The following is a 61,581-nucleotide window of genomic DNA, read 5'->3' on the forward strand; positions in this document are numbered from 1 at the left end:
AAGAGTGAAGGTGGGTGTTGGTAACATAGATGACCTGAATCTTGAGGGGGACAATAATATGAAGGTTAGGAAACAGAGGTACAGGGAAGTTGTAATTCCATCAATTCTCAAAGAGATGAAAACATATAATCCATTTTAAAAAGCCAAAAAGAAGAAACAGGAAAATTGGGAAAGAAACTTAAGCAAGTTTTCATGTCCCAACACAGCCTTCTTGAGCCCTCTCCAGCCATAACACCTTTAAGATCTAAAACTAAGGCTTCTTCTTCACTTGCCGCATGAAGGTGAAAGCCAGTTCACAAAGTAAATGGGTCAGGATAGGATGGAATTGCAAAGAGCTATTCCTGGGAACTCTGTCTAGTCAGGATGTGTTGGAAAACCACAATCTTAGTTTCTTTCCTTCCTATCCATCTATTTATTGCCTTCGTATTCCACAAAGGACCTGAGGCAGTTCAATGATGGGTCTCTCTATGGCATTTGTAAGAAATGGCCTCAAGCCTTATCAGCTATTTCCAGAAGTCTTACCTTACTCTGTTGATGGACACCTCTATTCACATAGGTCCACTCTATTAAATTCTTTTTCAAACTGAGCTAAAACCCGTCCTTTGTCACTCCCATCTAAAGCCTCCTAAGATTCAGGGCAATTTTACATCCTCCAAATGACAACCTTTTATATCGCTAAAGCCAGGGACAGTGTGTCCCCTGAGTATTCTCTTCTCTCAGACAAAAGTGAACTTTGAGTAGGGGCAGATATGCTCCAGGAAGGCTGCTGCAGGTCAGGGAGTCAGGGTTTTGCTCAAGGAATAACTTAGCTGTTGGCTTTCTGCCCAAAAGAAAGATGAGAAATTCCCACAGGCAGTAGGAGGAGTAAGCACTACATTCCTGAGTGAGTGTAGAGGACACTGTCGTTGTCTCCTTACAACCATTCTAATCCTCCCCCAATGTTGAGTAGCCCCAGCTTCTAGGGTAGGCCCTGACTGGTAGAAGCCAATCAGGCTAAGCCCATCCCACTTGCTACAATAATTGATTCAGGGACGAACAATCCAAGTCAAGCCAATCAGTACATGACGTTTCCCTGGCCACAGTGATTTAGAGCTGGCATATGACTTATGATGTTCCAGTCTGCGCAATACTTGGGACTCTGATTCCTAATGACTGAAGGCTAAGAAAGGCCTGCCCTGTTTTTCCCCATAGGTATGAAGAAGTAGGCAAAAAGGTCTGGGTACAACTACCAATCACCTTACAACTATGCGAGGAGCCAGGCTGTGGACAAAGTTGACATACAAGGAGACAAAGAGACTAGAATTCTGATCAGACTTTACCTGCAGCCCATTCTACCTATGCACTTCCAGCCAGCTGAAATGGTAAATTCGTCTTTATTGTTTAAGTCACTTTGAATAGGGTTTTCTGTTACTTGTAAGCAAAAGTACTCTAATACAGAAAGACTGTCAGACACAGCAAATAACTGTGAGAATGGAGAAGTTGAAACCAAGCTTAAGTACCTCTGTGCCCACAGAAAAGCCTGGTAAGAAGAAGGAGGAATGGGGCCAGAGAGGCAGTAAGGGGACACAAGACTCACTAGGAAACAGAGCAGAAAAGCCCACAGGAATCCCAGGGCTTTCCCCACCAATCCCTTGGGAATAGGAACTACTCAGCTGAGAGTTACCAAGACTTCTCAACTTCTAACGATAAAGATCACCTGCCAAGGACGGAGTCAGAATCTTCTGCTGGAAGACTATAAGTAGGCCAGGGAAGTAGAAAGACCACTTCAGATCAGGGAGCAAACAGGAAAGTCAGGGAGTAAAGATAAATGGTGACCATCGTAAGAACAAAAGAAATGGGGAGGAGGCAAAACAGGTGAATGAAGATGGCACATAGCAGCCAGGAGTGAGCAGGATGAATAATAGAAGGACTCAAGATGGAAAACCATGAGAACACAGAGAAAAATGGGAATTCCACTGTGTCTACAGCACTGGGTTAATAGAACACATACCTATTACATGCTAAAGAACAAGACAAGGGAACTGGTCAGATGAGTGGCATGTGTGTTCTCACTCACCTGAGGAGATGCCCCTCAGGCCCTCTCCATCCAGGGCTCCCTGAGGAGCTGAGCACCAGGGTGCTTCTCCTTGTTCCAGGTAGGAAATCAGAGCCGGTTTGGGAAACGGAAATGCTGCTTGAGGGGAAGGAAATTGGACAAGGAGGTGAGTGGAGTCACACAGAACAATCCCGGGGCTCCTCCCAGGCCTTTGACTTCTGGGGCAGGAGGAAGAAGAAGGGAATAACTAGGGACTGCAAGAACGGATAAGGGGCAGGAGACCCAGGGGAGAGGGCCAGGAGGCTTACAAAGGTCAGGAAGTTGACAGAGTAAGTAAGAGGAGCTCAATAACAGTTTGAGTGAGCAAATGGATGATTTCACTCATTGAGGAACTAAACTTTCTTGTCCTCTCTCTCAGGGCTCTCAAGTTCAGACATCTGTACGAGGATGTTCAGTACTGGGCCAGGATCTCACCTATAGAACTGTGAGAGCTCAGTGGAATCCCAGGAATCTTCTCTCTTCCCACTGTACCCACAAAAGATGGGGTGGGGCAGGCCTCTTAAGGAAGTCCTGTGTGAGGCCCAAATTGATACCAGGATTTCCCACTTCTCAGCAACCTCTGAAGTTGGGCCATTAAGAATCTAAGAGCCTGAAGCTACCACTCAGCTCAGGATTATCAGTGACTCTTGGGCCTCTGAGATAGAAGGAGCCAGGAAACTCTGAAGGGCAAAGGCAGAGCCCGAAGGGAGATACCCTTACCCAGGGAAGCCACAGCCCCATAATTTTCCAGCATCACATCCCTGTACAGAGCTCTCTGGGCAGGGGCCAGGCTGGTCCATTCATTCTCAGAGAAGTAGACAGCTACGTCCTCAAAGGTCACTGAGTCCTGAAACAACAAGTGCATGAATGCCCCAGGATAACCTCAGGACCCAGGCAGACAGGGCACTAAGAGGTACTAGAGCAGAAGCCTGCTGGATTCCTGGATCCTGAATATCTCAGGGTACTCCAAGTAGAAGATTTCATCCCCTACTTACAGGGAAGATATAAAAGATCAGCCATCAATTTCCTCATGTCTCTTCATCTTTATTTCAGCAAACATCCTCATCTTTTTCACAAGTATCTGCAAAAAGTTCTCCTTTTTCATCTCTATATTCAAAACAACCACTTGTGTTCTACATTCTATCCCTTCTCCACAGTGTGTTCCCTCCTCCAGAGGCCACCAGCCCTTGATAACAAGAACGACTACTGTTTATTGAACCTGTGCCACGCACTTTACGTACATGATGCTGCCTATGCTTTACAGCCTAGGAAGAAGGCATCAGATCCATTTTATAGAAGAATCTGAGGCTCTGGTGAACTTGCCCGAAGTCACAGAACTGAGACAGAACCCAGGCCTGTGTGACTTTCTGCCTCTAACCTACTATGCCACACTCCCTTCTATCCTCACTCCTGCCACCTCCACTTCTCCTATGTAGGACCCTTCCTCTTCTCTCCCTACCAGTCACTGCCACCAGCCAAAGACGCAGCTAAGGGGTCCTGGGAACACTCACGTTGCCCTAGATACTGTACAACAGAATAGACCTTAACTCTGACTTCACTGCACCCTCCACCTCAATGCACTCCCTAAAACATCCCACCCCACTCTTTCTTCCCCACGTCTCAGTCTCAAAGTCCTGTTTTTCAATATTTCTTTTGGAGCCTGAGCTGTTGCACCTTTTCTTTCCTTCCTCTTTAAAAGACAGTGTTAACCTACAGCTAACGAGCCTTTCTATAATTTCCTACATTACAGGAAATCCTATAATTCAGGCTTTCTGTCTCCATACCAAGGAGCTACCGATTCTGGTCCATTACACTTCAACCCTTGTCCTACGAAGTCCCCACAGGGATTTATCCAGCACTCCAGAGCTCAAAGGCTCGGGCTAGCTCACCGCGCTGTACCTAATAAAGTCCAAATTCCTCCGCACCACAGACAATTTCATGCACCATCCGGGGACCCAGCTTACCTGCCCAGGATCCTATCTTGGCACGACCACACCCATTCCCTACCCTCTCAACATCCTGTTAAGATGGCAAACCCTTTCCTCGCCCAGATCTGTACCCTTGAACCTGCAGCTCCCCCTGCCTGAAGATCCAGTTCCTTCCTCCTGAATGTGCAAACTCCTGTTCATCTCAAGACTCACCTCAAATGCAACCTATTCTGTAAAAAACTACCCCAAAAAACTAGGCTCATTAAAATCACGGCCATTGCCGCTATCCAAGCGCTGTTAATACCTCTGCCCTCAGCTCCAGCCAGTGCAGCTGCACGTCTGCTTCCCTGCCGACTCAAGTCTGGGGGTGTCGAATTCACTGTGCACCCGGCCTACCCCTCGGGGCCCTCCACTCTGGCCTGTACCCGCCGCACCGCTCCCCTTCTCGCCCCTTATCTGGTCCTAGAGGCCCGAGCGGGGCAGAGTCCGCTTCCAGGCGCCAGGCCCGCACTCACCGGGCGCGCCCGGGACGGCGCGGGACTTCCGGGCAGCAGCTCGAGGGCAGGGCCGAGGCGGGCCCCGCACTCCCGGGCCGCAGCCGCCATGGCCCCGGCCGCCCTCAGGGGAAGCGAGCGCGCGGTGGTCTGATCGGGGTCGGGGAGGGGCACCTGGGCCCGGGTCGCCTGGAACAGCGCCTCCGCGCCGGGACCAGACCCAGGATCCGCGCCCCACCGGCCCCCAGCGCTCTGCGCCCCCCAGGCCTCGGCGTTCGCGAGACCAAGAATGCGGCCCTCGTGCTGCTCCAGCTTCTCTAGGACGGCGAGGGAGCCGTCTCTGTGGTCCTCCTTCCCCTCCCTCAGAGCAAAAGGGAGGGGAACTAGCTAGATCTTGCCACAGTGGCGTCACTAGAGGGGGTACAGGTGTGCGGACCACACTGGGTGACACTGTGGGGGGGTGACACCAAAATGACTATAAAATTTTTGTGCGGTTTTAGGGGAAATTTATTATTTTTTATAAACATATCCCTGTAGTTAACTCTAACAACAAAAACATTATCCCTGTAGTTAACTCTAACTTAAAAACATTTTTGGTAGGCCCATCTTACATGTATCAATATACCTACAAGGCTAAAACTGTGCTAATGTACTTTTCCAACCTTCTAATGTGCTCAGGTCAGAGCTGTCGTTATTATCCAATTACAGTGATGCTTGGAATCACCGTCCTTTTGTCTGCAGGACACTGCTAACACGCTGCTGTTTTCATTGCTTCGTGTGTCTTTATAGTCGCTGATTTTGTCAAATTTTCTGGTGTTTTAGCTAAAATATTGTGGTAATTAGTATTCATGAACCTACATGAATAACTTTTTTAAGAATGAAATAGTAATTAAAGGAAAAGAAGGAGTGATATATGGGAACTATGATATATGAGTGACATCAGTACGAAAAAACATTGCTAAGGATTCTGTATGGTCTGGTAAGGGAGGAGGTCCACAGTAGGGGGGTGACACCACAAGCTATCACACTAGGTGACACCAACCCTAGTGACGCCACTGCCTTGCCAAGACACTGACCTCCCCAGGGGCACCGCTACTGGACTCTAGGGGAGCAGACAGCTAGAGAGAAGGGTTCCTATGGAAAACCTTTCCCGGTCGTCCTCCCACTAACCACCCCTTCCCTTGTACCCCACTGTACCATAGTATGGGGGGATGCTGATATACGTACGGCAGCTCGTATTTCGGTTACACTTAATTGTGCTCATGAGGAGCTTGTACATAGACCAAAAGGCAGTTGTTCAGACAGAACAAGGAGATAACGCATGGCTTAAAGTCAGGAAAGGGGCGTGCCAGGGTTGTATCCTCTTACATATTTGTTCAATCTGTATGCTGAGCAAATATCTGAGAATCTGGACTATATGAAGAAGAATGCTGCATCGGGATTGGAGGAAGACTTATTAGCCTGTGTTATGCAGATGACGCAACCTTGCTTGCTGAAAGTGAAGAGGACTTGAAGCACTTACTGATGAAGATCAAAGGTTACAGTCTTCAGTATGGATTATACCTCAACATAAAGAAAACAAAAATCCTCACAACTGGATCAACAAGCAACATCATGATAAATAGAGAAAAGATTGGAAGTTGTCAAGGCTTTCATTTTACTTGGATCAACAATCAATGCTCAGAGAAGCAACAGTCAAGAAATGAAATGATGTATTGCATTGGGCGAATCTGCTGCAAAAGACCTTTTTAAAGTGTTAAAAAGCAAAGGTGTCACTTTAAGGTCTAAGCTGCACCTGACCCTAGCCATGGTGTTTTCAATAGCCTCATATGCATGTGAAAGGACAATGAATAAGGAAGACCCAAGGATTACTGCCTTGGAATTACAGTGTTGGCAAAGAATACTGAATATACGATGGACTGCCAAAAGAATGAATATGTCTTGGAAGAAGTACAGCCAGAATGCTCCTTAGAAGCAAGGATGGTGAGACTTCATCTTACATACTTTGGACATGTTATCAGGAGGGATCAGTCCCTGGAGAAGAACACCATGCTTGGTAAAATAGAGGGTCAGCGAAAAAGAGGAAGACCCTCAGCGAGAAAGACTGACACAGTGGCTGTAACACTGGGCTCAAGCATAACAATTTTGAAGATGGCGCACAACTGGGCAATGTTTGGATCTGTTGTACTTAGGGTCGCTATGAGTCAGAGGAAACCCTGGTGGTGTAGTGGTTAAAAGCTACAGTTGCTAACCAAAAGGTCAGCAGTTCAAATTCACCAGGCGCTCCTTGGAAACTCTATGGGGCAGTTCTACTCTGTCTGATAGAGTGGCTATGACTCGGAACTGACTCGATGGCACCTTACAACACTTCACTTGACCTTGCCCGTTGTGTATCTGCCTCCCTTTACTAGTTTTACATTCCCAGAGGGCAGATTATATTCTTGAGTTATTCGTTTTTGTGCCTTTAACATCCACCCGATGTCTGTCATCTCATGAGGTCCAATTTCTTGAAGTGCCAAGGAATAGCTGTTGAGTAAAAGAATTAATAAATGTTAAACCGTCACTCTTTCAGTTGAAGTAAAGCCAAAAGAGAGGAAATGGCTTGCCTAACATCACAAAGCAAGTCAGGAAGTTAACCTTTTAAGCAGGGAAAACAAGACTCAGCTGACTGGATACCTATAGCTCTCCAGGTTTTGAGAGCTTACAGATACCATACCTGTGAAAAACCACAGAGGAAAGGCCTCAGGTAGGCTCCCAGGTTTGTTTTTAAGAGGATACTGGAGAAGCTCGTGAATGGACACTTGCTGTGAGTGCAGAGAAGGAAGCAGTGACTCTTACCATGGTCAAAGTCACTAGGTAGGTTGACCATACAACAAAGTTTCCCATAATTTTCTTGGGAAAAAGATGGAGAAACCTGGACTGGGTGACAAAACCATTATGAGATTTTAGCTAATTGAACGCTGAGCCCTGGAGACGCTTGTGAAGGGGGAAACAGGTTTTGTGAGGCTAAACACAAGCACCCTCATGCATTCCACTAGTTCACGACCATTTGCTAAGTGATCCTTATGTAAGTCCTTGATATGTAGCTACTATTGTCCACCACTGCTATAAAACCTCTGCCCTCCCACTGCAGGGCATCGAAATCTGCTTGGTTCTCCAGTAGCCCAGGACTTGATTCATATGTAAGTCTCCGTAACAAACTCCTTTGCTGCCCCCCTGGAGTTGCCCACCTCTTTCTTTGGTCTCTTGATGCCCTCTATTTTTGGGGGGAAGTGTCACATTACAAGTCTATACCAGGACGGCATGATTACTAGGTAACGTTCCACCAGAAGGAAGGTTTCTTATGGCTCTGATCAGTGTTTTTGTTCAAAACTTTTAGAAAACTAATAAGGAGATAGATAATCTATATTTACCCATATTTTTCCTCTTTCCATTGTTTTTTGTCTCAAGCACAGAGCAGCAGGCAAAGCTAAGGCCAAGGCCTTACTAATTTGTCTAGTAAAGACGCAATGAGCCACTTCTGGATTTATATAATTTATTACTTACATAGAAAGTAAGAATGGCCAAATGTGCCAACTCCCCAGATCCTTGCCCCACACTCCAAAAAGAACAACAAAACAAAAGGGGCTGGATGACAATAATGAGAGTTGTGGGACACACCATTGCTGAGAAGCCAGTTCTAAACTGTAGCTATATAGTATTATAGGTACAGACTATATCTTGATAGCCTCCCCCGGGAGATGGGCTTGTAAAGCTTCTCCCATCCTCTCATGTTCTAGAAGGATTACAAAGTGATCTGACAAAACTCAGATAATTTGTGGCTCAAGCCTTTGCCTGCATTGCCTATATAGATACGTGCAAGATTGCCAGGGCACTATGGTGGAGCTATTCCCCTACAGCTCCACCCTCCACTCACCAACCTTTCACACATCCAGCCAAGTCGTCACAGGAACATTGGGCACCACATAGACCATCGAATACTCTAATTAATTGTACTGATAGAAGTTTGGCCAACTCCATTCATCTTAGGCAACACTGAACAAGAATGACCATGACTATGATTTCCAGTAGGGTGCCCAGGCCTTCCTGGTGACAGACTCCCCATCCAGGGCAAACCAGCTAAATATGTCATTAATCCAGGTGTGGCAAGAGGCGTTAGTAATAGCACACACCCACACAAACTGGCCAACAGGAAATCCAGGGCAATGATTGTCCATTACTCTGCTGACAGCTTAGAAGTATCAGTAGTAATCTGTGAAAAATGTACATAAGCCCAACAACAACAGGATGTGGCTAAATGGAATCATATCAGTGTCCAGACTGTTAAACTTGTCCTGTCTTTTAGAGTGGAGGCCATTCCTTTCAGGAGTCAGTGGCTGCTGGGTGGTTTCTGAGAGTTTTACAATTGTTTGTTGGCCAATTAAAGTTGAGGGTGGTGGCAGAGGCCTGGGTTGAACTGGTCAGTTGCCCTGCAGATAATAGATAAGAACAATAGTCCCTTTTCCATCCTGACTTCCCAGTATCCAAGGTGTTCTTTCTTTACCAACTGTCTTAGTTATCTAGTGCTGCCATGACAGAAATACCACGAGTGGATGGCTTTAACAACAAGAAGTTTACTTCCTCACAGTACAGTAGGCTAAAAGTCTAAATTCAGGGTGTCAGCTCCAGGGGAAGGCTTTTTCTGTCAGCTCTGGAAGAAGGTCCTTGACCTCAACCTTCCCCTGGTCAAGGAGCTTCTCAAGTGCAGGGAACCCAGGTCCAAAGGACACACTGCTCCTGGCACTGCTTTCTTGGAGGTATGAAGTCCCCAACTCTCTGCTTGCTTCCCTTTCATGTCTTGAGAGATAAAAGGTGGTACAGGCCACATCCCAGGGAAACTCCCTTTACCTTGGCTCAGGGAAGTGACCTGAGTAAGGGTGGTGTTATAATCCCACCCTAATCCTCTCAACAGAAGATTTCAATCACAAAATGGAGGACAACTGCAGACTACTGGGCATAATAGCCTAACCAAGTTGATACACACATTTTTGGGGGACACAAGTCAATCCATGACACCAACCCAGACTGTTTCTCTCCGTCCACACCCACATGACCATTTTGATAATCCCTGAAGCAATCACTTCACCTTTTTTCCCATCCTCCCCCATGCCTTACCCATACCATATGCCCAGATTCATCCTTAACTAGCTCAGAAGTTTCTTTCTTACTTGTATCACCTTCTTACTTCTAACCTGTACCATCCTGGAACATCTCCCACCCTCAGACACGTGGTCCACGTTAGGAGTTGTCAATTCATATTCATGATCATTATCATCATTTTAATTGCCAAATCCCAAAAGCATAGGTGGGTAGCAAAAACAAAACACCAGGTTTCAGTTTCCTCCCCCTGGCTCTTTCCTACTCACAAATTTCAGCAGCCCAGTTTTCCAAGGATAGGTGTGGGAGGAAAAAAAAGTGAGGTTTAATTATGTCTGCTGAGTCTCTTAAATTCAGTCTGGGTTTTCTCCCACTCTCAAGCTTCAAAATTTAACATTTAAGTGGGAGGTATCTTTTTGAGGGACTACCACATTCAGAGCTCATACCACCTATCTTAAATTGTGTGCCACTGAGAGTTGAATCTTGGTTGTCCAGTTATCTTTTTCAGTTTAAGGGTTCACTCCTTCTTTTAATAGCATATGTTGCTTAGGGATGACACAGGGCATAAAAAGTCCAGGTAATGTCCTGGGTAACTGCCCACTGCTAGTTACTTTTAGCTATAAAAGTGGCACTATTGCTGTCGAGTCCAAGTCCAGGGTCACCAACACAGCACAATGTACTCACAGACATTGGATAGAACATTGCTTTACTCACACAGAGGAACAGAAAAAGATCAGCTTCAATTGTGGGAGCCAGTCCCCCATGGCCAGCGAGTCACTCCCTGCAGCCGCTGCAGGGATGGTGGGCCGTACATGCCCCTCTCGTGTGGCAGTGGAAGAACCTCATTCACTACCCACTGGGAAGAGATGTAAAGAGTTGGCCGGGTGCCATAAAATGCACACACATTAACAGAGAGACAAAGTTTACTGTGCACCCTGAGCAGGGAAGGAGGCTCCCCAATAAGGAGAATAAAGTGGAAGGAGAGAGGAGCTCTGTTCCCGGACTCCATTATCACGGAATGTTTTGGGCCCAAGCCTTCTGATTAGGTGGCCTGGGTGAGAAGCGCAGGAGCTGCAACAGATCATCCTTCCAACCATGTCTAATTGGGGGTGTTTGGGTAATCCAGATATGTAATAGCCTATATTACTCCACATCTGTGTGCACTGGGACAGCAATGTCATACCCTGAAAAGGTGTCAACTGCAGTCAATGCCCAGTACCCTTGAGAGGGGTAAGGGGCTTAGTCTACTTTCCAGGACAGGCCAGGTTTGGTACCCCTAGCTATGTGCCCATTTTGTTTGGTACTTAACTATGTGGCTGGCACTCTGGGCACATTTGTCAGGCTTCTATGTTCCTCCTTCCTTCCTAATGTTCCAAGATTCCTTATCGTTTACTTTCTGGTTAGAGAATTTCCTTTAGCCATTCTTTTAGAGTAGGTCTGCTGGTGACAAATCCTCTTAGTTTTCCTTCATCTGACAACATCTTGATTTCACTTTCCTTCCTGAAGGATACTGTCACTAGGTATAGAATTCTATGCTGACAGTTGTTTTCTCCCATCACTTGAAAAATTTTGTGGTGCTTCCATCTAACCTCCATGGTTTCTGGTGCAAAATCTGTTGTCTGAATTGCTTCTCTACAGATAATATGTCGTTTTTCTCTAGCTGCTTTCAAAATATTTCATCTTTATTTTTCAGAAGTTTGATTACAAGGTGTATGGACATGAAATTTGGGTTTATCCTGTTGAGTTCTGTACAGCATCCTGAATCTAGAAATTTGTCTTTCACCAAATTTGGGAAGCTCTCCACCATTATTTCTTTTTATACTTTTTTCAGCCCCATGCTTTTTCTCCTCTCCTTCTGGGACTCCAATGATACAAATATTAGATCTTTTGTTATTGTCTCACAGGTCCCTAAGGTTCTGGCAATTTTTCAGACTATTTTCTCCCTGTTGTTCAGACTGGGTAATTTCTATTGTTCCATCTTCAAGTTCACTGATTGTTCCATTTCTTATATTATCTGCTATTGAGCCCATTCAGTGAGTTTTTCAGTTTTATTTCTATTTAGTTTTTTTTTTTTTTTAATATCTTTTACTTCTTTGCTGAGGCTATTTTTTCATTTGTTTCAAGTGTGTTTAATTGCTCACTGGAGCACTTTTATGACGTCTTCTTTAAAATCCTTGTCAGATAACTCCAATATTCATGTAATCTTGGCACTGGCATCTGTTCGTTCCTTTTCTCACTGAAGTTGAGATTTTCCTGGTTCTTGATATAAAAATTTTTTTCTAATTTTATTCTGTTAATTTTGAGTATTATGTTGTGAGATTCTGAATCCTATGTATTTTTTGCAGACAGTTATTTTTTGAGGTGAGGGTGGAAGTTCCACTCCTCTCTGGGCCTCCCTGACACTGGAATGGAAGGTAGGTTGAATGGTAATTAGCACTGTCTTGCGTTGCCTCAACCTCAGTGGAAGTTTCAGGTCCCACTGGGACCCACTGACTCTCTCAGCAAGAAAACCAAAGTGTCCATTAGCACCACCTCACATTGCCTCGTTCTGCCTCTCTGCTGCTGGGTGGGGATGGAATTTCAGTTCCTTGCTCATCTCTTCTGATACCACCTGTCATGGATTGAATTATGTTCCTCCAAAATATGTGTCAACTTCGCTAGGCCGTAATCCCAGTATTGTGCCATTGTCCACCATTTTGTCATCTGATGTGATTTTCCTATGTGTTGTAAATCCTACCTCTAGAATGTCAATGAGGAAGGATTAGAGGCAATGGTTGTTAATGAGGCAGGACTCAATCTACAAGATTTTAATCTACAAGATTTTAAGTCAATCTCTTTTGAGATATAAAAGAGAAAAGTAAGCAGAGAAGACAGGGGACCTTATACCACTGAGAAACAAGAGCCAGGATAATACTGCGACCTGTGGACCCGGGGTCCCTGCGCAGAGAAGCTCCTCAACTGGGGAAGACTGATGACAAGGACCTTCCCTCAAAGCCGACAGAGAAAGCCTTCCCCTGGAGCTGGCACCCTGGATTTGGACTTCTAGCCTCCTAACTGTGAGAGAATAAATTTCTCTTTGTTAAAGCCATCCATTTGTGGTATTTCTGTTGTAGCAGCAGTAGATAACAAAGATACTACCCCAGTGGGGAAAGCAGAAGGCTGGCTTCTCAGTGCTGCTGGGTCAGACCAGATGCCCAGCTCCACATGCAGTTCTGCTGACACTGTGAAGTGAGTGTGCGGCAGGTTTTTGTGTGTCTGTGTGTGTGTGTGTGTTTAGTGGAATGGGGAGGGTATTATCAAAAAAGTTTTCAGGTCTGCTAGGTCATCCTTAGCCGGGTTTTTTGGCTAAGGAGGCCTAAGAAGGTTTTTATTGGGAATTTTTTTAGTCTATGCCTGGTGCTAATTCTGCATTTCAGGCTTCTTCAGTACCACATCTGTGATATATGAGAGACAAAAAGTAACCCAGGGAACTCACCACTGTATTGTTCCTCAAGTCCTGAGGTCCCCAGGGCTTTCTTCTTTCAACATTTTAGAAGCTTTTTATGCTTGTTTGTTGTATAATGGGAAGGTTTTTTTAGTTTTAAGAGGGAGGACTAGTGAGACATGAGAAAGGATAAAAATTAGACAATCATCTCAATAGATGCAGAAAATGTACTTGATATAATCCAACACCCTTCATGATTAAAAAAAAAACAAAAACAAAAAGCAAACTAGGAATAGAAGGGAACTTCTTCAACCTGAAAAAAGTTATCTACGAAAAACCCACATATAACATATTTAACGACTAAAGACACAAAAGTTTTCTCGCTAAGATCAGGAAGAAGATATGCTGGATATGTCCACTCTTGACACATTTATTCAACATTATACGGGAGGTTCTAGCCAGGACAATTAAGCAAGAAAAAGAAATGAAAGACAGCCATATTTGAAAGGAAGAGGTAAAACTATTTGCTGAGAATGTAATACTATATATAGAAAATCCTAAAAAATCAATGAAGGACAAAAAAAAATTAGCGCTAATAAATGAGTTCAGCAAACTTATGGGATACAAATCAGTTTACAAAAATAAATTCTATTTCTCTACACTAAAACCAAACCCGTTGCCATCGAGTCGATTCTGACTCTTAGCAACCCAACAGGACAGAGCAGAACTGTCCCACAGGGTTTCCAAGGAGTGGCTGATAGATTCAAACTGCCAACCTTTTGGTTAGCAGCCAAGCTCTTAAGAGCTGTGCCACCAGGGTTCCAATTATATCAGGAGATTTAATTATCTTACAGCTCTCACCAAATGTGTTATACTCAGAAAAACAAAAAAGCTCTGACTTCTGCATTTTAATCCTATCCTGCCTCATACTTACCAAGCCTGAAACTGGGATCACAAATGTATGGCAGCTTGGAAGTGACTAGTTAGGGAAGGTCTGAAGCAGCATGAAATTTTGAGGACTGATTTCTTGCTCTGGATACTCAAAAATGATGAGGTCATAGAAAACTAGTTTCTTCTGTCTTAATTCAAGCAAGAGTAATTTGTTTCAGGAGATGTATTCAATAACTTATAATGACAAATAAAAATGCCACACATATTGCTGACCATTGTATTTTCTTCTCAGAAGGGCTTCTCAGGACTCTAGGAAGGCTGATGTGTGAACCTATAAAAATACAGCAGGGAAGAAACTTTAAACAGGTAGTCTCAAATAAGCCGTGGAGGGTCACCATAAACCTTCTTCTGCATTCTTACTCTAGCCAATGTTTCTGGAACCCTTCACCATTGTTTCCGGTTAAGGTCTAGTTTTTCGATTTGATATTCTTTCATTTCCTAATTATTTCAAAAAAGCCCCCTCGTGCTTCAGGAAGAACTTAATGTAACTACAAGAAGAAAGAAAATGGGGAGGAGAGGTATCAGCAAAACTCCGTGTAGGAACTGAATCCTAAAAAGTAAACAGAATATAAATAAAGAGGAGAAGATAGGCAGCAATGGATGACTCTGGAACTTTCAGTGTGTGGGTGAATGTGACTGGATTCGATGCTCGAAGTTGAGAGTGGAAGGCAAAAAGAAGAAAACAAAGTGTGGCAGTTGATAAGGCATTCTTGTTTAGATCTCAAGACTCCAATTATAGCATCCAATGATCTCTCCAGTGTGTATCCTCAGATGCCGAATAAGATGTGAGCTACAAATGAAAGCTTTCCCACACCCCGTGCACACATAGGCTTTCTCCTCAGTGTTAATTTTCTGATGCTGAATGTGAACTGCAACAGACAGCTTTCCCATATTCTTCACATCCATAAAGTTTCTCCTCACCATGGTTTCTCTGATGCCAAATAAGGTATGAACTACAACTGTAGGCACTGCCACACTCTGATCATTCACAACGCTTTTCCCTAATGTGAATTATTGCATAAATGCTCCGGTTTTTGCTGAACATGAAGGCTTTCTCACACTGCTTACATTTGTAAGGCTTCTCCCTAGTGTGCGTTCAGGGCACTCACTCTGGGGGAAGGTCCTTGTCTCTTCAGCTTCTGTTCCTGGTTCCTTGGCGATCTCCATGTGGCTTGGCATCACTTTTCCCCCACCTCTGCTTGCCTAATATGCTTTTTTATCTCTTGTAAAGAGATTAACTCAAGACACACTCTAAACTAATCCTGCCTCATTAACAGAAAGCTCATTTCCAAATGGGATTATAACCACAAGCATAGAGGTTAGGATTAAAAATACGTGTCTTGGGGAACACAATTCAATCCATAACAGCAAGTTTATACATGTTTGTATTATGTACAGAAAAAAGACTAGAAGAAAAAACACAAATGTATTATCAATTCTTATATAGGAATGGTGGCATTATGAGTAAAATTATTTTCTTTCTTGTAATGTTTTCTATTTCTTTCAGAATCAGGGTTTTTTTTTTTTTTTTTTTAAGAGAAGAAAAACAGGCAAAGAAGTTAAAATCTATTAACTTCTGCCTCATTTACCTCTATGGACCTGCCTCAATACCATGTTCTCGTAAGTTCCCAGAAGATCCAGGCCCTCTGGCTCTTCCCGTTGCTCCAGTTGAGCCATCACAGCTAGTCTGGGAAATGAAATGCTGTTCAAAGGGGAAGGAAATTGAATATAAAGGCATGTAAACGCAAGCAGAGCTGCTGTCAAGACCTTCTCAGATCTATGTCTAACGGCTGGGGGGTAGTGGATGAGATGCTAAGAGTGATCACAAAAGGCTAGCCCAGATGGAAATGCAAAGGAGTCAAGGAGACTCAGGATTCCACTTCCGATAAAACTGATGGGAGACAGAATCAACCTAAAGGACAATAAATCTTGAGAGGAAGATAGGAAATTTGCATTGCACAAAGGGATTCTGCGAGATACTTTTTGGACACAAGAGAGATAATCTCAGAGAGGGCAGGAAGGTTGCAGAGGACTGAAGTATAGTGAAATGGATTCTACTCATTCCTAGCTGTGTTCAGCTCTCTGCATTCCCTAAGAAAGCAAAAATACCCTGTTTCAGGGCCAATAGAACCTTAAGACTATCCTGAAACCCCTGAAGTTGGAGAATTTGGCCCAAAAGCAACCACTCAGCTGATGATTATCAGAAATCCCTCAGCCTTTGAGACAGGAAGAACCCCAGAAACCCCAAAAAAGAGGATGAATCCCAGGAGTTAGGAGACCTTACCCAAGTAGGCCTCGTTTCCATAATCCTTCTGCATCACATCCCTGTAAAGGACCTCTGGGCAGGGGTCAGACCAGACCTTTCCTTTCTGATGAAGGATACAGCCATGTTCTCAAAGGTCACTGCCTGAAGCAAGAGGTTCCTGCTACTCTAGACACAATCTCACAACTCGAGGCGTTGGTGAGGGTAATTGCATACGTATGGACTGAGTGAACAGTAGTAAAATGGAGAGAAGAAACAGAGAAGACAAAGATTCTGAAAGTCAGGAGGCAGAGGTTAAGTGTTCGTATACTAAGCCAGAGAAACTTCACTGTTGCCTGGGCTCAGGGATTCCAACCCAGTTAAAACTCTGAGCTATTTTATGGATTCAATAGGTATTTGTAGACCAGCCTGGAAAATTAAAATCACATACACGTTATTGTTTCTATGGGGAATAGAGTTCCTAGTTTCAGTAAACCAAACCTATAAATTATACCTATAGTATATCAGAACACGCATCACCCCTTGCCCTGACTGTTGCCTGGGCTCAGGGATTCCAACCTAGTTAAAACTCTGAGCTATTTTATGGATTCAACAGGTATTTGTAGACCAGTCTGGAAAATTAAAATCACATACACTTTATTGTTTCTATGAGAAATAAGAGTTCCTAGTTTCAGTAAACCAAACCTATAAATCACCTTGTAGAAAACAGTCAGGGCAAAGTGTGATGCGTGTTCTGATATATTATAGATATAAACCTGGTACAGTTGTTCTAAAAGTAATTTAAAAATAAGTATCAAGAGTCTTAAAATGAACATAAATTCCTTTGACTAATAATTCCACTTGTAGAAATCTATTCCAAGAAAATAATCATAAGCACAAAAATCTTTGAACAAAGTTGCTCTCTCATTATTTGTATCAGTGAAAACAACCTAAATTTCCAATAATAAGGGGCTGAATGAATATATCACAGTATATTCTATAACAAAATAATCCATGGTCATTTAAAATGATGTTAGGAGAGAATTTTTAATGACATGGGAAAATATAAAGTTAAAAAAAAATTAAACTCTGTTTTTTATTTACATATATCAGCTTTTCTTTTTTTTACCCTTTATAGCATACCATACAGTTCCTATGATAAGCAATTATTGTCATAAGGGGGAAAAAACAACACAACTTTTTTTTCTTTTAATTATAGCCAGATTGAAAGTCAAGACCTTTGTGGATCTATCTTGTCCGGTTCTCAAATCCTTCCATGTTCAGTTTCTCTCTCTCTACCCACTTAAGGGGTGCTTTCTTTTCACCTGGCTCCCTCTATCCAGCCTGGTGCTGGGCCCCAAATTGAAATTAAGAAGCTAGATCAAATATCAGTTATGGCCTCTGACTCCTGGGGAAACCCAAAGATGTCATTGGAGAAAGGAAGGTACCAAGGAAGAAGGTGAGGTTGCCCTACGGAAGCATAGGGAAATCTCAGTAAACACATGGCCAGACATCCTATGGCTCATTTATGGGCTGGGGACCTGCCTACCAACATGCTCCTAAAATTACCCTGTCCAGATACCCTGTTCATCTTTAGCCCCACTTAGAATGCACTCACCTGTTTCCCAAGCTCTTCCTCCTCTTTTGGGGGCGAAAGCAAAGATCAGCCCCCCTTTTCCTACCTGTATCTTTCCTTATGTCCCACTATTCATTGAGAATAATATTTTTCTCCTAATCTCAGATATAACATATGAATACTAGATTAATATTCTTGACACTTTCACTACCTTGCTCAAAAATCTTCAGAGGTTCCCCACTGCCTGTCAAGTAAGGACCATTCTTCAGGTGAATTCTAGGAGCTCCAAAATAGGTATCAAGCCATCTTTCCAGCTGTTTCTTTTATTAATGCCCACACTACTGCACAGCTGTCACAGGATGATGGTGATTGACTGAAAGGTGCCATCAGACTCAGGCTAGAGGTAAAGATCCAGTCTCTGCATGGAGGAGTAGGCCTCCCTGGCCTTCAAATCCCCCAGGAAGGTGCTCTACCATTGAAGATACTGCCTGGATGCCAGTACTTCACAAAGCTTCCCTTGCCGTGCTGGGGGCGGGAGGTGGCATTTACACCCTCCAGACCCCTCCCAACTGCTCTGGAGGCTCTAGTAGCATGGCTGCTTCTGTTTCGGTGAGAACAGCAGCTAACCTTAATATTTTCCTGAGGGCTTGCTGGGAGGTGAACTGAAGGTCAGTTTTCTAGATAGCACCTCAGTTAGCAATCTAGGCTTCAGGCCTGAGTTAACCTGACATGCCAGACACCTGGACTTTTTTCTTCAAGCACATCTCATCAGCCCATTAAAGGCCTCTCTCCATATACTGTTCCCTTTGCCCGAAACGCCTTACCTCTCCATCTGCAACCTGACCTATACATCTTTCCCGTCCATTCCAAATGATTCACTTTTTTCATAAACACCTTTCTGATCCTCTTCTCTTTCCCCTAACAGGATGTACCACCGCTCCGAGAATCCTCTGGCATTTGGCTTCTACCTCTTTTACCATAGTGCTTTTGATACTTAAGTACTTATTTCATTTTCTTTATTGAGCATCAGCTCCTTGAAGAAAGGACCATCTTTTAACCCATTTTGTCTCCCCCATGGTGCCTAAGATAGTACCCTGCATGTGGGAGGCCTAAAATAAGTGATTTATTGATATGAACTATGGAATTGTACACTAGAACTTGTTTCCCTAGTCCTGATTTCTGCCATTTGAGGTTTCTCTAATCCACTTAGCAGTGAATCGTGCACAAATAAACCGGCTGTATTTGACGCTTGCTTCTGTCACTTAATATATGTATACCCATGAGAGAGTTCCTCTCGTCTCTGGGCCCCAATGTTCTCATCTGTGAAATAAGACCAACACTGAATCAGTAATCAGAAAGATGGAATTCCTGAATTATTCCCTCATTCAACAAACATTTACAGAGTACTTACTATGTCCCATGCACTATGCTAGGTCTTAGGATATGGTGATAAACAAGACACAGGCCTTGCTTTTAAGAGGTCTACCAGCCCCAGCTCATACTGGTCATTCCTTAGTGACCTCAAGTTGCTATCTTGAAAATGGCCTAAGGGAGGGGCAGGCATTATTTACACCATGGAAATTGACAAACCCTACATACTAGGGCTTCCCCCGCCCCCACCCAGTGTCAATTTTAAATAATAATAAATGTCTTGAAGAAACTGAAATCGGGTGATGTGCTACAAAGTGACTGAAGGAGAGAAAGCCACTTTACATCATTTGGGTGGTGAGGAAGAGCCTTTCTGGTAAAGGAAATCTGAGCCGAGACCTGAATGACTGGAAGACACCAGTCACGCAAAAAAAGAAAAAACATTTCAGGCAGAAAGAACAGCAAGCGCAAAGGACTTGAGGAGGGCCCTGGGCTAGAAGAGCTCAAGTTCAGAAGCAGACAGACAGGTAACAATCTTGGCTCTGCCACTTGCTAGCTCTGCAACTCTAGGTAAGTCACTAACCTCCTGTAGTCTCAATTTCTGCCTCTGTAAAATGAGGGCATTATGAATTCATAGGGTTGTGTGCATAAAAAGTTAGCATAGCAGCCCCAAGAATATTATTCTTAGAAAGACCTGCTTCCAAGGTCGGCCCCTGACTGGTGTCTCTGAACTTGGCTCTTGGAGCATTCTAAGTCAACAGTTAACTGATAAGGCTAGTTCACTGTATCTACAGTATTTGTGCAAACAATATCATTTAGGTTGAATACTTGCTTTCCTTCTGGGAGTCTGCAATTTTGGTACGTGCTACCCAGTACCTATGTGACCAGCCCCCAGTACAAACAGTGGGCACCACATCTCTAACTGACTTCCCTAAGTAGAGACAATGCACATATGTTGCTGCATTTTCATTGCTGGGGGAAAAATGAGCTCTGCATGATTCCTTACAGGCAGGAGAAAGCATTAGGAAGACCGCACATGAGTTCCTCCAGACTCCAGCTGCTTTGTTTTCCCTTATGATCACTGTATATCTCACTATGTTGTTATGGTGAATCTTAGCCATGACTACAACCACCTGCTGAGTCCCCTGAGTTCTAGGTAATTCCTGAACGTAGCAGTGGTCTTGCAGACCCCACAACACAGGTTGAGGATTAAATGATATAATACATGTATTTAGCATAATACTTGGCTCATGGAAATTCTCAAAATGAGGTAGCTGAGTATGGTGATGATGTTGGTGGTAATGGGGATGGCCAGCACAGAGCCATGAACGGTACAGGTGCTCAATGTCAAGTACTCCAAGTTCCCACCCATCCCTCCATCCTCTCCATCTATATGCCCTTATCTCTCTTAGCCTCCTAGTAAACGCACAGCCCAATACCTTTATAATAGCACCCCAGTGCTGGCAAGTACCTCAAGTTCAGTCTCTTATGAGTCGCAATGGACTCGACGGCAACGGGTTTGGTTTGTTTTTGGCATATGTGATACAGGCTAGGAGGAAGCATACCCCACCTGGGCCCAGGCTGTCAAGAACCCAGTTGCCATGGAGGATTTTCTTCTCCTTCTGGAAAAAAGGAACCTGGAAAGCTAGAACGGAAAGGGAGCCTTAAACAAGCCCAACCGCAAATTAAATAACTAATACCTGATCTAAAGTAAGGGTGAAATAATTTCTGCCCTGTATTTTCATTTCAGTGGCACTGCTGTTGACCGCTGGGGCTGTTCACAGTAGGTGGCAGGCACCGGAGGAGCAGTCAATACCATCCAGAGTTGGACAGAAGTGCAAACAAGACGCAGAAGATTGCCGGTGCACCTGCAATTAGTGCACCTAGAGAGCCTCAATATAGGAACCAGAGCGGGTAAACAGAACCCTCAGGTCGGTGTCCAGTTGCTCCGCCCAAAATTCTGTGCCACTGAGGGAATGAGAATGCCACCGGGCAGAACCAGAGACCCGCCTGAGCCCTGTTTGGACGGGAATTCCACCCACCCTCCTGCTCACCAAGAGACGTGCAAATGAGGTGAGCATGAAAGTACGCCAAAAAATGTTGAAGAACGACCGATATGACGCTCCTGTCCGGCTAATGAGACGAGGCCTCCCAGGGGCGTAGGCCGAAATAGGAGCTTAGCGCAGCATGCGCGCGCTGGCAGCGCCGGCGGTGGCAGGGAAGAAGGCAGCCTCTTCTGCACGTTCTCTCCCAGCCCCAGACCCGCTTACTGACTGCTGGGCCTGCGAAGTCACACACAGCGCCTTTGCTCGGAGCTCTGCAGACACACCGACAGACGGCGCCTCCGCACCACGCCGGAGCCGCCACACCTTCCTACAGCCGCCGTCGCAGAAGCTGCGGAGCCGGAAGCGCGTCATCGCTCTCCGACGCTCGGGCCTGCGTCCTCTCTAGCACGCCCGGAGGCCGCGCTAGGCGTCGTTGGTCTTTCCGGCGTCCCGGCTGGTCACCGTAGCCCCGCCCCTACACTCCAGCCCGCTGGGGCCGGAGACCGGAAGGCTGAGGTGTGCAAGGGATCGCGGGGCTGACCCTGGGTCGCCGGCCTCCGGCCCCTTGGGAGGCCTCAGAGGGCATCTCTGTGAGCCGACCAGCCTCCGCCCGAAAGAGCGCCAACAGTCACTGGTGGCCATTCCAGCCGCCTCACAGTGGCCCCCGTGGGGTGGACCCAGACACGAGGGCGGCTGGACTAGCTGCCGTGGGAGAGAGTCAGTGCAGCGTGATGAGTCAAAGCCGGGCCCACACCCTGTGGAGACTCTTTCCCCTCCTCTGAACCCACCAGCCACTTTGGCTCACAGGGTGGCTGTGCCCCGACCCCGCCATATGCTTGAGCCCTTAGCGCCACCACCGTACCCAATACAAATTGACCTGGCCTTGGCGTCCAGGTCTCGGCTTAATTCCCACCTGGACTCCTCCCCACTCCCACCTTTTCGTGCGCTGCTCCTCTCCGTTAGATCATAAACTCCAGGAGGGCCGGGACCAAGTCCATTTCATTCACAGCTGTATTCCCAGCTCCTAACGAAGTTTCTGGTGCATTGTAGGTGCCCAATAAATATCCGTTGAATGGACAGATGAGGCTGCTCCAAACAGAAAGGGAAGGAAGGGAGGTAGGAGGAATGAATGAAAAATGGCCAGGACAAAGTTTATCTCATAGGATTTGGCCCACAGTTTCTGACTGTGGATTCTGAGGCTGAGGAGAGGAGATGATGCTGAGTACTTGCTATGGTTGGTCTGAGAAATCAGAGAGGGCTTCCTGGAGGCAGAGTGGCTGTTTCAAGCTCCCTGCTAAGATGAACTGCACAAGGAAAAGGGAGCTCACTCAGGCAGGCATGTGGACACGGTATGATTGTCTGAGGAGCCTAAATCCCTGTTTACAGGTCATTGGACAGTTAAAGAGTAACTTGGGCGGGGGGTTCAGAACTGGTTGAATTGAGTCTGATCCTGACCTGTTGCAACACTGGGCTAGGCTGACTGACTGAAGCCTTGGAATCAATGACACAGCTTTCTCCATGGACCTCCTGGCAGGGACCTGGCCTGACACCTTGTAGAAGGCTCCCAGGCAATGATCAGCTCACCTCAATACCCCAAGCCAGGGCAGCTGTCAGAGAAAGTCTCCACTGTGCTCTGGCCTAGTTCCTTATCATAAAATAATAGCGATTGGTTTGAGGTTCCTATCATCTCTGACACTTTATAATACCAGGATTCTTCCCCAGCCAGTTCTTGCTACAGAAAAGTATAGGCAAGCTAGCTGGGCCAGTGGGAGGGCTCCAAGCCAGAGGCTCAGAGTGAGTTCTGTTTCTGTCGCCTCCTCAGCTGGATCCATTCACACTCTGCCCACAGATTGAGTCAGCACCCCCCCCCCCACCACCACCTCAGCCTTCTCAAGTGCGTCTTTCCTTCAGATTAAAAAAAAAAAAACCTGTTGCCATCAAGTCAATTCCGACTCATAGTAACCCTATAGGACAGAGTAGAACTGCCCCACAGAGTTTCCAAGGAGTGGCTGGTGGATTCGAACTGCTGATCTTTTTTGTTAGCAGCTGAGTCCTGAACTACTGCACCATTAGGGCTCCTCCTTTGGATTACCCTTTGCCTTGGAGTCGATTCCGACTGAGAGGGACCTGAAATTCAGCCCTCATATGACGTTGACTGTGTGTACTCTGCGTATGTAGAGCTAGGAGCATACTTGACTTGGACTCAGCCCTGCCGCTCAGCAAGCAGCTTTGTGACCACAAGTGAAGAAAGACTTGGGAAAGAATGAGGAGAAAGGGCACCGGGGAGCCATGGGACCCAGTGGAAGTGGCAGGAGGTATGGGAAAAAGCTTTAGGGGAAGAGTTGGCATATACTGAGCCAGGCACTGTTGTGTTTTGCACGCATTGTCTATTTCTACCTTACAGCAGTACCTGCGAGGCACTATTACTATCCCCACTATTCACAGATAAGGGAACAGAGGCACGGTAAGGTTAAGTAACTTCCCCAGGGTGGCCAACCAAGAAAAGGGCTTGAGTTGGGTCTTTTAAAGATGAGAAAGGACTGGATGTGAAACTTAGTAAGTGCTTGGTATGTTTTTGCTGAATGAGCTAGCAAATAAATGAATAACTGAATGTTTAAGTAAATAAAGTTATGGCTGGTAAGTCATGGGGGAAGAAGTGGGATCAAGGAAGGCTTCGTGGAGAAGGTGCTGGAGCTGAGCCTGAGAAGATCAGAGCAAGGCCTGAAGCTGGTGAGGAGGCTGTGACCAGGCTTCCTCCCAGCCCCTCCTCCTGCTCCTTTCACATAAGAAGGCTCTGGTAAGTGCTAAGTTCAGGACAACATTTTGCTCCCAGGTACGTCTCACTGTGTTATTTGCTGTGATTTGCAGCCACAGGGCAAGGTCTAGGTGGACAGACTTTTCCATCCCCGATTTGTCAAGGCCTTTCAAAACTCTCTTGGTATGAAGAGAGCAGCCAGTGTGTCTGGAGCTTAACTTGGGGAAGCACAGCCATGGTACTCTGGTGTCTCATGCTGGGAGCCCTGTTGGTGGCCATCGTGGGGTACTTCTGCCTGCCAGGGCTATTCTGACAATGCAAGCCCCAGGAACCCCTTCTGGACAAGGGTCCTGTACCCTGGCTGGGCCATGCCATGGCTTTCCGGAAAAATATGTTTGAATTCCTGAAAATCACGTGGGCGAAGCATGGGGATGTGTTCACTGTGTAGCTAGGTGGCCAGTACTTCACCTTTGTCATGGACCCCTTCTCCTTTGGTCCCATCCTCAAGGATGTACAGAAAAAACTGGACTTTGTGGAATATGCCAGAGACCTAGTGCTAAAGATATTTGGATACCAGCCAGTACAGGGAGATTACCGTATGGTACACTCAGCCAGCATCAAGCATCTGATGGAGGCTGGCTTGGAGGATCTCAGTGAAGCCATGCTGGACAGCTTGTCATTGGGAATGCTGGGGCTGAAGGGCTGGAGTCCAGAAGCCAGTTGCTGGTGTGAGGATGGCCTCTTTCACTTCTGCTACAACACCTTGTTCAAAGCCAGCTACCGAAGCTTGTTTGGCTATACAGAGGACAAGGAGCAGGACCTGCTACAGGCAGAGGAGCTATTTGTGGAGTTCCACAAGTTTGACATCCTGGTCCCCAGATCTGTCTACTCCCTGCTGGGGCCCTAGGAGTGGCTAGAAGTGTACCGGCTCCAGCATTTCTTCCATAAGGCGGTCTCTGTGAAACACAACCTGGAGAAGGAGGGCATAAGCAACTGGTTATGCCACATGCTTCAGTTGCTGAGGGAGCAAGAAGTAGCCCTGACCATGCAGGACAAGCTCAACTTCATGATGCCCTGGGCCTCCAGGCAAACACAGAGCCTACCACTTTCTGGGCCCCCTTGTTCCTCCTGAAGCACCCAGAAGCCATGCAGGCTGTGAGGGAGGAAGCCACCAAGGTCCTGGGTTAGGCCAGGCTGGAGGTCAGGCAGTCCTTCACCTGTGACCTCAGTGTCTTGAAATGCACCCCAGTGCTAGACGGCGTGATGGAGGAGCCACTGTGTCTGGGGGCTTCACCCAACCTCGTCAGGATAGTACAGGGTGACCAGAGCCTGAAGATGGCCAATGGGCGGGAGTACCTGCTCTGCCATGGAGACAAAGTGGCTCTCTTCCCCTATCTCTCAGTGCACATGGACCCTGACAGTCACCCCGAGCCCACTGCCTTCAAGTACGATTGCTTCCTCAACCCCAATGGCAGCCAAAAAATGGACTTCTACAAGGGAGGCAAGAAGATTCACTACTACAGCATGCCTTGGAGCTCAGGTGTCTCCATCTGCCCCGGGAGGTACTTCGCCCTCAGTGAAACGAAGCTCTTCATCCTACTCGTGGTCTCATACTTTGACCTGGAGCTGGTGGACCCTGACACAACTGTGCCGCCTGTGGATCCCCAGTGCTGGGGTTTTGGCACCACACAACCCGGCCATGATGTGCACTTCCGCTACTGCCTTCAGCCTGCTGAGTGACCATGACCAAGCCTGCCACAAGCCTAGCCACAGAGGCTCTTGTGGGTTTCCCACCTCCTCCAGCTCTCCCTCTGCAGCCTCAGGCCTCACTAAGCTCCCCTCGCTCTGGTTCTGTGGCACCCCTTCTTCTGTCCTGGTTGTCCTCCTTTCTCTCTAGCCTCCTTCTAGCCATCTCACATGATTATCATTCTCTCTTTAGGACAACTTCTCTCACAGTGGGATCTACAGAATCTTCCTTTTATAGCTGGAGGGGGAATATCTGTGGGCAAATCCATTTGAGAAATGATGTGTGCCTTGAGAAGCCCTGTGGTACAGAAAGCAGTTGAGAGTAACATAGCATTTTTCAAACATTAGCCTCCACCATCCTCTACTCTGCTGTTTTTTTCCCCACAAGCTTATTCCATGACCTGTGGAATCCATGTTCTATAACAGTGTTATCCAATAGAAATACAAGCCATGTGTGTAATTTTAAATTTCCTAGTAGATACATTAAAGAAAGTAAAAAGAAACAGATGAAATTCATTTTTATAATATATTTTATTTAACCCAAAGTATCCCAAATATTAGCATTTCAACATGTAATCAACATAAAAAATATTAATGGCATATTTTTAACCTTCCTTTTGTCATACTGTCATCAAAATCTGGTGTGTACCTTACATTTGCAGCACTTCTCAATTCAGACTAACCACATTCCACAGGATCACCAGCCACATGTGGCTAGTGGCTACCATGTTGGAGAGCAGGTCTAGAGAAATGCTGCCTTTGATGTAGGGGGTATTCAGGGTCCTTCCTTGGTGCCATCCTGATAATTCCACATTTCTGTCCACACCAGCTCTTAACGGGCCCTCTGCTCCACCTCCAACCCTCTGTTCTTTCCAAAAGTGCCTCTGATTATCACTCTTTTACTTTCCTGGCTCTCTATTGCCTCCACACACCAGATATTTAAGTTTCACCATAGTTCAGCCCCAAATTTCTCATTCCAGTACCATTCAACTTGGCCAGCTTTTCCAATGGAACCATCCCTAAAGTTGGAGCATTGCTTTTACTGCCAACCCGCCAGTGCTGGCTACTCCTCGAAGCCTTCCTGGATCTTCCTCAACTCATCCTCTGGCCAGAAATGGCCTCTGTGCCCTGGGCTCCTCCAGTGTTGTTCATATCACAGCGCATCTGTTATATGTTGCTGCTTTCTGTGTCCTAGTTCCCTGCCCCTAGCCCCAGACTGAAACCTACTAGGGTTTGGTGTCTTATTCATTCATCTCTGACCCCCAAAAACCTAAGTATAGATTAAAGTATAGAAATCTGACTTCCAGTCTCTGGTAATTTATTTCATGTCCTCAAATCATGTCCTTCCCCTCTTTGGCCTCAGCTTCCCAGCACGTAGAATGGAGACAATCCCCAGTGCCAGGCATGATTCCCAGGGCCAGGATGGGGAGGATGCTGTGGCAAGAGCTACACTGGGCTGATGGCAGGGACCTGGTTGTGTTGGGACAGGAGGGGAATGACTGTGGGAGATGGTAGAGGGTCCTGTAGGCAGAAGCAGGCATAGGTGGCATGGACTCCCCCAGCAGAGACCATCCAGGGGGGTTCATTCTGCTACCCCCACCCCACATCTCTAATCTAGCCCCTTCCCTTCTCCTGGAGCTACCTGTTTGGCCCTGAATTTTGCCAGGATCTTAGGCTATTAGAGCAGACAGGAGCAGGAGTGCATCTCCACTAGCTCTGAGACCCCAGACCGGTGGTCTGTCATGCTCTAGATGTAGCTGCCCCAAAATAATGATGTCTACCTGGAGCCTGATAGAGCTCTGACTGGGAGAAGCCAGAACAATCCAGTCTATCCCAACAGGGGTCAGGAGCACAAGGAGAAGAGTTAGGGTGGGAGGCACAGGAGGAGGTGAAGGGGGCTGGGAGGCTGGGAGCCATCCATGGGGAGCTAACCAGTGACCTCCCCACACACCAGGTGTGCCCAGTCCAGGCGTGGGGAGAGAGGCAAGGGGAGGGGGCCCACACACAACTCCTTGACCCTGCCCAGCCCAGGTGCTGCATCCTCTCCTATCCCACCCCCTCCAAAGGAATATGGACCAGGAGCCTAGCCTGTGGACAGGCTGGGGCAGGGCTGAGGGCCTGAGTCCACTGAGTTGGGACCAAGAGGTCTCAGTTGAGAGTGATAACACTCAGATCCGGGAGGAACTTCATGGACCCCATGGCCTGTGTGAGAACCCCAGAGGGTATGCCTGGGTTCGAGGGAAGCCACAGTGGGTCAGGTGTGAGGTGAATACAGGTGAAACCATATCACAGCCAGGGGCAAGGATGTCCACCATAACAAGAAGCCACACTGGAAGCAGAGAGCACACCAGCATTAGCAGTGTGCAAGGAGAGGCCAATGCCCATCGCTGGCAGGGGAAGGAGGCCATGGCCTCCAGTCCCTCCAGCAGAGACATCTGTGTGGGGACTGCTGGAGACACTCTCTACAAGGACTACCTCCCTTCCCTGGCAGTGAGCTTGAGGCAGCAGGAAAGGCTGAGACCCTCAAAGATGCAGTTAGTCACTGCTTGCCCAGATCCAGCAGCCCTGACCCCCATTCTTTATTTCTGCTCCTGATTTTTTTCTCCCTCCCATTCCTTCCTTCCTCAGGGCCTCAGAGGAAAGCCCACTAAATGCATTCTGTCTGAGAATAGCATATAACAGAGCAAGATTAAGGGTGACTCTCCAATGCTGGAATCTCAGGCATCTGGGAAAGAAAAGAGATCTGTTTCTCATAGGCAGTAACTGCTAGGAACACTCACCTCACTCTTCACAGGGCTGAGGGTGGGCAGCAGCCCTGTTCACAGGCAGAGCCATTCCTGCACTCCTCCCTAGATCAGCCTTGGGGAAGGGTCCACCTGGACTCAGACCCCCAGGGCCAAGAGAATTCTGGGGTATTTGCTGAGTCCTCTGAGGCAGGGCTGAGCAGTGCAGACAGGGAACCAGGCTCAGTCAGGCCTTTGGGCAGACAGAGAGCAGCAGAATGGACCAGGGTCTGGCCAAGAAACAAGGTCGGGTACAGAGAGCTCTGTCTTGGCCTGGAAGGTGAGAGCCAACCCCCAGCTCACACCCTAACCAGTACCCAACTTGCCTTCTTGCAAACAGCATTGGGGTCAAAGCCCTCCCTATGGTCAGCAGCAGTATATGGCACCTCAGACAGTGAGACGGTATGATGGGCCACCTGCAGTCAGCCCTCCCTCTCCCCATTAGGCACAGGCTTCAGAGCACTGATTATCATACAGATATCTGCAGCAAGAACACACTAATATTTACACAACTGGACACACAAGAGCAAGAAACAAAACCCACAGGCACATACCCAGCCCTACATGGACACAGTGACACATTACTATTAGATCCACATACACAGCCATATGTGCTATGCACTATCTACAGCAACACAGACCCATGCATACACATGTGCACGCACGCACACACACACACTAATCTGCCAAAGCTGGAGACAAATCCCGCCGGCCTTGCTTGGTACATCTTGCCTAATCCCATCTGTTTATAATGGGCACGAAGGCAGGGACTCTGGGTACCTATGCCCTGCTGGGACAGCTTAGGCTGTTCTCATTAGCCAACCTGGCACATAGGCAGAACTGAAGCAACTCTAGCAGGACAGATGAGGCAAGACACGGGAGGTTGTAAGGTGGAGGAAAGCAGTGAGGACTTCAGAAGCTCCAGAAAGAGACATCACTGTGGGCCAACAGCTCACTGGAGAAAGGTTTCAGTGTCAGTGGGCGGGGAGGAGGGGGTCCAACTTTGGAGACATGAAGAAGAAAGCACCCAGGCAGAAATCCTAAGGTTGCAAATTACAAAAAAACACAATCTTCAAATTGGAAAGGAATTTATTGGTTTATTTAAGTGTCAAGTCCAGAACTGAGATGAGTTTCAGCTGTGCCTTGATTATGGTCTCACACACTGCCAACAGGTCTGCTGGCTCACTTGTGTCCCCCTCTCCACCTGCTGAAGTTCTGGTTGATATAGGGAGCAGCTCCAGACCTCACATCCTCTCAGCTTCAGTTTCCCCCAACCAAAGCCCCCTTGCATTTCACTGGCTCTGCCAGGGCCATGTGCCCACCCCTGAACAAATCACTGGGGCCAGGGAAACGTAAAGCTGTAACTGGCCTAAGCCCCACGCTCTCCCTGCCTCCACCCAAGGTACAGGGTGGAATCACCAAGGAGTGCCTTCCCAGAATAAATGGGATTCAATTACAAGATAAGGGCAAGTGAATGCTTGGCAGGAAAATGATTCTATTATGGAGTTGATTGTGCCTCCCTCTAAAAAAAATATGTGTTGGAATCCTAACCCCTATAGCTGTGGATGTATCCAGTATTTCTGGAAATAGGGTTTTCTTTGTTACATTAATTAGATCATACCCGAGTAGGGTAGGTTTCAAATAGAATCACTTCTAAGTTATAAAATAAGCAGATTAGACACACACACACACACACAGAGAAAAACAGACCCCATGTGAGGTTCTAGTACAAGCCAAGGAACAAAGGAATGCCCAGGACTACAGACAAGGAAAGAATCAACATGCTGAGACCCTGATTTGGACTTTTAGTCTCCAGAATTGTGAGAAAATATATTTCTGCTCTTTAAAGGCACTCTGTTGTGGTATTTGTATTACAGCAGCCACAGGTAACTAAGACAGATCTCTATTACATGAGGCAGAGCAAAAGCACAGAGGTGGGAATGTATGGGAAACTCAAGCGGTACCTGGTATCCGGGTAGCGAAAAGGGCAGTGGGAAAGTATAAGGTACAAGAGTATAAGGCACTACTTTAGCAAGGTATTACTTGCTAAAGCCCTAGACTTGAAGTCAGAAAAAGATTCTGGACTTCATTTTGCAGGCCTCAGGGAGCCCTGAAGGCTCTTGAGATGGGGCATGGCAGGCAGGGGGAAGATACAGAGGGCATCATCATAGATCCCCTGGGAACACAAGGTTCATGCCGCCCCTGGAGCCTACACACATTCCTAGACAAATCCTTAGGCGGGACACCCCCATGCCCTCCTAGCCCCTCTTGATTGCCAAGCCCTGGTGCCACCATCAAAGGAGCCCTGGCGGCACTAAGCAAAAGGTCAGCAGTTCGAACCTACCAGCTGCTCCACGGGAGAAAGATGTGGCAGTCTGCTTCTGTAAAGATTACAGCCTTGGAAACCCTATAGGACAGTTCCATCCTGTCCTATAGGATCCCTATGAGTTGGAATCGAAGTGATGGTAATGGGTTTGGTTTTGGTTTAGAGCCACCATTAAGGCTGCCAAGATTATGAGCAGCCTATTTCATCAGATTTCCCCAGCTGAGCTATCTACAGGGAAGGGAGTAGCCTGCTGGGTAGAAGACCTTGGGCTCTTCTTCCCCAGCAGTGCCACAAGGAAAAGACCACCTCCTCTACTCATGCATTTCATAGATACTTACTGAAAACTACACACCAGACCCAGTGTCAGGTACTCAGTACATCACTAAGCCAATCCAAGATCCCTGGCCTGGGGAGTTCATGTGGGCCAGTGGGGTTGAGGGAAAATAAGCAATAAACAAAACAAACAAGCAAATCATATAGAATGTTGGGAAATATATAAAGTAGGGTGGACAAGGTATGCCTAACTGAGAAGAGATTTGAGCAAAGACCTGAGGAGGTGAGGGAGTGAGCCAAGCAGACACCTGGGAGAAGAACATTCCAGCAAGAGGTGAAATCAAGCCTGAAGTGTTTGAGAAATAGCAGGGAGGCCAGTGTGCCTGGAACAGAGTGATCCAAGGGAGTGATCCAAGTGATAGAGATAAGCTCAGAGAGGGAAAGTGGGGTTGGGGCAGATCACATAGGCCATGGGAGGTGACCATTACGACTTGGGCCGCTACTCTGAAGGAGGTGGGAGTGATGGCTGAGAGGGGTGTGATCGGACTTAACATGCATAAAGGTTTCCTCTGGTTGCTATATGATGATTATGCAACAGAAGAGCAAATTGGAAGCACAGAGGTCAGTTGGGAAATGAGTGCAGCAATTCAGCAAGAGAATGTAGAGTTCTGTTAGCAAGTGAAGAAAATAGAGGGAGAAGGTAGGAGTGAGCACTCACTCTACCAAATGCTACTGAAGGCTGAGAACTCAGAACAGGCCATCAGATTTAGCAGTGTGGTCACTGAGGTCCTTGGTGAGAGCAGTTGGATGGAGTGGTGGAGGTGGAAGCCTAACTGAGATTGGTCCCACCAAATATCAGCTCTCACCAGACTACGGTGTGGCCATTCAAGCTGTATTTTTCCCCACATCCCCCTTGTTGGGGGAGCTGTCAGCGTGCTTCTTCCCCAGCTCATTCATGCTGGTCATTTCTTCTTGAGCAGTCAAGCAGCTGCTCCCAGAACAGGTGGACAGTGAGGCCTGGGCAGTGCTAGGTGCCAGGTGCCATCCAAGAACAGTGGCCAGGAAAGTCTTCAGGTACTGGCGGAAGCGGCGACTGGAGAAGGCGTAGAGGACAGGGGTGAAGCAGCAATGAAGGAAGGCGATGCTCTCTGTCACCTGCAGGGCATAGTCCAGGCGGTGGCTGATGTTGCAGTCCCCAAAGACTTGCAGGTCCAGCAGTGAGTGCAGAAACAAGGCGAGGTTATATGGGAACCATAGCACGAAGAAAGCCACCACCAGGGCTGCAGCCATCCTTAGAGCCCGGCTCTGGCCTGGGGGCTTCAACCTGACCAGGACACAGCCAATGCGTGAGTAGAAGAAGATCATGGCAAGGAGTGGAAGGAGAAACCCCAGGAGGTTCTGCTGGAAGCGGAGGAAGAGCTTCCAGAAAGTCCCATGCCCGCCAAAGTCCGGGTAGCAGCGCCACATACCCTTGGGGTTTTCATGTGTCTGCACAAAGACCATGTCAGGGATGGAGATGGCCAGGGCCACACCCCACACCACGGCAGAAAGGATAAGACTCTTGGCCCGTGTCCTTAGCCTGTGGTGGGGCTGAGCGTGTACGATCTCCAGGTACTTGTCCAGGCTCATGCAACTAATAAAGAAGATGCCACTGTAGAAGTTAATGGTGTAGAGGGTGCTTACCATCTTGCACAAGAAGTTTCCAAAGACCCAATGCCAGGCTGCAGAGATGCCCCAGAAGGGCAGTGTCACCACAAACAGGAGGTTGGAGATGGCAAGATTCATCAGGTAGATCTCGGCCATCTGCCTGCGAGGAACGTACCGGAGCAAGACCGTAAGAAGAAGGAGGTTCCCACCCAGGCCCAACACAAAGATCAGGCTGTAGAAGACTGGCAGGAAGATTTTGCCAAAGGACATCACTGCATCCTTCCTGCAGAGCATGAAGGGAATGTCTACAAAGTAGTCATAGTAATAGTAAGAGCTGTTCTCAGAATTGGTGTCCTCAGTGGTGAGCAACGGAGGTGAAGTGCTGGCAGCCATGTCAGAGAGGACCCGCCTAGTCCTGGAGCTCTGTAGACCAGAAAGTGGTGTGAAAGAAACAAGATGGTAAAACCAGGCATTCCTTAGCTCTCCCCAAACCCACTTTCGCTACTGCCTTGGGATGTCCTACAGACTCTTCAAGCCTACTTCAGTAACTGTAGTCTAGCAATTAAGAGCATGAGCTTTGGGAGCCCCACTCTGTCACTCAGTAGTTATGTAACAGGCAAGTGACTTAACATTTAGGTGTTTTCACAGTACTCAATTCTTTCATTAGGGTTTTACTTCTTTATTTTCTTCCTCATAATTTAAAAAGGCTTAAAATGTCTTTCATATTTTCTTTATTATTTAAGGGTGCCAATTCACCAACATATTGTGTCTCCTGACCCCCTCCTCGCAGTTCACTTCCTTGTGTGGCTTACAATTGTTTTTAAAATGAGAGTTTATCTTCAGTAGGGCCTGTTTTATCTATGAACGTCCAGTGTTCTCTATACTTCTATCACCTGAGAATTTCTCTTACTGTTGAGTTCAGTTAGGTATTAAAATTTTTTAAATATTTTATTCAGTATAAACTATTTCCACTGTGTTTGCAGCATGAGAATGTGATCCATCATGTCGATGGACTCAGAACCTATTAAACCTTTCTATGCCTTGGTTTCCTCATCTTTAAAATGAAGATGATAGCTGTGCTGATCTCATGGGGTTCTTTTGAGGCTTAAACGTAATAATACACACAGAACACTTTAAGCTCTACTAAGAGTATCTGGGAGCTCTGGTTGCGCAGCGGTTAAAGCAATTGACCACTAACTGAAAGGTCAGTGGTTCAAAACTGCCAGCAGCTCCATGGGAGAAAGATGTGGCAGTCTGCTTCCATAGAGATTTACAGCCTTGGAAACCCTATGGGGTCACTATGAGTCAGAATCAGCTCAATGGAAGTGGGTTTAAGAGTATCTAGCACACAGCAGGCACTCAATAAATGTTAGTTTATATTATTGCTTTGCCCAAAACTGAGTCCATCATCTTCCCACCAGCTTTGTCGTCTCTCCTGTCTATCTAATGAAATGACACCACCAACTACTCATTCACCTAAGACTGAAAAATCCCAGATTAGCCCTCATCCCTTCACCGTCACCCTGTCAGTCTCTACCTCCTAATGCCTCTTGAATATATCCACTTATCTCCAAATCCCATAAAAATATATACAACATTATACTCTTTTAATAAGGTTAAAACAAATGAAATAAAAATACATTCTTGGAAGTAGTACAGGTAGATGAAAGGGAAAGCAGAGAATGACAAACGCAGAATTCAAGATGGTGACTCCTGGGCAGGAGAAGCCAGAGAAAAGGGATGAGGGGAGGCACATTGACAGGGGTGGTAACTTCTGTGGTCTAGTTTCCTCTGAGGTAATGGCTTCTCTGGTGTTTATTGTGTTATTAAAAATAAATAATTTTTTAAAAGAGAACATCACATAAACCAGTGATATGAGTCTGTCGTGAACCAAGAATTAGTCTCAATTTTATTATATGTTCCAGAAGGACAGAAAGAGAGAGGTCATGTTCAACACATTAGAATGTTCACCAGTGGGGAATGGGGGCTGGAGAGGAGAGAGGAAGGAGATAAAAAGTAACAAGTGGCCCAAGCAGGCAATCATGAACACATGCAAGAGAGGGGCCTGTGAGCTGGTGATGGTAATGGGTACAAAGTGAAACATACCGTTAACCCTACATTGTACCTGCATTTTATTTTTTAGGAAACCCTGGTGGCGTAGTAAAGTGCTACGGCTGCTAACCAAGAGGTTGGCAGTTTGAATCCGCCAGGCGCTCCTTGGAAACTCTATGGGGCAATTCTACTCTGTCCTATAGGGTCGCTATGAGTCGGAATCGATGGCAGTGAGTTTTTAAAATTTTTTTTTTCTTTGATTCAAGTGAAGTTGAACTCCTTTATATGTTCAATGTCTATTTATATTTCTCCTGTGGATTATTTATTGTTTTAATGGGGTGGGGTTCTCATTTTCAAGAGGCCTTTAGTAAGAATTTTAACTTTTAATTTTAATTTTAACTTTCCTATATAAAAAAAAAATTATATATATATATATGAGTCGGAATCAACTTGACGGCACTGGTTTTTTTATGTTTTTATATGTATTGGAAAAGTGTCCTCCAGTTCCTTCCAGGTAGAAGTTTTGTCTATTTTTTTCCAGGTAGAATTTTGAAGGAGATGTTGACTCAGGCCTTCAGCTGACTCTTCTAGTACCCATGACGCTGTGACCTCACAGCTGATGGAAATATCAATGCTGCTGAGGTGGGACCTCTCCTGGGGAATCCCTGGAGTCCACCCACTCCATGAGCTCTGCCTCACTCTTGGGCTCCCGCCAAATGGCAGTTGTTGGGGAAAATCCCATGTGCCCCTACCCCCACCCCAGGACAGACTGGGAGGCCTTGTCTAGAGCCCAGCTTTACCCTGTCCTTGGGAACTTGGCCCTGGCACCTTCTTTTCCTGGTCTTCCATTCCCCTCCTGGGCATTGAGGTCTCCCATCACTACACTCTTTCCTTTCTAGGTAGCAGTAAGGACATCCCCAACACATGGCTGGTGTTGGGAATCTGTGGCTGCTGGAGTAAGGTGGGGGGCTGTTTTGTACTCGGGCCTAATTTGGGGCCTATTAGGTAGGTGTTGCAAATAATTAAACATTAGCTCTTCTGAGCTGTCAGCACTGACCTTGGACCTACCCTGGAACAAGGTATGCTTTCGTAAACAGCAGGAAGCAGTCCGACAGCTGTTTTGATCAAAGCCAGAGGTCAGGGACAGCAGGTCTGGGGCTGGACCAGGCCATCTTCTAAGGGTCCTTTTCCCCTGGAACACCCTGTTTCCTTCCCTCTTGGGGCTTTCCTGATCCTTCACCCCAGTAATCTTTCCTGCTTCCAGGGCCACCAGCCCCTCCCATCGCTTTCATCAATATCAACAACAACAACAGCAACCAGCATCTAATGTAATGTCCATTGTGCACATTACAATGGACTAGACAATTTCATATCCACTGCAGCACTTCTGTAAGGCCAACCAGAACGGAACTTGGCCCCTCATAACCCAGGAGTAAAGCAATATTTTCAAGGCCAAACAGTGAGTTGTCAGCCACACTGCATCTGAAACTCAGGTCTTTGGACTCCAGGCCCAATATTCTATGCCAGGTTCCAGTTCATCCTTGATCTCTGTTCTGCCCCACCCAGGCATTATCAAAAGGCCTTACCCAAGAAGGGCGTAGAAGGCAGTTGTGGTTAGGCTCAGGAGGTCTTGGTCGCCTACGATATTGGCCTTGTTGGCTAGTCTGGCTGTTCTAGAGTCCACCATCCATGCCGCAAGGCTTTATTGAACTCTTTGCAAAGTACACCCTTCCTGTGCTAGGCAGAATTATGTTGCCCAAAGATAGCCACACCCTAACCCCCAAAACCTGTGACTATGTTATTGTGGCAAAAGAGATATTGCAGGCATGATTAAGTTAAGGCTCTTGAGATAAGGAGGGTATCCTGGATTAGACAGTGGACCCAATCTCATCACAAGGACCCCTACCAGAGGGAGACAGGAGAGTCAGAGTCACAGAAGGAGACTGACAATGGAAGCAGAGGTCTCAGTCATTAACTAAGGAAGGCAGGCGGCCTCTAGAAGCCAGGAGAGGCAAGGAACGTATTCTCCCCTAGAGCTTCCAGAAGGAATGCAGCACTGTCAACCCATTTTAGACTTCTGACCTCCAAAACTGTTATATAATGAATTTGTGTTGTTTTAAGTCACCAAATTTGTGGTAATTTGTTATAGCAGCAGTGGAAAACTAATACACCTCCCGTGATCCCTCATGTGCTCAGAGTCTCAGGTTGAGACAGTGAGAGAGTCTGGTGTCCACCTCCTTCAACTTACAGGTGGGGAAACTGAAGCTGAAAAAGGGGAACAACTTGTGCAAAGCACACAGTCAGTAGTCAGTGGCCAGGCTGTTACTGACTGTGGCTCAGGTCTCCATCTACTCACACATGACAGTCCCTACTCTCATTCTACTTTTCCTTTTTCTTTTCACTTTCCCTTATTGTCTAAATTCATTTGGCTTATCCAGCAATACCTTGAGAGAAATGAGTGGGGGTATCAGTCATTCACAACCTAGTGTGAATTAGGAGGTAGTAAAGCAGCCTTGGGTGAAGCTCTGCAGTGGGACCTTTGAGGAATCCAGAGAACTATATTGGGGGTGGGGAGGGAGGCCTATGGAAGAGGGATAGGAAGAGCAAGGTCAGCTGGACTTCCCCTACAACAAAGCCAAGAGCACAGAGGCAAACTACAGCCTGTCTCTGGGGCAGCCATATCATGCTCTTGGTGACTTCATGAGGCCACCGGCCTGGGCTGGCCCAACCTCAGCTCCACAAGAATCTCTGGCTGGAGGAGTAATGTCTCCTCCTGGGGATCTAGGGCCCACCTTCCAAAGCCTCTCAGAGAAGCTGCAGTTGAGGCAATAAGAGGGAGGATATTGCTATGTCTATACTGACAGGAAGGCAGCCATGCTGTTGAGTTCCTTCTCTGAGCTGAGTACTGACATGTAGTTTTCTCATTTAATTCTCACCATAATCCTAGGAGGCAGCACTAGTATGATCCCCATTTTCCAGATGAAGAAACTGAAGCTTTAGAGAGGTGAAGCCCGATTGCCCACAACCTCAGATCAGCAAACCATGGATCTGACCTTTTGGTTAGCAGCCAAATGCTTCACCACTGTGCCACCAGGGCCCCAACAGTAAAAGATGGATTAGCTCCCATTTCTAACATGGACCAAACATGGATTTGAAGGAGAAGGCTCTGGTGGTGGGATTTCTGGCCTCAGTAACAAGTGGCAGAGAAGATTCAGGTCTGGTGGTATGCCGGAGACTTATTAAACCTTTGCCAGCATACTGTAGATCATGACCTGTGGAACTTGACCTGCCCTGCACAGCTTGCAGTCTCCCTCTCTGCGTCTCTGGCCATCTTCCATGTGAATCTGACCACCACCCCCACCTGGGAATCTGTAGGACAGGGGCCACATGCAGGCCTCCTCTCTGGTGCCCCCAGCACACACACGTTGTGTGGCTCATAGTGGAGCTGTGGCCAGAGAACAAATAAATACGATCATGCATGACCCCAATAGACTACACAAGCTTTGGAAATAAAAACCAAGAACACCATTTGAGGTTGCTTCTAGTGGACGATAATTTGGCTTGCTTCCTTAGAATTTAGAAATACATTTAAAATGCAACCTAAATCCTCCCCTCCCAGAAGTTGCCTGTGCCACTGGCCTGGGGAAGCCACCACCCCAGCCCTGCAGACACTCCCAGAAGGTCACTTTTCAGTCTTAGTGCCCACCTCCTGGAAGAAGAGCCATCTTTTGGTGCTCTAGACTGGAGGTTCTCAGGAGTTGGAACTGTGTCCCAGGGCTTGCAGGCATAGGGCCTGGCATCAGGAGGTGTTCAACAAATCCTCATGGAATTAATTGCCACAGGCACCTCTCTCTCCCACTTCTCTTCTCATTTTCCCTTGGCCTGGTTTTCCACTTCCCCTGCTCTTGCCCCGGACACAGCTGAGCCGAGATCCTCCCTCTGTGAGTTGTTTCCCCAGCCTAGGCCACCCCTGCCCTAGTGGCCTCAGAAGATTGTGACCACAGAGCGTGACCAGCCCAGAGCCCCCACTGTTTCTGCTGAACCATGGTGCAAAGCCTCCTTGGACCAATGTCACAGAATGTGGCCTTTTACTTACCCCATTTCCCTCCCAGGATACTCCCCCCACTGCTCTTGGGAGGACTGGGTGGAGAAGGGCCCAAAGCCTGGACTCCTCTCCTGGCTCAGCTCAGGCTAGGCACCCTGGCCCTCCGCCCATCCCTCTGGCATTTCCATCCCACATTCCTGGGCCAGTCGTGGCTGGAAAAGTTGAGGCAGGAGTTGCGGAGTGATTCAGGCTCTAATCACAGTGTTTTGCCTTGGGAGAGGTACAGAACAGAGCAGTCGGGCATGGTGGTAGAACACATGCATTGGGGAAACCACTAATAGGTATTAAACTGTGTATGTAGTAACAACAACAACAACAATAATAATAATAATAGCCAACACTTACATAGCACTTGGAGCTCTGGTGGCACAGTGGTTAAGAACTTGGTTGCTAACCAAAACTCGGCAGTTGGAAACTACCAGCTGTTCCTTGGAAACCCTGTGGGGCAGTTCTACTCTGTCTTACAGAGCACTACAGAGTTGCTATGAGTTGGAATTGACTTGATGGCAATGGGTTTGGGTTTTTTGGATGTAGCACTTACTATGTGACAGGCTTAGTTTTTAGAACTTTGCATGCATTGATTCACTGCATCTTTACAATAACTCTACTATTATCATCTCCATTTTACATAAGAGGAAACTGAGGCACAGAGAGGCTAAGGAACTTGCCCAGGGCCACACAGCCAGTAAGTGGCAGAGCTGGGATTTGAACCCAGGTCCAGAGCCAAGGCTAGTTCATTATGAGATGTGGCAAGGCATGGGCCTAGAGGTAGAAAAGTAGCAGGATGCCTGAATGGAAGCCTGGTCAAAAGGTTGGAACCTCGTGAATGGAAAACAGGAAAAGGAACTTAGAGTCATACATCGAGGACACGAGGGAAGAAGGCCAGTGCTCCAGGAATGCACCGAGGAGAGGAACTCACAAATGCCCAGCTCTGGGGACAGAGTTGGCACTGGGTTTCACTGCTCAATTTGGGGTGCCCTTGGGCTTAAATCTTCAGGCTCTGCCAGCCCCAAGACAGAGGCAGGGCTTCCGGCCCAGGGCTTTTGACCTCCATAAGCCTGTCCTCTAACCTGTAAAATAAAAAATAAAAAAAAAGGAAAATTGTCCTCCAGTGGATTCTGACCAATAGAGCCTCTGGGCAGTGCAAATAGTTAACGTGCTTAGCTGTTAACCGGAAGGTTGGAGGTTTGAGTCTACTCCGAGGTGCCTCAGAAGAAAGGCCGGGTGATCTGCTTTCAAAAAATCAGTCATTGAAAACCCTCTGGGCCCAGAAATAAACCCCTCCATTTATAGACAGCTGATTTTCGACAAGGGGTCCAAATGCATTCAGTGGGGAAAGAAACAGTCTCTTTAATAAGTGGAGCTGGCAAAACTAGATATCCACACACAGAAGAATGAAACAGGACCCACCTCTCACACCACACACAAAAACTAACTCAAAATGAATCAAAACCTAAATGTTAAACATAAAACTATAAAGTTCTTGGAAGAAAACATAAAGACCTATCAAAAAAAAAAAAAAAGGCTAACAAGCATAACTACAACACACAGATAACAGACAAAAAATTAGATAAACGGAACCTCAAAAAAATTAAACACTTATGCTCATCAAAAGACTTTATCAAAACAGTAAAAAGACAACCTATAGACTGGGACAAAAATCTTTGTAAACAACATATCCGATAAGGGTCTAATCTCTAAAACGTACGGAAAATTCCAACAACGCAACAGCAAAAAGACAGCCCAATTTAAAAATGGGCAAGGACATGAACAGAAGCTTCACCAAAGAGGACATTCAAGTGGCCAAAAAACACATGAAAAGGTGCTCATGATCATTAGCCGTTTGAGTAGAGAGATGCAAAAAAAGCTACAAGGAGATACCACCTTACCCTGGCTATAACAGACAACGAATGTTGGCAAGGATGCGGGGAGACTGGAACACTTATCCATTGCCGTTGGGACTATAAAATGGTACAACCGGTGCGGAAAACGGTGCGGTGTGTCCTCAAAAAACCAGAAATAGAACTCCTTTATGATCCAGCAATCCCATCTTTAGATATACATGCTCTAGAAACCTAACAGAAGTGACATCAACAGACATATACCTGTGTTGGTTGCAGAAGCCCTGCAAGAAACCCAGAGCCACCCCACAAGCTAGACCAGGCCAGCCCTAGAGCCCTGGTCTTGGACACGCACACCACTGCTCACTCCTTGTCTCTTTGCTTTTTTTAACATGTATTTTTCCTGATTACAAAATGTGAAATGTGAAAATACAGAAGAAAAAAATAGAAAGAGGCAAAAATTAAAAAAAAAAAAAAAAAAAAAAACCCCATAATCCTACCTCTGATAAATAACCCCAGGGGAAGCTCTTGGCGTATTGCTTCCCTGTCTGTTTTCACACCCAGAGCCCAATCTGCTGAACCAGCCTGCCTTGGATTTGTACAGTCACAGTTTTGGGACTGGAAGGGAGTTGCCCTGTCCAGTCCCCTGCAGGGCAGGGGTCCCCCTGCAGCCTTGATAGACACGCCTCCTGCTTCCTGGGATAGGTGAGGTACATTGCTCCCCACGCTCCCTGGGACCCCACATTACTCAATACTTCCTGGTTCTTATCAGGAAACAGGGATGTTTGTGACATTGATAAAATCCCAAGAGTAACCCTTCCCCCGAAGGCTTATTTCAGTTAATAAAACGTAATGACTTTTAGAGCCCAACTCCAAGGAGCTGCTGCCTCAGGACAGGAGATGTGATTTTTCATGTCTTTCCAGAATTTTCTTTTTTTTTTTTTTTTGCCCCCTTCATTGTTGCCTGAAATTTCACCACTAGCTCCTTGTGTTTGTATTTCAGCATTATTCTGGATTCAAAATCAAACATCCCCACCACCATCCCCAGGGAGAGCAGTATACTCCGCATGGTAGAATAGACAAAGCACAGGTTGAGCCATTCTGAGAGTCAATTCTGACCCATAGCAACCCTATAGGACAGAGCAGAAGTGCTCCACAGAATTTCCAAGGCTGTGCTCTTTACAGAAGCAGAGTGCCACAACTTTCTCCCACAGAGCAGCTGGTGGGTTCAAATCCCCAATCTTTTGGTTAGCAGCTGAGCGATTAACCACTGTACCACCAGGGCTCCTTAATGGCTGGGTATCCCTGGGCAGGTTACTTAGCCTCTCAGACCCTTAGTTCTCTCACCTATAAACAGGGTTTCACATGTTCCTTCAGGTTCAAACCCTTGCTGAGAATTTGCATTTCTAACAACTTCCCAGGCGATGCTAATACTGCTGGTTAGGGACCAATGCTAAGAACCACTTAGAAGAGCAGTGGGTCTCAAAATTTATTGTACATAAGAATCACCTGGGATCTTGTTACAAATGTAGATTCTGATTCAGTCCATCTGGAACGGAAACGCAAATTCTCAGCGGGGGTTCGAACCTGAGGGAACATGTTTGAAGTCCTGTCTATAAAATGCCTCCCTCATAGAGTTTTTATAATAATTAAACGGGTTCTTGGCACATAAGTATTAGTTAACTTCCAGGTCCTGAAATGAGTAAACTCACTGATTAAATGACACTTGGCTCAGGAGGGATGGATGAGAGGGGATCCTGGAGCTGTTTGGATCCTGGGGCAGAAGGAGGGGGCTGAGAATTCAGGGGCACATGGAGAGAGGATGGTTGTTAGGTGCTGTGAAGTCAATTCCAACTCACAGCCACGCCATGTACAACAGAACAAGATGCTGTCCGGTCCTGTGCCATCCTCACAATCCTCGCTATGTTAAGAGAGCCCATTACTGCAGCCACTGTGTTAATCCATCTCTTTGAGGGTCTTCCTCTTTTTCGCTGACCCTCTACTTTACCAAGTGTGATGTCCTCCAGGGACTGGTCCCTCGTGATACCATGTCCAAAGTATGTGAGACAAAGTCTTGCCATCCTCCCTTCTAAGGAGCACTTAGTGGAAGTGTACAAAAGAACACCAAAGAGCTAAGGAACCTCAGCCCTGGAAGGGGGGGGGACCTTAAAGACCACCTCATCTCCCCCCATCATAGTGCAGCAGGGGAAATCGAGCCCCAGAGAGAGAATGGAATACCTGAGGTCTCCCACCTAGGTCTGAGGCCCAACTCTCATGGAGTCCCAGGAAACTCCCTCCCAGAACTGGACCAGAGGACCACTTGCATCCCCACTGCTGGAGGCAGCTCTCCAACCATTGCCCGGGAGAGAAAACTCCACGCTCACCCTCTAACCCCTCCTCTCCCCAGCACCTGTTCCCACTCCCCAGGCCACTGGGTGGTCTCTCCCTGTGGCCCTTGGGCAGGTGCCACCCCACTCGGAGAAGCCAGACCCACTTGCCTGAGCCGGGAGGAGAGCAGTAGCGCCTGTGTTCCTCTTCCTCAGGGGAAGTGCAGAGGAAGTGTGATTCTCCTCTGTGAGCTCTTCCCCTCTCTGGACAGGGGCCTGGACACACAGCTTTAGGGCTGGAAAAGGCGGCCCTTTGCACCGGCCCCTGCCCCTCCTCTGCTGCATAGCCACAAGCTGTTTCCCTAGTCAACAAATAAGTCAAGCTCAAATAACCGCCCCCAATGAAGGAGCACCCCCAACCAAGGAGAGTCTAATTACTCAGGAAAACAAGTATCTCCAACCACACCTCTCTGGAACTATTCCCCAAGTACCCAGCAGCTGGGCCAAGGACACCAATGGCCCCAGTCCAGGCCTCCAGGCTTTGGCTTACCCTGTCACCCACCTGGATGGCCTCCCCAGCAGGAGCCCACCTCTGGCCTCCCCCAACCCTAAACCCCTCCCAGAGTCTCCTCTTGTTATAACTCCAAACAGTGCTGTGTCGGCTACACCCACAGAGCACCCACAATATCCTTATCTCCTAGATTTTCCAAACCATCTTCCCTCTTTCCCTCTCTCTTCTTCTCCCCACCCTGCTGCCTCATCATGAGTTATATCCCTATATAACTCGCTGCCTGTTTACATATCTGTTCCCCAACCAGGTCAGGAGCTCCCAGGGCAAGGACCGTATCTGACTCCCAGCCCCAGCCCAGGGCCAGGCAAGAGCAGCAACTGAATGAACGAATGAGTGTGCAGGGTATGCCACCTTTCCAATATGGGGGTCCCTCTGCCCCACAGCACCTGTGGTCCAGAGTCAATGTTTCAGCCACCTTCACCTGCAGCCCCACAGACAGGCTGACAATAGCAGGTGCTTGGTGAATACCTGTTCCCTCCACCTGAATTGAGCAATAATGAAGCAATACTGCTAGGTGTTTAAAGGCACCAGCATTGGGTCACTCACAGCTTGGCTTGTATCTGGCTTTGCATATGCCGGCTGTGTGACCTAGAGATGGTGGCTTTCCCTCTCTGAGCCTCGGTTTTCCCATCCATGCTGGGGATGCTGATGATGTGATGACAACTGAATGCCCTAGAGAGATGGACATGGGCTTAGAAGTTTGCCTTTGCCCGGGGTCCACAGGCCACCCAGAGTGAAGTTTGAGCCTGTGATGGGATGGGCTCTTACTCAGAGAAAATCAGGGAGTCTTCCAAGTGGGTGGGCCTCCAAGCCTCTCTTGGCCAAACTCTCAGTCACCAATAGGGAGAATGAGGTTCAGGAAGCCCCCAACAAGAACCCAGAGTCCTGGTTCTACTTCCTTATGGCTGCCTTCCAGGACCCAGGGCTCCTTCCACATCATCTTCCTTTTTTTTTTTTCCAAACTTCTTAAAATTTTTAAAATAATTTTTAGACTTACAAAAATAGCTTACATTTTACAGGAATAATGTATAATGTATTCCTGTATACCTGTCAGCCAGCTTCTTCCAATGTTAACATCTAATATAACCCCAGGACAATGATCTAAGCCAGGAAACTAACACTGACACAATACTACTAATTTACAGATCAATGGCCCCACTGCTGTCCTTTCTCTGGTTCAGGATCGACCCCGGAACCCACCCAGCATTGGGTTGTCATGTCTCCTAAGTGTCCTCTACTCGGGGGCAGCTCCAAGGTCTGGCTTTGTCTTTCATGATGTTGGCAGTTTTGAAGAGCACCAGCCAGGTAGTTTGTAGAATAGCTTTACATTTGGGTTTGGTGTTTCCTCATGCTTAGCTCAGGGTTGTGCATTTTTTGGAGTAATGCTCCCGAAGTGAGGTTATGGCGTATCAAGCAGTGCATGAAGCTGATATGTTTCATTTCTGGTGGCGTTAACTTTGATTAGAGCCCCTGGGTGGTGCAAATATTTAACACACTTGGCTGCTAACATGGGAGGTTTGAGTCTACCCAGAGGCACTGCGGAAGAAAGGCCTGGCAATCTACTCCCCAAAAAGCCTAAGAAAGCCTATGGAATCGGAATCATCTGATGGCAACTGTTTTTTTTTAAACTTTGATGACTTGGTTAAGGTGGTATGTGCCAGGTTTTTCCACTATGAAGTTATTATTTTTCCCTTTGTAATTCCTCAGCATCTTGTGGGGAGACACTTTGAGACTATGCAAATATCCTGTTTCTCAGCATACTTTTGCCCACTAATTTTAGTATCTGTTGATGATTCTTTCTGACAATTATTACTCTGGTGTTTGCCTAATGGTGATTTTCTATTTCCATCACTCCTTCATTTGTTAACTAGAATTCCACTGTAAGAAAGAGTTGAGCCTTCTCCCCATTTATTTGTTCAATTATTTATTTATATCCGTATGGACTCATGAGTATTTCTTGTCTTCTGTGGGTTATCACCCATTATTATCATATTCCTTTTGTTGCTCAAAGTGTCCCCAAAAACCCATTGCCGTCGAGTTGATTCCGACTCATAGCAGCCTTATGGGGCAAAGTAGAACTGCCCCACAGGGTTTCCAAGGAGTGGTTAGTCAGCAGCCTATCTCTTAACCACTGCACCACCAGGGCTCCCAAATTGTCCCATCCCCTTTTAAAAGATATCCAACCCATCTGCTTCGTGTTGAGCTGATTTCCCTAATGAAATCGGTAATGAGGTTACATTGCCCACCCTCCATGACTCCCCCCAGCCACAGCATACACATCAAACACCTGGACCCTGGGGTGAAGCACAAGTTGTGAAGGAGCTGAGGTTCCCACTTGCGGGCAGACAGGTTTCCCTGGCACACGCTGGGAGTTTCCCCAGCCAGGGCAGGGTTTTTTCCTGGAATGGGCAGGTTCCAGTCAAGGGAAGTCAATCTCGGCTCCTGAGGCCAATGGTGGGGAGTTCCAGGCAGGCTTGAGCCAGGCCAGGTGACCCCATGTGCTTCCCCTGCACTCTAGTCATCCTGCCTTTCAGTGATCCACCCCATCCCCGGCCCTGGCCAGCAGCATCCGCCAACCTCGTGCCCTGAGCTTTTGCTGTCTGACTTCCCCTTCTCTGCCCTTACTGGAGGGAAAGCTACTGAAAAGCCCAGGTGGCAAACAGCTGGGCAGCATTTGCCCAAATTCTTTCATACAAAGGAAGCTGTCTCCACCCAGGGGACGGTAACCAGCTGTTCTCCACCAGCCCTAACCCAACCCATTGCCGTGTAGTCGATTCTGACTCATAGTGACCCTATAGGATAGAGTAGAGCTGCCCTATAGGGTTTCCAAGGCTGTAAATTTTTACGGAAACAGCCTGCCATATCTTTCTCCCACAGAGCAGCTACTGGTAGTTTCAAACTGCCAACCTTTCAGTGAGCAGCCGAGTGCTTAACCACTATACCACCAGGGCTCCTTCCACCAGCTCTAAGACCAGTCAAAGCAGAGATAACAGTGCATTGCAGCAAGAGAAACTCAGGTCAGGGAGATGGGGCAACTTCCCGATATTGAAGTAGGCTGGAGAAAGAAGGCTGTGAACTCATCTTCTTTGCTATCTTTAAGACACGCAAGGAGGCTGTTTGCCCTGGGAGGGGAGAGGACCAGCCTCTGATGCGCAGGGCCTCTCCCACAGGTTGCAGTGCCACTTTAACATCAGGATTGTTGCTGTTTTATCTGCTGTCAAGTGGCCCCCAACACATGGCAACCCCATACACAATGGAATGAAATGCTGCCCCGTCCTGCACCATCCCTGTGATCAGTTGGTGTCATGCATTGAATTACATCTTCCCAAAAATGCGTGTATCAATTGGGCTGGGCCATTATTCCTGGTATTGTGTGATTTTCCTGTATGTTGTAAATCCTGCCTCTATGATGTTCATGAGGGAGGATGGGCTGCAGTTGTGTTACTGAAGCAGGACTCAAACTACAGGATTGGATTGTGTCTTGAGGCAATCTCTTGAGATATAAAAAAAAGAAGTGAGCAGAGAGACAGGGGGACCTCATTCCACCAAGTAAGCAGTGCCAGAAGCAGAGTACATCCTTTGGACCCGGGGTACCTAGGCTGAGAAGCTCTTCTTCCGGGGGAAGATTGATGAGAAGGCTAACAGAGAGAGAGAAAGCCTTCCCCTGGAGCTGACACCTTAAATTTGGACATTTAGCCTACTTTATTGTGAAGAAATTTGTTTCTCCTTGTTAAAACCAATACTTGTGGTATTTCTGTTATAGCAGCACTAGGTAACTAAGACAGTGGGGGATCGGACCATTTTCATTAATTGATTTTTGGAAGTAGATCACCAACCAGGTCTTCTTTCCTAGTCCATCTCAGTCTGGAACGCCATTGAAACCTGTTGAGCAACAGACAAGTCTTCACGGACAGATGGGTGGTAGCTGTGTACGAAGTGCATTGGCTGGGAATTGAACCAGGGCCTCCCACATGGAAGGCAAGAATTCTACCAATGAACCCCCAATGTCCCCTCAACTTCAGGGTAAAACAAACAAACAAACAAACCCGTTGCCGTCTAGTCGATTCTGACTCATACCAACCCTATGGGACAGAGTAGAACTGCCCCATAGTGTTTCCAAGGAGTGGCTAGTGGATTCGAACTGCCCACCTTTTGGTTAGCAGTCGAGTGCTTAACCACTGCACCACCAGGGCTCCCAACTTCAGGTCAGAGATGTTAAAATCTTTACTATTTTTACATACTTCTTAGCACACTTTTTTTTTTAATTGTGCTTTAGTGAAGGTTTACTGAGCACAATTAGTTTCCTATTAAACAATACACATATTGTCTTGTGACTTTGGTTGCCAACCCCGTGATGTGTCGCCACTTTCCCCCTCTCGACCTTGGGTTCCCCGTTGCCATTCATCCAGCTTTTCTGTCCCCTCCTGCCTTCTCGTCCTTGACTTTGGGCTTGTGTGCCCATTTAGTCTCATATATATGGTCGAGCTATGTGTATTATTGTTTGTTTTATGGACCTGTCTAGTCTTTGGCTGAAGGATGAACCTCAGGAGTGACTTCAGTACTGAGTTAAATAGCACACTTACATTTTAAACATGGACACACCTACCGTTACAATGAAAAATGGCATCACATTTTCAGAACGTTTCCAAAACACCTGCTTCTCTCTTCATCTGAGCACCAACTGTCGATCTGTGAGCCTTTTGTCTGCAGCCTGATTCTTCCAGTCCTCTAGGACCCAGCTCCAGGCCCACTTCACCCGGGAAGCCTCCCCAGGCTTCTCTAGGCTTCCCTGATCCCCTGCTCTGGGTCTGCAGGCCTTGTTCATCTGTACACACAGTGCCTGGCACAATTTCCTCACGAGCAAGAGCTCAAAAGATGCTGGCCAATTGATTTGCCCACAAACTGGCTTTTTTGCTGAAAGATCCCTGGCCTGGCCTGGCCTGGCCTGGCCTCATCCTCTGTCTCAGGCTCCGTCTCTCTCTCCGTTTCTGCGTCTTCCTTGGGCAAAGTTCGCTCCACTCTGGTATGAACCCATGAGGGGGTCAGTCTGGCCCATCTATGGGGTTTTAAAAGCCTGAATTTCCCTTCAATTTACCAGCTCTGTTAGTGCCCACACTTACTCACTTTGATTAGATGTTCTGCCAGAATCTCAAATGCAGCTTCTTCCCATCATGGCCCACTGATGGCACGACAGGAAGGAAATGTTGCTCATCTCACCTCTTCCACTTCCTCTTTCTGTGCTGCCCCCCATGCTGGCCCCCTCCAGCCATGCCAGACTTGTGTTGTCTCCTTCTGTTGCACGTTTGCCGGGAGGCACTGTCCTCGGGGCCTTGGGAGAGGGCTGCTTTTGGCTAAGGGGGAATGTATAGCATTTTCTCCAAGTACCAGTATAAACATACGTTTGAAATCATTATATTTATACATTTACTAAGTAACTTCAGTCATGTGTTACACATTAGAGCAAATGGAGTGGTTCTCCAGACGCCTTCTCTGTGAGTTAGACCATGTTGAGGTTATCATGCTAATTTTGCCGACAAGGTTGCCAAGGTTCAGAGGCAAAGTGAGTTGCCCAGAAACACAGTTGACAGAAGCCACCTGGCCTGTCTGACTCCCACCCAAGTGCTCTCTTGCATGCAATGTATGTGAATATGCTGCTTAATTCTTTGCTCCTTCCTTGTCCCCAGCCCCTCCAACTCTGATCTGATCAGCGGTTCCAGGACAGAAATTATTTCATGCTCAACTATGGGTCCCCCAAAGCATAACCCAGCCGGTGCTCGACACACAGTAGACACTCAGTAAAGGTTTACTGGGTGAATGCATGCTCTGGGCAAAAGGCCTTCCCAGAATTACTAGCTCTTACCTAAGACTGGTCTCAATTCTCTGCTAACTCCGTAACTGGTGTGCAGTTTTCTGGTCTACTTTACGTGTCTTACACGTATAAATTCATCTAACCCTCCTGACAAACCCATTGAATAATGAGAATACAAGAGCACATAGAGACTAGGTGACTTTTCCAAATTCCAGAGCTGTGATTTGAGCCCAGCCAGCCTGATTCCCCCCACAACTCCACCCTCAACTCCTCCAGTTGGTTTCTGCATCCTCCCTTCTGAATCCAGGTGTTTTTTTCATTTTATTAAGTTGTTTATTTTGACACTTTTCAAACATAGACCAAAGAAAAACAAACCAGAAAAGTATAATGAACTATGCACCTATCATCCAGCTTCAACAATTTTCACCTAGCGGCCAATCTTTTTCACCTAAACTCCCTCCCACTTGCCCCTTGAAGCAAATACCAGACATCATATCATTCTATCTGTAAATATTTGGGTGTGTATCTGTAAAAGATAAGGACTTTGACCATTATCACACCTAAAGAAGTTAGTCCTAATTCCTTCATATCATCAGGTACCCAGTTACAGCTTATTTAAAGGTGATAATTTTTTTTCCTTTACAGTTAGTTTGAATTAGAATCCAAATAAAGTCCACCCACTGTGATTAGTTGATATTTTGAGCCTTTCTTAAATCTATAAATTCTTTCTCCATCTCAAATTTTTCACTTTTCCTTGTAACCTATTTACTGAAGACACTGGTCGTTCATCCTGTTTCCCATAGTCTGGATTTTGCTGATTGCATCTTCACAGTCTTGTTTAACATGCTCCTCTGTCCTATTTCCTGTAAACTGGAAGCTGGAGGTTTGATCAGATTGAGGTTTGATAAGGTTGGCATGACTGCTTAGCAGGTGGTGCTGTGTTCACCTGTCAGGAGGCAGGTACAGTCTGGGGGTTTCTGTCCTTGTGAGGTGAGCAGCCATTAATGCTCAATGCCAAAACCCCAGAAAACTAAACCCAGTGCCGTCGAGTCGATTCCAACTCATAGCGACACTATAGGACAGAGTAGAACTGCCCCATAGAGTTTCCAAGGAGCACCTGGCGGATTCGAACTGCCGACGCTTTGGTTAGCAGCCGTAGCACTTAACCACTACACCCCCAGGGTTTCCACTCAATGCCAAAAAAAAAAAATCCCAAGCACCGTTAATTCTTCAGTGGTTCCACGGTGGTGATCTGGCTTAGCTTTGGGGACCTATAGTCTCCTCCTGCAGACTCTTGCCCATTCCTGTCCCTGCTCTAGCATCTTCTTCCTGGCTGGCTCCTTAACTACTGGCATTCCTGGGCCCTTGGCTGCCAGGCCCCTGTCCAGGCCACAGTACGTCATAGGGCTGGGTACAACAAGCAGAAGACGGAACTCCAGCTCTACCTGGAACCTCCCACTTAGGGGCTGTTCTTGGGGGATAGGATGCTGGGAGGTCATCACAACATGAGCCCTGAGTCCTCCAACTGAAAAAAAAAATTCTCAACAGGTGAAGTCAGGTCCAATTGTCAGCTGAGATGACTGCTGTTCTTGAATTAAAGTGAAATGGACTTGTCCCTCGACTTCTGCTCATTCCCAGGAGCTTATGCTGTCACAGTCACTTTTAGCTTTGAGTCTTGAGCTCTCCATCCTCCTCACAGCTCACTGTCTACAGCTGTCCCTGTCCCCCTGCAGGCCTAGGTGTGGGACTCAGCCCTGTTACCATACTTTGTCTGCTCTAAATCACTGTAGGACTCATTTGTGCTTGTGGCAGGTTTTCATTAGGTTTGGGGCAATGGTTGGATCTCAAGTTGCCATGTGGTTGGACCCCTCTTATTTTTCCTGGGCCTTCCTCAGCCTCTCTTCTTTCCACAGACTCAATCCCCTCCTTATAGTAGAGATCAGTTCAGTGATGCTTTCTGCAACGACAGAGACCATCTGCTTCTGGTCTCGCCTCAATAGCACAGAAGACCTGGAAGGAGCCCTGAACTTTCTGCCTTTCCCTGTTCCCATTCCCACCCAGTCTATGGATAGAAGGGAACAATGTGGAGACTTATATTCCTTTTCCCTTAAAAAAAAAAAATCAAACCCGTTGCCTCAGAGTCGATTCCAATTCATAGAGACCCTACAGAACAGAGTAGAACTGGCCTATAGTGTTTCCAAGAAGCGCCTGGTGGATTCGAACTGTTGACCTTTTGGTTAGCAGCCATAGCTCTTAACCACTATGCTACCAGGGTTACTTTTTGTGCCAATGGATCCCTTGGGCAGTCTATTGAAGCCCTTGGACTTCCTCTCAGAATAATATTTTTTAAGGCACAAAATAAAATATGTTAAAAATCCATTATAGCCAAAAGCTGGAAATAACTCAAATGCCCTTTAATGGTTGAATGAGTAAACACTTGTTGCCCATCATACCATAAAAAGGAACAAACTAATGATACACACGACATTTTAGATGGATCTCAAGGGAATTACATTGAGTGAAAAGATCCAGGCCTCAAAAGTTTAAATACCATTTGATTTCATTTATATAACATTCTTGAAATGACAAAATTGCAGAGATGGAAAACAGATTATAGTGGTTGCCAAGGCTTAGAGAAGGGGGAGGAAGGGAGATGGTTGTGGCTATAAACGAGTGACACAAGGGATCCTTCTGGTAATGAAACTATTCTATGTCTTGACTGTGGTGCTGGTCACAGGAATCTACACGTGATAAAATTGCAAAGAACTAAATACACACATACACATGCATACACAAACTAATGAGCGCATGTAAAACTAGTGAAATCTGGATAACGTTGGTGGATTGTATCAATGTCAATTTCCCAGGTGTGGTATTGTACTACAGTTATGCACAATGCTACCATTGGAGGAAACCGGGTAAAGGGTATATAAGGTCTATCTGCATTATTTCTTATAACTTCACGTGAAACTACTATTATCTCAAAATAAAAAGTTAAAAAAATAATTCTGAAATACAGTTATTAAAATACTTTTAAAAACCAAAATTATGACTTAGTAACATATGCATTTCATTAGTAACATATTTAAAAAGCGATGGATCTTACAACTACCATGATAGAGATGACTGTAAACGAAATTTCAAGACTCCTACATCAATTGTCATATAATAAAAAAATATTGTGATGCCTACTGGTGACAGTGTCACAGGTCCTGCTAATACTACTACCTTTTGTTGCCTACATTCATAATTGAAGAATATGCTAATTTTGTTAGAGGTTAATAAAATAAATAAGTAATTTTTTGCATGCAAGTTCAGGGATCCCCAGAAGTATATCATGAACCCCAAATGAAGAACTCCTGCTTTAGAAAGATAGCAACTTTCCCTCCTTCTTTACACAAGTTATAAAGACCATAAAGGGCAAAAAGTACCAGATGGAGCATCTGCAAAAGGGACAATAGTCACAAGCCTTGGTCATGGGTGGGGGGTGGTCTGGAGACTGTGGAGTAATATTTTTGAAATATTATTGATGTTTCCCCACATTGACCTTCCCTCCATGCAAACAACCAGGCTTCAGTGAGGGTCTTGGAGTCTCTCTCTGACCTTGGAGTACAGGAGTTTAAGGAAATTAAGTTTCTCTTTCTATCCTATACCTAAGTAAAAAATGATTCCCCAGGCTGAGGAGAAGATGAGAGGCAGGACGGAAGCAGGTCACTCTAGACATCAGAGGGAACCTGTGCCTTCTCTGAAGCCTCTAGGTGGTACAAATGGTTAACGCATTTGGGTGCTAAACAAAAGGTTGGAGTCCACTCAGAGATGACTTGGAAGGAAGGCCTGGTAATCTACTTTTCATAAAAAAATCAGCCATCGGAAACCCTATGGACCACTGTTCTACTCTGACACACATGGGGTCACCATGAGTTGAAATCAACTTGATGGCCATTGGTAACTGGTGCCCTGCCTTGGCCAGGGTCCTGGGGTTTGTGGGATCCAGGGCCAGAGGGACATGACACATGGTCTGAGGTGAACAGGACCTCAGGTAGCCTTGTCTCATGTGCTAACCTGTCACAGAAGCAACCAACTAAAGTACTCAGCAGACCCACTGGGCCTGCAGGTGCTGGTGGACCATACTGAGTGTGGGCGTATGGGGCTGATGGCCAACAGCAAGGCAGGATGATGATGTCTAAGTGAATACCCACATGGACAGATGTCCTGGATCACGGTACTGACCAAATCTCCTGGAACTGATGCAATTCCAGGAAAGGGCAACTCCCACAGTGACTGAGATTTACTTTCCAAAATCTTGTGGGATGGGGATCTTAAAACAGAAAATCAGTTGTTAGAGAAAAATAAGACCATATTTTCTTACATACTTGAGTTTGTGGCCAGAAATACCTGCTAGAAGCACTTCTGGAATCCACTGGTATAGCTTCTGTAGCTTCTGACTTCCAATGGTCAAAACTCACACTGCTTTGTCTGAGGGCTCGCTCTGCCCAAAGAAGCCTGTTTTGCCCCTGCCCACCAGGACAGCATGCCAGAAGTTGTGGGAAAAGAGGGCTCCCCACCCAGTAGACTGATGGGAGCATCAATACCCCAGCTCCCTTGTCCTTGGGTGGAATCACTCAGTTCTAAAGTGTCTCCTTGAGGTTCTTGAATGGGACTAAGCTCCAGCAACCTACAGGGGTAACTCGTTTGGTAATTCACCTTTTATGGTTGCCTTTCCCTAGTGGCCTACCTGTGTCTCCTTCATCTCCCAAATAAGCAATTAAGTTGAACCATATGACACTGCCAATATTTGAGCTGTTTTAACTTAGAAAAATGGCAATTTCATTTAGTTCACCCTAATATTTACACTCAAATCTTTGTCTCAGAATTGACTTCTGGGTTATTCTAAGACAGCTATCCACATATGCTATCTAAGGACTGTCCCCTTGAGCTGCCACCTCGCCAATCAAGGGGAGGAAAGAGCTGAACCAAGCACCGTGGGCTGAAGCCCTGTGATTTACAGAGAACCCCTATGTCGCTTCCCAGATCCACAGGGCAATAGGTTCTGGGAAGTGGGGTGGACAACACAGAGACCACGTCAGGAGTGAGAACATGCTCACCGGGCGCATATCACAGAGGGAAGTGTGGCCACAAACTGAGGAAATTATGAGTGATATGGAAATGCTGTAACTGGAAATGGGATGGAATATTTGGAAGCAGAAGCTCTGGGTGTGGGCTCAAAGTCTACAAAAGGGAACATTTGGATGAGGTCAGGAAGGTGACTATGCAAAACCCCAGAGGCCTATTTGGCCTGATCCTAGACCTCCCTCTGAGAGAACTCAGCATGTTGAGGTGGAAGGTTCAGAATGGATTGGGCTAAATCAGAACCCTGGGCATCAAGGTAGCATGTGAACATCTCAGTTAGCTACCCAGCAAAACTACACTGCATCTAGGGCTCAGAGGGTATGGGGACTGCCCTACTAGACAGCTGGGAGGAGCAGAACTTGGACTAGAATCCAGGCCTGTTCCACCTGAGCAGACATTTTTGCCTGTGACTCACAATATGAAATGCATTTTCCTTGCTAGCCCTTTGCACACGTAATACACCTGAAGCAGAAGTTTCCCAAGATAAGAATTTCCCTAACCACAGAAAATGTGCTCTATTATTTTCTATTTGATCCTGTTTCACGGTTTTAAAATGCTGGACATAGCCCAGTGGCTGATTTCAGAACCTGCTTTTGGGTGGTGACCTGCAGTTGGAAATACTGTCCTTGAGCATATCCAGAAATGAAGGGGTGTGGTAAGTATTTCTGGGCTCTTCCCAAATACTGTGCATTTGTCATCAGCCTCTGTGTTCCATTCAAAGTCAGGGCTTAGGGCTGCAGGGACTGGGGGGCTGAGCCAGGGGAACCCTTAGAATTCCATAAGGTGAAAGTGGTTGCAGTCTCTTAATACTGTGAATCAAACCAGGAACTGTCAACACCTTCACTTTTGGCCACATCCCCATACCACTCCTACTGTGCATTGTTGTATGACTATTATCTCTAAATCAACTCATAACTTTTTGAAATTTAAATATTTTCTCTAGCCCTGTCTTATGGAATAATATTGGTGAAATGACAGGTTTGACTGGTTATATGTTCTCAAATGGAAATCCTGGTGGCATAGTGGTTGAGAGCTATGACTGCTAACCAAAAGATCGGCAGTTCAAATCCACCGGGTACTCCTTGGAAACCCTGTGGGGCAGTTCTACTCTGTCCTGTAGGGTTGCTATGAGTCGGAATCAACTCGACAGCAGTGAGTTTTTTTTTTTTTTATTCCCCAATACAAAATAAAATAAAAACATAACTATGAAAATAAAACAAGCTTGTCCATATTTCACCTTACATCATCCAACCAGCAGCCTTCTCCACCCTGTTCCTTTCATAGGGGATTCGATCCAGTTTCTGCACAGCTGCAGCTGTCCCCTGATTCCTAGAGAGGCCTCACCCTTCTGTCCACCTCTTCAGTCACAAACAGCATCATCATCTGGCTAGCAGCACAAACACTCATTTAATCTTCACGCCAACCCTATGAAGCTTTACTGCTATCCACATTTTAGAGATGAGGAGTCTGAGACACAGAAATGTCAGGTATACTTGCCCAAAGCCCCACAGCTAACAAGTGATGGACCCAGGCTTTGAACCCAGGCCATCTGATGGCAGAGCTGTATACCTAGGTACTACCTTTTACTCTGAAGCCTAACCATCCCCAGCCTCACCTGAAAAGCTTCTCGGAGTTGGAGCAGACTGTTACCCTCTTGCCCTCCATCCAGCCTTCATGTTGCCACCAAAGTGAGCTTCCTAAAACACAGTCAGCCCCTTCTTCAAACTATGCGGTACCCAGAAGCAGAAAAGAAATAATTAACAAATATGACTTAAGCAAAAACCATCTGTATGGAAGACAGATGGTTTTTGTTTAGGTCGTATTTGTTCAGTAGGATCAATAGTTAGAAAATCTCTATCAGAGATCACATGACAGAATTTTGTAAGACCAACAGCTTACTCATTGCAAATACCTTTTTTCAACAACATAAACAGCAACTCTATACGTGGACTTCACTGGATGGAAAACACAGGAATCAAATCGACTATATCTGTGGAAGGAGACAATGGAGAAGTTCAGTGTCATCAATCAGAACAAGGCCAGGGCTGACTGTGGAACAGACCATCAATAGCTTATATGTAAGTTCAAGCTGAAGCTGAAGAAAATTAAAACAAGTCTATAAGAGCCAAGGTACGATCTTGAGTATATCCCACCTGAATTTAGAGACCATCTCAAGAACAGATTTGACGCACTGAACACTAATGTCCGAAGACCAGATGAATCGTGGAATGACATCAAGGACATCATACATGAAGAAAGCAAAAGGTCATTAAAAAGACAGGAAAGAAAGAAAAGACCAAAATGGATGTCGGAAGAGACTCTGAAGCTTGCTTTTGAAAGCTGAGTAGCTAAAAGTGAGTGGAAGATGAAGTAAAAGAGCTGAACAGAAGATTTCAAAGGGCCGCTCCAGATCACAAAGTGCTATAACGAAACATGCAAAGACCTGGAGTTAGAAAACCAAAAAGGAAGACATTCTTGCTATTTCTCAAGCTGAAAGAGCTGAAGAAAAAAATTCAAGCCTCGAGTAGCAATGTTGAAGGATTCTATGAGCAAAATATTGAACGATGCAGGAAGCATCAAAAGAAGATGGAAGGAACACACAGAGTCATGGTACCAAAAAGAACTGGTCAACATCCGACAATTTCAGGAGGTAGCATATGATCAAGAATGAATGGTAGTGAAGGAAGAAGTCCAAGCTGCATGAACCGAAGGCATTGACAGAAAATAAATCTCTGGGAATTGACAGAATACCAGTTGAGATGTTTCAACAAATGGATGCAGCACTGGCAGCACCCACTCGTCTATGCAAAGGAATTTGAAGAAGCTACCTGGCCAACTGACTGGAAGAGATCCATATTTGTGCCCATTCCAAAGAAAAGTGATTCAACGGAATGCAGAAATTATCAAACAATACCATTAATATCACACACAAGTAAAATTTTGCTGAAGATCATTCAAAAGCAGTTGCAGCAGTACATCGGCAGGGAACTACCAAGAAATTCAAGGTGGATTCAGAAGAGGATGTGGAATGAGGGATATCATTGCTGATTTCAGATGGATCTTGGCTGAAAACAGAGAATACTGGAAAGATGTTTACCTGTGTTTCGTTAACTATGCAAAGGCATTTGAGTGTGTGGATCATAGCAAATTATGGATAATATTGTGAAGAATGGGAATTCCAGAACACTTAATTGTATTCATGTGGAACCTGTACATAGAATAAGAGGCAGTTGTTCGAACAGAACAAACGTGGTTTAAAGTCAGAAAAGGTGTGCATCAGGGTTGTATCCTTTCACCATACTTGTTCACTCCTTATGCTGAGCAAATAATCCAAGAAGCTGGACTATATGAAGATGAATGGGGCATCGGGATCGGAGGAAGACTCGGTAACAGACTGCGTTATGCAGATGACACACCTTGCTTGCCAAAAGCAAAGAGGACTTGAAGCACTTACTGATGAAGATCAAAGACTGCAGCCTTCAGTATGGATTACACCTCAACACAAAGAAAATAAAAATCCTCACAACTAGACCAATGAGCAACATCATGATTAACAGAGAAAAGATTGAAGTTGTCAAGGATTTCATTTTACTTAGATCCACAATCAACAACCATGGAAGCAGCAGTCAAGGAATCAAATGATGTATTGCATTGGGCAAATCTGCTGCAAAAGACTTCTTCAAAGTGTTAAAAGGCAAAGATGTCACTTTGAGGACTAAGGTGCACCTGACTTAAGCCATGGTATTTTCAATTGCTTCATATGCATGTGAAAGTTGGACAATGAACAAGGAAGACCAAAGAAGAATTGATGCCTTTAAATTATTGTGTTGGCAAAGAATATTGACTATACCATGGACTGCCAGAAGAAGGAACAGATCTGTTTTGAAAGAAGTACAGCCAGAATGCTCCTCAGAAATGAGGATGACAAGACTTCATCTCACGTACTTTGGACATGTTATCAGGAGGGACAAGTTGCTGGAGAAGGACATTATGCTTGGTAAAGTAGAGGGTCAGTGAAAAAGGGAAGACTCTCAATGTGATGGATTGACACAGTGGCTGCAACAATGAGCTCAAACATAGCAATGATTGTGAGGATGATGCAGGACCAGGCAGTGCTTTATTCTGTTGTACACACAGTCGATATGAGTTGGAATTGACTCGACAGCACCTAAAAACAACAGTGACATGGAAAACTGCTCAACCCACAGAATTACTCTTCTGTTCCCAACAGAGATGACTTTTTACCCCATCAGTTCATTTGAAGGTTGATCATAAACTGCCTGGATACGTTGCCTCAACCAGGCAGAAGGGGAGTGGGGGCAATCCTTGAGAGGGAAAAAACAGAAAAACCAAATTTGCTGTGGAGTCGGTTCTGACTCATGGTGACCCCAAGTGTTACAGTGTAGAATTGTTGCCTAGGATTTTCTTGGATATAATCTTTACAGAAGCAGATCAGGAGGTCTTTCTTCCATGGAACTCCTGGTCGGGTTTGAACCGCAAACGTTTAGGTCAGCAGTTGAGCACAAACTGTCCCACCCAAGGACCTTCCTTGAGTGGAAGGCTGAATCTTATATTCCTTTGTGTATCTTTGGGTCCAAAAGTATATCTAAGGCACTGGAGCCTTCAATAAGTGTCTGTTGAACCCTGTGTTTTTGCCTTGTTGTTTGACAAAGATCCTGTTCTCTTTGCCAGTTACCAGCTCACAGGCTGGTTTCGCATGAAACTCTGGGACTAGCTGAGACGGAGGTGGTGAATCAAAGGCAACAGATGCAAGGAGCCTTAACCTGGGGCCCACAGACCCCCAAGGGACCCATGGCTAGTATACGCACTTAGAGGTCTGTGAACTTAGATGGGAACCAAATTCTATCCTTAATTTCACTAGCTTCTGATGGAAATTCAACATTCTCTTCCATTGGAACGTGGGCAACAAACCACAGTAGTATTAGTAGAACCCCGTGACTTTGTCACCAATAAAATCCCAGTAGTCTCATTTCCCATCACCGTCATAGCAGACGTCTCAAAATATTGTTTATAGTCATCGTTTCCTTGAAATTCTGGTTGTTTACAGACCTACTGCTAGATCTTGTGTTTAATACATTGAAAAAGAATCACGTATATAGCACACCCTATAGTACAATTTTAAAATGTTTTGATAACGATTTTAGTAGGATTGGCATTCTTTGTAACCGTATGTATTTTATTTTACGCATTTTAAGGCATTATACAGAAATGGGCTTATAAGCTTCACCAGACTGGAGGGGAAGCCATGACACAAAAAAGGTTAGGCTACTCTGCATACAGAATTGTGGTTTAGGGCAGGGAATGGGGGCCAAAACCCTTAGTTCTGCCATTTACAAGCCAAATGGCCTAATATCTGGCTGAGCCTCAATTCCCTCACCTGTAAAATGGGGATTACTATCTACCTTACTGGATAAACACCTAGCACCTGAGTAAAGGTGACGTCCAAGCTCAGCCTGGACTGCCTGCAGAGGAAGCCCAAGCCTGGAGATGGTGGAGCCCTCAGCTGGGACATGGTCTCCCTTTCCCCCTGCTTCCTACTTTTCCCCTTTCAGAGCAGTCATTTGTCCCCCCTCAGCCTGGCCGAGCCCAGTTCTGTATAACAGGACAGACATGCTGACCTCAGACCCTTCTCGGACACTCTGTCCTATTTCTGAGCACGAAACTGCACCCCGCCCCCCAAAACTGGCTGGTAGTATCAGACACTCCCTAGAGAGGCTAGTCATCTCCCTAGTCTAAGCCATGAAATGCATTTCCACACTCGTCCACTGGGTGGGGCTGGCTCACACTTTTAACCCGTCAGCCGAACCAGCAGGGCAACCAGGACCTCACTCAGAGCTGGGGCCATCCCCTCAGATTCCCAACCCTATCACTCCCTTCCGCATTTTTTCCTAGTTCAGTCTGACATGCACCGCTTTCCAGTCATTACCACCTCCAGAAGAGCGGTAACTATCCTATCAGAATTAGCTTTGCCTGTTTTTAAAAACTCATTTAAATGCAGTCACACAAAATTCTTCTGTGTTTGGTTTCTTTGGTTCAACAATGCGTTTGTGGGATTATGTGTAGTTGTAGGTCATTCATTCTTATTGCTGTGTAGATCCCATTGGGTGAATACACCAGAATTTATTTGTCCACTGATCTGTTGATTAGGCCTTTGGATAGTTCGAGTTTGGGGCTCACTTTGTTATTGTTCCACGGAGGATGCGATGAACCCCCCACCCCACCCAACCTGGTTCATGTGTTGAGACTGATGATGCTACACACTCATCAAGGCGATGTGACAAGATCTATTATTCACATAATGAGGCCTTCTGGAGAAAGCAGGGCGGTACCCAACCAGTCCATTTGGCTTGAGCTTAAAGGAGGGGCAAGTGGCTCTGGTTTGTAAAGTGGTTGCGGGTGGGGGAAAGTGAGGCCAGGGTGGGGGCCTTCTCTCCCACAGGCTGGAGTTTGCATGGTTGGAACATCTCCCTGACAGCACTAAAGCAGGGAGCACCTGGGCTTTCTTACAGCTTGTCCAGGTGTAAGACAACAGGGGAACAAGGAGTGAAGGATGTCAGGGGTCAAACATCAAAAATGGAGTCAGACCCTTTATTCAAGGTTATTATGAGTAGTACTGCCATGGCCATTCTTGACCAGCCTTTTGGCAAGCATATTATGCCTATCTGTTGGGTACATACCTAGGGGTGCAACTGCTGGGTTATATGTTCAACTTTTATAAAAAGTGCCAAAGTTTGCCAAAGTGATCCACCAAGTTATATTCCCTCCAACTTATTATTATTTTTTTGCTTGTCCAGTGTGCAGTTTAGGGACATTTGGGTTGTTTCCAGTTTTTGGCGATTACAGATAAAGCTGCTACGAGCATTTGTGTGCAGGTTTTTGTGTCAGCATAGGTTTTTATTTCACTTGGGTAAAGTATTTAGGAATGGAACTGCTGGGTTGTGTGGTATGTGTGTTTAA

The 61,581-nt window shown here is 46.3% G+C and overlaps 3 protein-coding genes across 9 annotated transcripts in view; 1 reads left to right on the forward strand and 2 right to left on the reverse strand.

Annotated features, from left to right (window-relative positions):
* LOC100668815 (zinc finger protein 662) overlaps positions 1-4,607 on the reverse strand; it is a 14,706-nt gene extending 10,099 nt beyond the window's left edge. For 2 of the 7 annotated variants that reach the window (XR_010319026.1, XM_003409713.3), the window contains exons 1-2: positions 2,795-4,490; positions 2,057-2,173 (exon numbers count right to left, since the gene is read on the reverse strand). Coding sequence is in view for 6 of the 7 variants with exons in the window: in XM_003409713.3 (XP_003409761.2) it covers positions 2,057-2,173; positions 2,795-2,939 (262 nt within the window). In the remaining variant the exon portion in view is untranslated. Of the gene's footprint in view, positions 1-2,056; positions 2,174-2,794; positions 4,491-4,517 lie in introns of those variants that run through there. The other 5 variants (XM_023547827.2, XM_010589902.3, XM_023547824.2 and 2 more) reach the window with 5 other exon arrangements.
* An 18,493-nt stretch (positions 4,608-23,100) lies between these two features.
* LOC100665029 (5-beta-cholestane-3-alpha,7-alpha-diol 12-alpha-hydroxylase) lies at positions 23,101-26,475 on the forward strand. Its single transcript, XM_010590147.3, is given in 2 exon segments — positions 23,101-25,072; positions 25,075-26,475. Coding segments are annotated over 2 exon segments (1,503 nt in total). The 5' UTR covers positions 23,101-24,228; the 3' UTR covers positions 25,734-26,475.
* Positions 26,476-29,339: 2,864 nt separating this feature from the next.
* Positions 29,340-50,606, reverse strand: ACKR2 (atypical chemokine receptor 2). The gene is made up of 2 exons (XM_003409927.3): positions 48,271-50,606; positions 29,340-33,191 (listed from the first exon to the last, which is right to left on the reverse strand). Exons 1-2 carry the CDS (start codon positions 48,289-48,291, stop codon positions 32,007-32,009), a joined length of 1,206 nt encoding a protein of 401 aa, XP_003409975.2. The 5' UTR covers positions 48,292-50,606; the 3' UTR covers positions 29,340-32,006.
* Positions 50,607-61,581: the final 10,975 nt, after the last annotated feature.

This window comes from Loxodonta africana, chromosome 22, assembly GCF_030014295.1.
Source record: "Loxodonta africana isolate mLoxAfr1 chromosome 22, mLoxAfr1.hap2, whole genome shotgun sequence".
NCBI classification, from domain to species: Eukaryota; Metazoa; Chordata; class Mammalia; order Proboscidea; family Elephantidae; genus Loxodonta; species Loxodonta africana.

What these genes read in the sequence shown, in the direction of transcription:
- ACKR2 (XM_003409927.3), bottom strand. Translation starts at nt 48,291, where the DNA reads ATGCCATTTTTCATTGTAACG. An exon ending in TGCCATTTTTCATTGTAACG is followed by an intron (nt 33,192 to 48,270) that starts GTAGGTGTGTCC and finishes TCTGGTCTACAG; the next exon opens with AGCTCCAGGACTAGGCGGGT.